Below are 72,089 nucleotides of genomic sequence, written 5' to 3'. Positions count from 1 at the left end.
TGGAGATTTAATGAGGTCGACCTCCCTTGGATGAACCACGATTGGTCCATGCGTATAATCTGTGATACATGCGGGAGCAGCCGTTCTGCCAGCACCTTAGCGAATATTTTCATATTAAGATTTAACAAGGATATTGGGCGATATGAGGAGCACTCCAGGGTTCCTTACCCGGCTTAAGAATCAGTGTTATCACCGCCTGAGGTGCCCCACTCACAAGTCTTCCTCCCAAACTGTTAACATATTCTGGGCTACCTTGGAACCCCACTCTTTATAAAACTCTGAGGTTATCCTGTCCGTTCCCGGTTCCTTGGCAGAGGGGAGTGTGTGACTGGTATTGCCAGGGACTCTGCCGCCTTGCTCCTGAGTTTCTGCAGTTCTAATATATTCCTCAAGCTCCGCTTTCGGTAGGGTCCCACGTGAAGTACTCAGGGACTCATGATAATGGCGGAAGGCGTCCGCAATTGCGCTCGTCTTCACCACAACCTCCCCATCTGCCATTTTCACTGCCGTTATTTCCTTACACCCTCTTTCATGCCTCACCATTGCCGCCAGGAGCCTGTCCGGTCTACCCTCCTCTCCGTATCTACGGGCCATTTCTGATCTGGCTAGGTATTGGACCTCCCGCTCTGCTAGGGCGTTAAAGTGGTCCAGTTCTTCTCTTAATTTAGCCAGTGAGCCCGGTGTGCCTCCCCTTATTATCTCCTCTTCCCACCTTTTAATTTCAAGCTCACTGTCATTCAACTGCCTTCGTATCAGTTTTTAAACTCTCAATTCTAGGGACAGGCACTCTCCACGACACACCAACTTGAACGCCTCCCATATAGAGCCCATCTCAGGTACTGTACCCAGGTTCTCGCTGAAGTAATTCTTGACCATGCTGTGGACCTCGCTCCTAAACACCACGTCCGACATTGCTGCCGGTTGAAACCTCCAATAGGGTGGAGGTGTTGCCATATCCAGTTGCAGGGATCACAGCACTAGGGAATGGTCAGAAAGCGTCCTCGGGAGCAGCACACAATCGTCTGTCTGTTGTACAAAATAGAGGCAGGCAAGGATATAATCTAACCGGGGCGAGGTGTTATGGGCCGAGTGGTGTGAGAATTCTTTCCCTTCCGGCCTTAACAGCCTCCAGACATCTTCCAGTTCTAGTTCACTCATACTGCTTAGGACTACCTCCACCGCCCTGGGGTGTCGTCTCTCCACCCCTGTTGTCTTGTCTTTTCCTGGATCCAATATAACATTGTGATCCACCGCCCAAACAATATTAGTGTGTAGATATGTATGGCTTATCTTCAGCAGGTTATTAAAAGACACAGGGTCGTCCACATTTGGACCATATATGTTGAGGAATGTGATCATTGTGTTGCCCCAGCATCCCAAGACAATGACATATCTCCCTTGCGGGTAGACTACTGTGTCATTTGTGCGGATGCACCAGTGTCATTACCCCTGCCAAATATGCTGAGTATGAGGTGTAGTATTTACAATCTCCCCAACTTCTGGTGACCCCCAGATTCCCCTTCCCCACAAGTGTGTTTCCTGTGGCATGATTATTTTGGCAAATTAACAAGGGGGGTCCTGGGAGTCCCTCTGCCAGACATTAGTCCTGGTTACGAGAGACTTACCCAGAGTCTTTAGCTCACTATCTTTCACAGAGAAGAAATATCCCAAACATATCAGTCTTTGTCCTGCCCTGGGGCAGTCCAGCACCAAAATGCTAGGCAATTCTCCTCTGAACAAAAGTGTCAACACAGTAGAGACGCACCCTGAGTACTCCGTGGCCCTGGGTCAGGGCCCTCACTATAGGCAGTAGACAGCACCAGGCCCACTCTCGAGTATTATTATCTGGGAAATGTAAATTCTATTCTCCTCCTCTTGCTTGGGTCTGGTATTGATACCTGAGCGGCCTCCTCGTTCTGGTCATGTCGCAGCTCGGAGGTCTGTCATGTGCTCCAGGAGAACGCGGCCTCCAGCTGTAACCATCACATCCCAAGATCCAGGCTCACCCGCCAGTCCCTGCCACCTGGGTTAGCATTGAGCTCAGACTGTTATTGGTACGGCTCTGGTTGGTGCCTGATAGGCCCCTCTGGGATGGCTTTCAGTTTGTGTCCAAGGTTGTTGCCCCAACCACGGTGACCCAATCGGATATCAGGGGTCTATCCCCCTGTACAGTGTTCTTAATCCAACTAGAGTTTTGCCAAACCTAGCATGAGGCTGTATGCGAGGCAGCCTCAGTTCCGCTGGGCCCCCGTGTGGGTCAGGGTTCAGACGGCCGCTACACTACGTGGTCCCTGAGGGGTCAGTGATGCTTTGTTTCAGTGTGTGGGGGACCTTGGGCACTGTCCATTTTGCACAAAGTAGAACTGGGCTCCCTTCTCCCAAATGCTCCCAACTGGGGCGCCAGGCCCAGCAATACGCCGCGAGGCTCACCCGCCCCCCGAGTGATGTGCATCTGCCACCCCCCACGGCAGCTGAGGGGCCGGACCCGGCGTGGTGGCAAGTGCTGGCTTTGGTATTGAGATTTCTGGGGGATCCTCCGGCTCCCCGGCGCACTGTGTCCAGCTGCTGTGATTATCCCTCCCTTCACAGGTGGGGGCCAGTGGCATCGTCACATGCTGGGAAGGGTTGGCCGGGGGGACCGCAGGCTACCCACGCTGCTCCTGTCCCTCCTGGGCCGCCAGCTCTGATTTTACATAGCGGGTGGCCCAACAGGAGAGGACCATTGGATCCATGCCAGAAAAATACCACATGGGCAGGGCCGACACTCCGCCTCACTCCAGACTCTCACCTCTGCAATCAGGTTGTCCGGCTTCCTCACTTTTTACCAGGGCGTCAGCCCGAGCCCTCCTGGATCCTCTAGGGGGCCACGAGCCCAGCCAGCCTCTCTCGCTTTTCTACCGCACATCTTCTCCAGTGGTGAGTCACGCGGCTTTGGCAGCCCCATTATTCCGCCAGCTACCGTGGGGTCACCGACCGCCACAGTGGAGGGGTTGCTCAGAGGTGGGGGAACACCCTCTCTCCCCTGTTTCCTCATTGGGCACTTGTGGTTTCAGCCTGCGGACACTGCACCCGGGCTGTGCACAGGCACTCGTGTGCAGACCGCACCGAGCTGCGCACCCCGGCCTCCCGCTTCCAGGACCCCTTTGCCTCCAATTGATGTTTCTTGTGCTCCACTGGTCACCAAACTCTAGTCTTCTGTTGTCGGGCTGTTAAGTCAAGTTTCCTTAGCTTGTGGACTTCAATAGTTCCCGATGGGCCGCAGATCTTCCTCCCCTACATCGAGTTCTGATACAGAGCTTACAGAGACACGGCCATCTTGGCTGCAGACTCTCTAGCGCCCCCCAAAACTATGTGATTGTTGCTTTGCTCACAGTGATACTTCATTAATTTACATATCAACAGCATACACAGACCCAATAGATGCACATTTTAAAACCTTTTTTTGTATTTTAATAAGGTTGGGAAAATTCCAAACTGGCCCTAACTCTAGAATGGGAGTAGTCTTGACCATTAAACCAATAACAAACAAGTCCAAGTCAGTGTAGTCTAAATAAAACCGGCGAGTGTAGTCTTGGAATCTAAAAGACATGTTGACTGCCAGCACTACAAAGAGTGAGTATTGTAAGTTTTGGTGAATGGAATATTTGATAACAACTGGGACATTTAAGGCTATATTCTCAGTCATACCACTATTAAAATCATGCAATCACTATGTGCCTTCCTTTCATTACTGTCCTCCAGAAGATATCCAATAAAATTCTATTTTTGAGAGACCCAAATATCTATCTGGAACTTTGTGTTGACAAAATCAACAAGGACCTCAGCAATGATATTTCAGCATTGTGATTTGACCCACATATCCACCAGCCAACGTTTAGACATGGCCATATTATTGAATTCATTTTCCTGTGAAATGTTTGACTCAAGTGGGCCGGCAGGAAAACATGAAAGAAATGTTGAGACCTCTTAAGCAGTAGAGGCTGCTGCTTGCCTTATACACCTTAGGGAATATCACAGAGTCATTGCGGGGCACAAAAGAAAGTATTTGCTAATCGAATGATGGAAGCACCAAATTAAAGAGCTCTTCAGAATGTTCTCGATGCTGTCCAGGCCAGAGCAGTCTAAATGGGACCCGGCTCCCCGAACTAAGCAGGCATATGAAAGAGCCTCCTTCCATGACCAAATAGCTGCTGGTCCACCGTCTCTCTGCTTTGAGGTAGTGGATTCTCCACTGCGAGGCAATAAATCATACCACCTTGCAAATTTTCGAGCTTCGATTACATCTCAGAAGGAACACCTATTCAGCTAGAGGAGCTTCAAATCCCCTGCAACACTGACCCACTTCTTCACAACCTCAGTTATCAAGGATCTAACTCTTTGCTAGGTCCTCCATCACCACGTTTAGCAAGGATTCCCTCTAAAGAGGTACAGTCCCAGGGCTTCTCAAGCAAACAGTGATTCTTCAAAGAGTAGCCAATGAAAGGGCATAAATCTTACTATGGAGATAACCAGCTTTTCCGATGACAGACAGATTTCCGTCATGGGAGCGTTGCTGAAACAGCACTTATTGATGGCAAACAATTCTTAGTGAATTATATGGGTATACAATGGCTGTGCTATTCTGATCCTTCGGGACCTCACTGCTGACTATGACATTTCACCCACAACTCCACACCATCAAATGATGTCTCTCCACCATCACTACCTGGATAGCCACACACTTCTTCAAGCTCAACCCTTCCAAAAGAGAATACCTCCTCATTTACCTCCCTAGACACAAACCTGAACTCTCCCTCAGGAACAAAGAACTTCCCACAGACAACCTGCACATATCCATCTCCACACCTGGCAAATCCCTTGGCTTCACCATCAACCACACCTTTTCTTCACACACAACATAACTGCTGTCACCAAAACATTTAACCTACAACCACACCTCTACGAAAGAACAGACACATTCTTCAAATTTACGACTGTCACACTGTAATCCAAGCACTGGTTATCTCCAAGCTGGACTACAGCAATGTTCTCCTCACTGGACGCCCCAAAAGCACCCTTGTCCCCCTGCAGGCCATACAAAACACAGCACCTAGACTGATCGATCACCTACTCAAACATTCACACACCACTTTGCCCAGCTCCAGCGGCTCCCCATACCCCAGAGAATTGCCTTCAAAGGACTCTGGATTGTTTCCAAAGCCATCCACCTCACAACCACACCTTACCTTCACGACAAACTCAAATCCATCATCCATCACCCACACAAACACAAGACTAGAAAGTGCCGCATTTCCTACACATTCCACTCTGCAAAGTAACATACACAGAAAAACAAGCATTCACCCATTGGGCACCCAGAGCCTGGAACACTCTACCACTTCACAGCCACACTGCACCCTCCATCACCACTTTCAGAAATATCCTCAACACATATGTGTTTACCCACACGTCCCCTTGCGCCTCCACCTTCCCTGCTACCACTTGTCTCTACTAATCTTCCTATCATATCCAGAATATATGCAGTTTCACTTAATACCTTTTCAACCTCAGAACCTTGTAAGGCGCCCCAAGACACTCTGGATAGGGCCACCGCTGAACAAAAAATCCCAATAAATAAGTACAAATAATTATGCCTTTGCATGGATAAAGTCCTTACTCTTTCCAAGTTAAATTAGCACAGTTCCTGCCACCCTGGTCCAACGTGGAGATCCTCATGGCTCTGCGCTATCACACTAGTTCTTCAAGGGATAGGTCCATTCGCTGGCGGCCATTCTGAAAGATCTCATTGATTCTTCCCAGATTCACAGCAACAATACGCCACTGATATTCGGAGTAAAAAATGCCCCACACTTTGACTTAGGAATTTCGGAATGCCTACTCGGGGTACAAGACTGGTTGAGAATCAACAAAGTGTGTTTTAATTCCAGCAAGACAGAGGTGGTCATTGTCAGCGCTCACCCTCCCACTAGCTTACCCTTCCACTGGAATTCCCACCTGGGGGATCCCGTGTCCTGCCGGCACTGGCGTAACAGCGGTGTGTGGGGGAGGGGGGGGCCCACGACCACATGTCCTGGGAGGGAGCCCCACTTCGAGTAAAAAAAAATGAAGAAAAAAAATGGAATTCCTTTATTTTTTTACATATCTTTTTGAATTCACTCTACATTTATAAAGAAATTATTTCTGTAACAGAAATAATTTCTTTATGACGGCAGAGTGAATGCAAAGAGAATCTTTCTTTTTGAAGTCCCGGGGCTACTCCCCATGAGTTTAAGACCCTAGGCATGTCAAGGGGTGTGGGCAGCCCTATGACTTAAAAAAAAATTTACATTTTTAAGTCACTCTGCCTTCATAAGAAATTATTTCCATTATGGTTCGGTCCTTAACTGAAATTATTTATTTTTGTAGTCAGATTGACTTCAAAAAGAAAATTTATTTTTGAAGTATTATGGCTCCCCTCAACCCCATGACGTGTGCGTGTGTGAGTTTATGGTGAAATAGTGCACACAAATGTATGGGTGGCTGGGCATGCGTGTGTGCGTGAACGGTGAAAGGATGAACACTTAAATGTATGGGTGGCTGCCTGGGTGTGCCTGTATGGTGAAAGGGTGCACACTTAAATGTATAGGTGACTGTGTGAGTGTATTGTGATAGGGTGCACACAAATGTATGGATGGCTGGCTATGCGTGTATGGTGAAAGGATGCACAACTAAAATGTATGGGTGGCTGTCTGGGTGGGCCTGTATGGTGAAATGGTGCACACTTAAATGTACAGGTGGCTGGCTGGGTGTGCCCGTATGGTGAAAGGGTGCACACATAAATGTATGGATGACTGGGTGTGCGTGTATATATATGGTAATTGGTGTGTGTGCTTGTGTTCAGGGGCGCAACAAAACCTACATTTCAGGGGGGCTAACCCTTCAAATGTTGGGAGAGGCGCTAACTACACCTGTGGTGGGGGAGGAGCAAACGTATTTGTATGGGGGCCTCTAACTTCTTTACGCATTTTAATGAGACTATTCTAGTGCAGCCTCAATGTTACATGCAGTTAACTCTCTCCTTTAAGTCTGAAAGCACCTACTTATGGACTGCTGTGAGAATGACTGGTCTCCTGTTCACTCTCTACCCTTCCAATCACTCCCCTGGCATGCAAGTAGTAAACCCACATCACAATTTCTATTGCCTAAAAAATTGGTACTAACAGTGAAATGCTGTACATTAGTAATTGCTGGGCCGGGCCGTTCAACATCTGTGTCCTTTTCTGTCCGGCAACTGCTCTGTAGGTCAGCCAGGTCAAGTCAACATAGCCCACAATATCAGGGGGTGGTGGGTGCTGAAGCCCAGTTAGCTCAATGGTGTTGCACCACTACTTGTGTTTAATGCCTTGATTACTTATTGGTAATCTGCATTACTCCTAGCCCTATTCTTCCTCATCACAGTACTTGTGTATGAGGCAGTACTTGTGTATGAGGCAGTGTGCCTTATACACAAGTACTTGGATCAGATAGAGGTACATGAAGGTAATGCCTGACTTAGCTAGCTGTAATCTTCATTACTCCTAGTCCCATTCTTCCTCATCCCAGTGCTTACCTATGAGGCTAAGAGCCTCATAGGTAAGCACTGGGACAAGGAATAGCGACATGGCGGTAATTCTGGGCCAAAGAGCTGATTTTGGAGGTTGGGGTAGGGGATGGGAGGAAGAGGGGATGTGTGGGGGGCGGGATTGTGCAATAAATCATAATGGTCGTCCATGTCCATGCTAAGCAGGCATAATATGTGGTATTAGTAACGAGAGAGGCATTTTGGTGCAGCCAGTCTAGTAATTCCTCAGTTTGGTATGACTTTTTTTAACTGGGCATTTCTGATAAGGCAGTACTGCTAAGTGTAATTACCTGGCTAGAGTGGCATTTGGGTTCTTACAGTCTAGCCGTTTCTTACTGCAGCACTGTATATTTTTCTGGGCATCTGTGATAAAATTATGAAATTATATGATATGATAAGTCATATATCACGCGCCTGTACACAAGTGTTTTTAGGCGCGACAAGACAAGGGAAGGAAAACAGGGAGGACAAGACAAATGATCTTACTAGGCCTTAAGTCATTCAGTTCGTGCAAGTGCGAGAACGAGAAGTGCAAGGGGAAAGGGAGGGGGGAAGTGCAAGGGAGAGGGGAGGGGACAACAGGGCAGCAGTGCTCGGAGTAAGTGCAGCCAGAGCAGCGTGGCTCTGGGTAGTGCAATGGAAACAAGGGACTGTAGGGTTACAGTTACAGCCCCTAACTGCGTGGTAGGCCTGGAGGCAGTGCAAGGGTGACTGATCAAGAAAGAGACTGGACTCAGTGAGACTGAGGGTAGCCAAGCAATCAGTTGGTACAGCAGACGGGTAGGTCAGGTAGGTCAGCAGGGGAGGGAGAGAGAGAAAGTAGAGGAGAAGAGGAACATTTTGAGCTGCTTCTGGAACTTCAGGTAGTCCGGCTCAAGTTTGGGAGGGGCTGGGAGCCCATTCCAGAGGGAGGCACCTGCAGAGGAAAGAGATCTACCCCCCACTCTCTGCCTGGAGAAGCATCTAACCCTTAGGGCTCGAGAAGGAAGGTATTTTGGAAGAGAGCGTTGGATGTAGTGCGGATCTCAGCCCCAGACAACCCTGTGGACAATGCAAAGCGTCTTTAACTTGATCCTTGCAGCCACCGGGAGCCACTGGAGACATTTCATGGCTGGAGAGATACGGTCCTTGGGCTTGAGGACAAGGATAAGTCTTGCAGTCCTGTTTGGGATTAGTTGCAGAGGGCGGACAGTAGAGGAAGGCAGTTTGGGAAAATGGCTGTAACAGGAGTTCAGCCTAGAGAGAACCAGGGCTCTGGAGACAGTGAGATTCTGGGGGAAAGTGAGAAAGGAAGAGTCCCTTTGAGGAGGTGCAGCTGGTAGTTGGACTTCTTGGTGACGTCCGAGATGTGAGGAGAGAAAGAGAGAGTGGTGTTGAAGATGACACCAGGAATGAGCGAGAGAGTAAAGGAGGCTGAGGGGAGCCTGAAGGAAAGCTTATTCTCATCCGCATAACACTGAAAGTTAGAGGAAAATGTAGCAATCAGGTGGGCCAAAGGGGCCAGGTAGAGGTTGAAAAACCAGGGTGAGAGGATAGAGCCCTGGGGAACGCCACAGGCAGAGAGAGGTGGTGGAGAGAAAGGGACTAAATTGGACCTGAGAGGGGTGGTCCAAGAGGAAGGAGGTCAGCCACTCCAGGGTCTGATTCGTGATGCCCAGGTTCTCACAGAGTTGATTGATCAGGATGGCGTTGTTGCCCGTGTCGAGTTCAAGGAGGATGAGGACAGAAGGAATGCTGGAATCAAGGTTAGCAAGCAGATCTTCACGTGTGTTCAGGAGAACAGTTTCCATGCCTCTGGCAGCTCTTAAGCCAGACTGATGGTCATGGAGACAACCAACATATTGAGTGTGGACAGTAAACTAGGAGGTGGACAGCTTTTCCAAGAGTTTGGGAGAGGGGAGGTTCCAGTGGGAAAATAATGATTACAGAAATCGGCCAAGGCTGGAGCAAGGGTGTCAATATGGTCCTTGATGGTTATGGAGGAGCGGGCGAGCACCTTTTTTCGATGACACTTCCATAGATGGAACTTGTCTAGAAAGCTTGTCAGGTCAAAGAGAGAAAGAGGAGAAAGGAGGAGGAGAGGGAGAGATGGCCAAAGGGGGGCCGACAGAGGAAGCGGAGATAGTGGACAGGATCTCCTGAATTTTAGCAGAGAAGCAAGAGGCTAAAGCCGTATGGTGGGCCTGTTGAGGGAACAGGAGAGGCAGAGACCACAATAGGATTGGCCAGTTCCTTGCAGGTTTTAAAGAGTTTGGCCGTGTTGTTAGAGGCCACAGAGAAGTAGGCTTGAATGTGTGCTCTCTTCTTAATGAGTGTTATTGCTTCAACTGGCATTTTGGTGCAACCAGTCTAGGTATGTATATATGTGGCCTGGCATGCTTTACTGTAATGTTATTACCTGTCTACACTGGTCTACATTGTGCAGCCAGTTGGACATGTTTTCATTGTGGCATGGCATTTTTAATAGCAAAGCATTAATGTTCCTGTGCACTGTTGGTGACCTGGCATGTATTGGATTGGTGTTACCCTACACAACAATAGCAAACACTGTTGTTTTTTTGCCAATTTTTCTCACAAAGTGTGCTGTATATTGCATTAAAACACATATTTATATCTTTCTCCTAGTGCAGTGTGCACCATACCCCTTCAGCAGCACGTGTGTGCGTATTGCGCACGCGTGGTACTCTAGGCCGGCCCAGAGTCTGGCGCGACCTGTGATATTTTGCTGAGTTGGGGGGGCCCCCTCAGCATGGCTCGCAGGGGGCCACCAGATCTTGTATTACGCCACTGCCTGCCGGACAGTGCTATGAACCTTTGCATTACATTTGATTGCAGGTTTCAATTTTACAGCGAACCAGTAGGCAGGCCTGTAGTCTGTGTGCTAGCTACAGACTTCACCTTTTCACCAGTTCCCTCGTAATCCAACACAAAGTACAGCTGCCTCAAGCAGCAGACTGAGCAGCTGGCTCAAGCAGCGGACTGAGCAGCTGGCTCAAGCAGCGGACTGAGCTGCTGGCTCAAGCAGTAGACTGAGTAGCTGGCTCAAGCAAAGGACTGAACAGCTGGCTCAAGCAGCGGACTGAGCCGCTGACTCATGCAGTAGACTGAGCAGCTGGCTAAAGCAGTGGACTTGACTGCTGTAACAAGATCTAGGATTTAGGTCCTCCCAAATCCAGGCAACTGAGCAGCAAGGAGTATTTCAGGTTTAAATAACTGTGACCGCATCACTCCTGGTCTGAAATAATGTTGTTGCCTCATAGTCAATACATCGCTGAAAATACTGGGCAGCAATTGTTATAACAGCCCGAAAACACTGAGGCACTGAACCCCATCTGTGACCAAAAATTGACCCTTGTGTACTTCTTTTCCAAACATAGGCTGTTTAATAGTAATCAGAAAGACCCACTAAACAGTTAACTCCACCATTATAACTAATACATGCCCCAAATCACTGAAGACTAGGAGGAGAGAGTCTAGATGCAAAACAAGGACTCAGAAGGGTCCAGAGATTCTGACAAGCTGGCCTTTAAAAGATAAGGACACAGATCTTGTTGAAGAACTAGGAGGGGAGGAGATGAGATGAGACTTAATAGTAACTGAAAGGAGGTTTCTACTCCTCTGTGATAAGTCTATTTTGTACCTCTTTATTTTGTGCAGTAATCCCTTCCCTTTCTGTTTCCTGGTATATTGAAGCAGCATAGGTTGCAAATGGCAGTTTACAAATCATAATAAAATAAAATAAAACTGTGATGTTGGCATGATTTAATTTGGTGTTATGGTAACAGGGCAATTTCATCAATGGTGCCAAGATGGAAATTCTAGAGCATGCAAATAATCAAAAAGACTAACCCAGCTGATACATTCATGAACCAGGCGAGAGCTGTGGATTGAGATCAAAGTCTAACCCAGCGGATACATTCATGAACAAGGCAAGAACTGTGGAAAGAGATCAAAGACTAACCCTGCTGAAACATTCATGAACCAGGCGAGAGCTGTGGAAGGAGATCAAAGACTAACCCAGCTGATACATTCATGAACCAGGCAAGAGCTGTGGAAAGAAATCAAAGACTAACCCTGCTGAAACATTCATGAACCAGGCGAGAGCTGTGGAAAGAGATCAAAGACAAACCCAGCTGATACACTCATGAACAAGGTGAGAGCTGTGGAAAGAGATCCAAGACTAACCCAGCGGATACATTCATGAAGAAGGCAAGAGCTGTGGAAAGAGATCAAAGACAAACCCAGCTGATACATTTATGAACAAGGCAAGAGCTGTGGAAGGAGATCAAAGACTAACCCAGCTGATACATTCGTGAACAAGGTGAGAGCTATGGAAAGAGATCAAAGACTAACCCAGCGGATATATTCATGAACAAGGCAAGAGCTGTGGAAAGCGATCAAAGCCAAACCCAGCGGATACATTCATGAACAAGGCAGGAGCTGTGGAAAGAGATCAAAGACTAGCCCAGCTGATACATTCCTGAACAAGGTGAGAGCTGTGGAAAGAGATCAAAGACAAACCCAGCTGATACATTCATGAACAAGGCGAGAGCTGTGGAAAGAGATCAAATAAGAACCCAGCTGATACATTCATGAACAAGGCGAGAGCTGTGGAAAGATATCAAAGAAGAACCCAGCTGATACATGAACAAGGCGAGAGCTGTGGAAAGAGATCAAAGACGAACCCAGCTGAAGCATTCATGAACCAGGCGAGAGCTGTGGAAAGAGATCAAAGAAGAACCCAGCTGGTACATTCATGAACAAGGCAAGACTTTTGGAAAGAGATGAAAGACTACCCCGCTGATACATTAATGAACAAGGCGAGAGCTCTGGAAAGAGATCAAAGACTAACCAAGCTGATACATTCATGAACAAGGCGAGAGCTGTGGAAAGAGATCAAAGACTAACCCAGCTGATACATTCATGAACAAGGCGAGAGCTGTGGAAAGAGATCACAGACTACCCTAGCTGATACATTCATGAACTAGGCAAGAGCTGTGGAAAGAGATCAAAGACTAGCCCAACTGATACATTCATGAACAAGACAAGAGCTGTGGAAAGACATCAAAGACTAACCCAGCTGATGCATTCATGAACAAGGAGACCTGTGGAAAGAGATCAAAGACTAACCCAGCTGATACCTTCATGAACAAGGCGAGAGCTGTGGAAAGAGATCAAAGAAATCAAAGACTAACCCAGCTGATACATTCATGAACAAGGCGAGAGCTGTGGAAAGAGATCAAAGAAATCAAAGAAGAACCCAGCTGATACATTCATGATCAAATACTAACCCAGCTGATACATTCATGGTCAACGCAAGATCTGTGCAAATATATCAAAGACTAACCCAGCTGATGCATTCATGAACAAGGCGAGAGCTGTGGAAAGAGATCGAAGATTAACCCAGCTGATGCATTCATGAACAAGGCGGGAGCTGTGGAAAGAGATCAAAGACTAACCCAGCTGATACATTCATGAACAAGGCGAGAGCTCTGGAAAGAGATCAAAGACTAACCCAGCTGATACATTCATGAACAAGGCGAGAGCTGTGGAAAGAGATCACAGACTACCCTAGCTGATACATTCATGAACTAGGCAAGAGCTGTGGAAAGAGATCAAAGACTAGCCCAACTGATACATTCATGAACAAGACAAGAGCTGTGGAAAGACATCAAAGACTAACCCAGCTGATGCATTCATGAACAAGGAGACCTGTGGAAAGAGATCAAAGACTAACCCAGCTGATACCTTCATGAACAAGGCGAGAGCTGTGGAAAGAGATCAAAGAAATCAAAGACTAACCCAGCTGATACATTCATGAACAAGGCGAGAGCTGTGGAAAGAGATAAAAGAAATCAAAGAAGAACCCAGCTGATACATTCATGATCAAATACTAACCCAGCTGATACATTCATGGTCAACGCAAGATCTGTGCAAATACATCAAAGACTAACCCAGCTGATGCATTCATGAACAAGGCGAGAGCTGTGGAAAGAGATCGAAGATTAACCCAGCTGATGCATTCATGAACAAGGCGGGAGCTGTGGAAAGAGATCAAAGACTAACCCAGCTGATACATTCATGAACAAGGCGAGAGCTCTGGAAAGAGATCAAAGAATAACCAAGCTGATACATTCATGAACAAGGCGAGAGCTGTGGAAAGAGATCAAAGACTAACCCAGCTGATACATTCATGAACAAGGCGAGAGCTACGGAAAGAGATCACAGACTACCCCAGCTGATACATTCATGAACTAGGCAAGAGCTGTGGAAAGAGATCAAAGACTAACCCAACTGATACATTCATGAACAAGGCAAGAGCTGTGGAAAGACATCAAAGACTAACCCAGCTGATACATTCATGATCAAATACTAACCCAGCTGATACATTCATGGTCAACGCAAGATCTGTGCAAAGAGATCAAAGACTAACCCAGCTGATGCATTCATGGACAAGGCGAGAGCTGTGGAAAGAAATCAAAGACTAATCCAGCTGATACATTCATGAACAAGGTGAGAGCTGTGGAAAGAGCTGAAAGAGATCAAAGACCAACCCAACTGATACATTCATGAACAAGGCGAGAGCTGTGGAAGGAGATCAAAGAAATCAAAGAAGAACCCAGCTGATACATTCATGATCAAATACTAACCCAGCTGATACATTCATGATCAACGCAAGATCTGTGCAAAGATATCAAAGACTAATCCAGCTGATGCATTCATGGACAAGGCGAGAGCTGTGGAAAGAGATCAAAGACTAACCCAGCTGATACATTCATGAACAAGGTGAGAGCTGTGGAAAGAGATCAACGACTAACCCAGCTGATGCATTCATGAAGAAGAAGAGCTGTGGAAAGAGATCAAAGACTAACCCAGCTGATACATTCATGAACAAGGCGAGAGCTGTGGAAAGAGATCAAAGACTAACCCTGCTGAAACATTCATGAACCAGGCGAGAGCTGTGGAAAGAGATCAAAGACTAACCCAGCTGATACATTCATGAACAAGGCAAGAGCTTTGTAAAGAGATCAAAGAATATACCAACATGAAAATGCTCTGACGTTTTGGAGAATGGCGGAGCACATTGCCTTTTATTACCCTTTAAGTGATGTGGGCCTCATTCCGAGTATGGCGGTAAGGGATAGCAGCCACCGGTAACGAGATCGGTGGCGGTGATCCCTTACCACCATACTCCGAGTTCCCTTTGCGCCCTCGCCCTTAACGCCTGCTTTGAGCAGGTGTTAAAGTCGAGGGCGCAAAGGGGCCTCCAAGCCAATAACGGTGACCGTAATGAACGGTCACCGTTATTTGCATCTTCCCCATTCCCATTGAGCCCTATGTGGGCTCATTTGGGAATGGGGAAGAGCCTTGGTGAATGGGGAATTACCGCCCCGCCAACCTTGGAATGGGGCGGTAATTCCGCCATCCACCAAGGCGCTGCCGGTCCGGGTACGGCATCAACCAAGGCGTTAATAGCGCCATTGGTTAGTGCCGTACTCGGAATGAGGCCCATTGCCTTTTATTACCCTTTAAGTGATGCACAAGAAATAAAGTCACGTCAAATGTGCCTGTTTTTTAAAAGTTTCGAATACACATACTTCCTTGCAATCTTCAAGGTCGAGATTGGACAGAACGTTGTCTGCTCCTAGATACAGGAAGGAGAGATCAGGGTGGGGGAGGGGCGTTCTTTCGTAGTGCATGCCATCAGAATCTGGAACACCCCTGATCTTCGAAGAGAATCGAACCTTGTATCTTTTTGAGAAAAAAAACAATGAAGACTTTTCATTTCAACCTTCAAAGCGTCCGTCTTGGTCAGCACTCGTAGTGCTCCCCTAGTTTCAGTTTACAGTCCATCTCTTATAGAGCGTCGAGATGCCTCCCTGTAAGCCCCCAAATAACATAACAAGTACACATCATTGCCTTTTAAAATAGACTACAGGTTTTATTTTGGTACAAAAAGCAGCCAATAAATAAATGACACTTTAAAAAATACCCAGCACCCTGGGACAACATAAATAATGATATAAGAATAAAGTCGGTATAGAAATCTTTTGGTCTTCACATGTTGAAAAAAGCTACATAGGTTATCCGGAGCTATCGGAGCAATGGACTACCCACAAGGCATTGCTTCTACATACATCACTCCACCTGAAACTGAAGATCACGCGGCACTCTGTACCTCGACTGGTCGTTAATGGCCCGTATGGACCAGTGTTGGAACTCAGAACTCAAAGTTTGATATTGCCAAATTCTGGGTCTGCAAAGCATGTTCTTGCATCAAGCTGTTTTTTTTTTAAGGGGGGCCATTACAGCAGCTGTCGGTTGCACTAATGTGTGCTTGGGAGCCTGCACTACGTGGGCTCCTCCAGCAAAGCAGGTCCTACATCGCGAGGCTGATTTCAAATGAAAAACAGAATATTCTGGCCCTCACATACAAGGCGATGAACCAAATGTGCCATGATGTGCCATAGGTCCCCAAGCACATGACAGAGCCCTTCTGGAAATAACTGAACGCACTGGGCAGTCTCTCCTAGAATGGGCGTTAACTTCTGGGACAGGGTGCATAACACTGGGAAATACTTTTTGTGACAGGTTTAAAACAGTAGGCAGTAACTTCTGCAACAGGAGAAAACACTGAGAAGTAACATCTGTAACAGACAGAGAACACTGGGCAGTGATATTTGTACCTTCCGGAAAACGCTGGGCAGTAACTTTTAGAACAGACTGAAAACATTGGACAATAAATGTTATAACATCCTGCGAACACTGGCCAGTAACTTCTGTAACAAGCAGAGAACTCTGGCCAATCATTTGCATAACAGCCTGAAAACACTGGGCAGTAACGTTTAGAACAGCCTGAAAACACTGTACAATAACTGTTATAACAGCCTGATTAACACTGGCCAGTAACATCTGTAACAGAGAACACAGGGCAATAACTTTTATAACTTCCTGAAAACAATGGCCAGTAACGTCTGTAATAGGGAGGAAACACTGAGAAATGGGTTTTGTAATAGCCTAAACACCCCGGCCAGTACCTTCCATAACAGACAAAGAACTCTGGGCAATAACCTTTATAACAGCCTGGAAATACTGGACAATAACTGTCATAACAGCCTGAAATCGCTGAGCAGTAACTTCCTCATGCCAACTCAAGCAAAGCACTATGTTGGTGTTCTACTCCATCACAAAGGGCCAGGTTGGTTGTAGGGCACATTTGGCTCCCTCTGCTGCACCCTGTACTCGTGGCATCCAAGGTGGTTCTCTGAAAGGACCTTGCTACAGCACCCGCCCTCTGGGCGTTTATATCTGTGCCAGTCTAGTTTGCTGAAGTCAGGAGGCCAGGAGGTAACTGAGGTCCATGGAAGATTGTCCTGCAGTATACTTCTCACTCTGCCTCATTTTTACTGGTATTTCCAGGCGGGCCCACCGTGGCTCACCTTCACTTGTAACCAGCCATTGTTGTATGCTGTGGCATCTCGTATTACCAGAGCTCGAGGCCCCCTCGGTGCCAGCGATTTACTTTCTAGGCCGCGTCCAATACATGCGCAAATGAGATGTCCATTCATTGAGGATCACAAGGGATAGCTCTTCACACCTCCACCTCCACGTGGCCGTCTTCACTGTCGTGGCCCTCAGCCTGTTCCTGTGACGCAGGTGGCGACACAGGTGGCGGCGCGCCGTACTTGGAGAGTTTAGCCTTCTTCTGCTCCAGGCTTTGCTTCCGCCACTTGATTCGCCGGTTTTGAAACCATACCTTGACCTGCAATAAGCACAAAGACAGTTTGTTAGTTGTGAGACCAAAACGTGATTTCTATATATGAGGTGCTGCAGGTGCCCTCAGTGGGCGGAGGGTCGTTTCTGTGATTTCTGTGGCTGTTTGTGCTGAATATTTCAAGTCGCACTTATTGTCCTGTACCTGATGGCCAGGTACATAGAACTGCGCATTTATTTGTGGGTATACAGGTGGGGCAGTGAACAGAGGACCCTTTCTCTGTCCTGCCACTGGGCATCTAAGCCTGCTGCTTGTTCCTGAGTTGGTGGGCACGTGTTTATATCTATTTGATATGTCTGATGTATACTTAAGGTAGATTTCATATCCAGCCGACCGCTACACATCGAGGACTTAATTCTATTCTGAATAAGAATGGCTAGTGTCTTAAAGCCAACATACTGGGGACACCGGGAGTTCTATAGCGGAGGCACACGCGCCACAAACCCAGCAATAATCCCTAAAAGAACTGATCTTTGGTGCACAGCTTCACCGAAACCTCAAGAGATGTATTTCCAGCTGCCATATGACTGCATGCCCAGGGACCCAATGGTTCTACTATGAACCTGTATTCAAAATATATATGTTGCCCTAGATCAGTGGTCTGCAACCTGCAGATCTCCCATTTGCTTTGGACTACAACTCACAGAACCCTTCACCATCGACTATACTGGCTAGGGCTGATGGGAGTTGTAGTCGAAACCCCTTCACCATTGACTATGCTGGCTAGGGCTGATGGGAGTTGTAGTCCAAACCCCTTCAACATTGACTATGCTGGCTAGGGCTGATGGGAGTTGTAGTCCAAACTGTCTGATGAATCAAAGGTGGCCTACCCCTGCACTGGATACTGTACACCTAGAAGGAGGGCTTGCACCCCTGGCTACTGCGCAGTTGAGGTTGTATAAGCACAGTACCCATACAAATCCATTATGTTATCTACGTCTATCCACAGACCTAGAATGCATTGTGTATATTCAGGGGCCTTGAGCACGCAGACACTGGCAAGCGAGTAATAAGTCTAATGCCTATAATAAGGTTTCAGGTGGGATTCGAAGACCAAGCTACCATAGGAAGTTCCACACTCTTCCATGCTTGACCACCATAATGATAGGTAGGTGATAGGTTATTTATAATGCGCTTAATACCCAGTGGCTTCTAAGCGCGTATCCGGGGATCGAACCTGTGTTGCTCCACGTCATCTTGCTTCCAAGGCGAGCATGTTGCCCCTGAGCTATCCTCCCGAGCTACACTATACCTAACACTCACATGTGTTCTATACGCGACTCTTTTGTGACATTCCAAGAGGGTTTAGTACACTCAGCTCGCTTAGGACTGTAACAGGGTCTTGCATACACAGCTACCAACGGGCTGCCCTCGATCCGCAAAGTGGGATTTGCACAGCCAGCGAATATAAACATCTAACATGGTCTTGTGCACCCAGCTATCGCAGGACTGCACGGGCGTCTTGCACACTCCGCTACCACAGAACGGTAAGTGAATTGTGTACACCTAGCCAGAGCTGGCCCGAGGCGTGGCAATCGGTGCGGTGGCACAGGGTCCCGCTGTCAGAGGGGCCCCGCAAAGCACCAGTGTCTGCCTGAACTGCTGTGCAGCTTCCGTGCACGAAGCTCGCGTGAGGCCACGGTGTCGCCTCCCAACCTGCCGTGGCTCTCTAGAGACACCCGTTCCCAGCGGCCCATCAGATGCTGCAGGCTCCTTAAAATGACTGCTTAACGCTTTCTTTCTTCAAGCAGTGCCTTAAAACGGGGTTGACTTACAAATGATGGCCCATCTAAGAGACTATTGCTTTGGAGTAGATGTTTGTTAAGAAATGCAAATAGGCATTTTCATTCTGAAAGTACACACAAAGCACCAGTTAGATGCCTATTTATACACTCTCCTCCAGGTGAATTACAATATATGAAATAAAACAGTTTTAAATTAGCTACACTCTTTTCAGATGTTTCTTTTCGGTAAAATTTAATATTTACATAACATATATGAACCCTTCATTTGTCAAACATTGGAACACAATGAGGTAACCTTTTCACACATTACATGTATACATCTTGAAAATACATTTTCAAAACCCAAAGGCCATTTTTTTGCTTGTTGCTGAATTGCATTCTGGTATTTGTATTCTCCCAGTCAAGATAGGGGAATAATGCGACAATTGTAATTATTTTGCTGACCATATTTCTGTGATGTTTTATATAGTTGGGTGGGTACCTTACTATGGTATGTGTACTTCTCAATTCCTCTTTATAAAGCAGAGTATTGTTAAGAGCCAGATGTGGGGTTAAGGAGGGGGAATGATGAATGGGAAAGTCAGTCCTGAATATTTGCCCAGGATGTGCCAAGAGAAGTTGCAATCTTGGAGACTGGTGCAGTTATTTTTCCCTGATTGTGGCCATGTGCTGATTTTCAGGGCACAAGTCAAGAATAAATGTGGGTGGACAGTGTAACGTTTTTCAGAGGGCGGACACAACCCCTCAGTTGTTTTTTAAGGTCGGCAAGCTTGCTCAAGCATTTGGTTACCAGAATTTCACCCATGGTAAGAGATGTGTTCAAGTTCCTGAATTGCTGAGTGCTCTCAAATCTGGCCTCCGGCACTTAACCAAAGTGAGAGCTCCCACAACTTGTATCACACTATGCCTTATATGCCAAAATTGAATGTCTGTACAAGGCATTCAGCTGTCTGCTACTTCAAAAAACAAAATGGCCTCCTGACATTGCCACATAGGTAAATGTTACTATTGACAATTCCTATACTGGACGCCACAGTGTATTTGTCTACTACCTTACACATGACAACATAATTGAACTTCCCATGATACCTTTGCGTACTAAAGACTAATTCTGGGATATCACTAATGTCACTATTCATGGAAATTAGGCGGAGGCACACCTTTTTTCCTGCCCAGCGACCCGCAAATCCTAAGGCCGGCCCTGCACCTAGCTACTGTCAGCCTTACAGAGGATCTAGTGTGCCCAGCTACACATTGTGAACAGAGGATAGCACAGGAGCAACACACTGGTCTTGGAAGCAAGACCATGCAGAGCAACAGAGGTTCGAATCCCGGATCTGCGCTTATAAACCGAACACGTATTGGTATTAAGCGCGTTATAAGAAACCAATAAATAAAAATATACCCCTCTCTACCATAGGACTGTTACAGGGTCTTGCACACCTAGCTAACGTAGAACTATCAGACGGTCTTGTACACCCAGCTACCATACACCCCACATGGAAACTGGGACCCCCCAGCTACTATAAGACTGGAAGAAAATATGGCTGTAAGGAAATATGGCAATACCAGCTACAACAGGATTGTAAGAAGGTCTTGCACACCCAATTACCATATAACTGAGATGGCCTTGTGCTTCCTGTGTAATTCATGTACCCATCAGATGCATTCTGCTATTCCTCAGAAGCATCCGCTTTGCCACGGGGCGGCTGGGACCGATTAACCACTGCATGCATCAGAACAAGCATGGCAGATATCACTGACAGAAGGGCCCTTGCTTGACCTCTGTTTCAAAATGAGTCCAGGGCCTGAGCACCAGATAGCCCCGGAACAAACTAAGCACTGCATAAGACAACAATAGGATCAGCCGCCACCAAGACATCTAAAATAGTCCTTTGTACCCAGATCATGCCCAACTGCAAAAGGCTTTACCGGGTGTCATAAAAGTAGAGACGGCCTCAAGGTATGATACCCTATTTTTTAAATGCCTTAAGGGGGGCCCTGAGCAGCTTCCCCTATATAGCCTTATAACAGAGCAACATATTTCTTAAATCAGGACATTAAGCATGCTCTTTGCAGCGTGCAGTTTACAGGCTGCCTTTGCTGGAGGCCGCCACCTTCCTCTGGCCTTTTGCAATATCTAGCTACATTCTTATTTCATTATTGACTTTTTACTCTGGATCTATTAATAGCTGTCCAATTAAAAATGTAGTGCTTCAGTTCCCTGTGGATGCCAGTAATCTGCAGCCATTAACCTCCACGCTGCATTCCTTTATCTTCATTAAAATTTAAGCAGCCACAGCTGCCTCTCACTATTTTTCAAAGCTGTAGACAAGTGGGGCCCCAAACAGCATGTTGAAATGTGCCCCCGTGAGCTCCAACACATTTTGAGCCGGCCATGGATAATAAAATATCTTCTTTATAATCTGCCTGTACACAAGTGTTTCTAGGCATGACAAGACAAGGGAGGGAAGACAGAGATATGACAAGACAAACAATCTTACTGGGCCTGTGTCATTCAGATCATGCAAGTGCGACGACATAAAGTGTAGGGGGAAGCGCATATGCAAGTGCGACGACAAAGTGTAGGGGGAAGCGTAGATGCAAGTGCGACGACAAAGTGTAGGGGGAAGCGTAGATGCAAGTGCGACGACATAAAGTGTAGGGGGAAGCGTAGATGCAAGTGCGACGACATAAAGTGTAGGGGGAAGCGTAGATGCAAGTGCGACGACAAAGTGTAGGGGGAAGCGTAGATGCAAGTGCGACGACATAAAGTGTAGGGGGAAGCGTAGAGGGGGAAGTGCCAGGGAGCGGGAAGGGAGGGGAAGTACAATCAAGTCAGCAATGCTCTGAGTAAGTGCAGCCAGGGCACTGCGGCCCTGGGTAAGCGCAAAGAGGCAGGGGACTGTGTGGGGTACAGTTACAGCCACTAAGTGCACGGTAGGCCCGAAGGTAGTGCAGTGGATACTGATCCTGGAGGAACCTGGCACCCAGTAGACTCTGAGGGTAGCTAAGCAACCAATTGGCGCAAGAGACAGGTAGGTCAGCATGAGAGTGAGAGAAATCAAAGTTGAAAAGGAAGGACTTGAGCTGCTTCCGGAACTTCAGGTGCTCCAGCTCAAGTTTGAGAGGGGCAGCCGGCAGGGAGGCCATTCCAGAGGGAGGCACCCACAGAGGAGAGAGATCTAAAACCCTCCCTTGCCCCCCTCCCAACTCTGCCCGGAAGAGCAGGAAGTCGTTTCGTTCCTGACTCATCAGCAGGAAACTGAATGGGCTAGAAGTGCGAAAACTGCCCACTAGATGGCAGAGTTGCATAACGAATCACAATGAAAGCCACTCCATAACCGCGTTCTTAAGGCAAGAAGAGTAGTTTCTATTTAAAATACACCATTTTGTTCCTTATTAGCTCTTCAAAGACATTTTGAAATACTAGCTTTCGTTTCAGAAACAGGTGAGGGCAAGACTTGGCACATTTGACTGCAGCATTATTTGTAGACGAAAAATAAATTTGGTTAGCACTGGGGTAGATCCAAGCGGCTGCGGCCTGCGGAGAAGTTTAGAGGTACAGTCACCAACGCCATCAGAGTCACCGCGCCCCAATCGAGGGCGTTCATTTTGCTCTGAACTGGAAGCTGGAAATTGTAGTCCTAGGTCCACGAACGTAAAAGCAAAGAAAATACAAAGCTCACGTTTTTACATTACACGTCTTTGGTCTGTGTGGCAGTTGTCCAGCACCAGACTGTTGTTACTTGGTCAAGTGGGGAAGCTGGGTTTAGGCCTCAAATCTCGAAGTTCCTGTGATATCAATTTAACCACGACACCATGTGTCTTCCACTGCAACGCTCTTACACTCTCCGGCACAGAACTGTGGCAACAGAGTTCACCATTACACGAGGGCGCCCATTTTATCATCCCGGAAATGATCAAACTCCGAGCCTACCCTCTCTGCCCGTCTGAACTGCAACGCCATGTTATGATTTGCTATCTGTGGTTTCAGTCTGTGCCCATCCTAATCATTTTCCCGGATGGCACCTATTACCGGTGCCATCCGGTCATAGGTGCCAATACGTCTTTACCCCGCCACTGGTACCCCTGGCTTTTCTACGACTCTCTTCTCTCCCTGGCGGACTCACTGTTAAATTCTCCTACCCGCTTACACCTCCTGCCCCCACTTTCCCCTTAAAGGCAGACCCAGCTGTTACCACTGGATCTTCAATGGAGCATTTACCGAGCTCCCCCCTTTCTCCCCAAAACACTGCAGAAAGGTAGGTCTTGGGGGCTCCCCTTCTTATAGCATATGCCCAAGTACCTCTGCCAGTCCCATAGACTCAGAACAGCACTCCCGATTGCACCCATTTACAGCACAGGTTTCTCCCCCTGTCCTTTTAATCAGCCTCCTTACTCTCGCCAGACCAGGCCATGCACAGTGAGAAGACCCCCTTACATTATATCACATTCCAGGCATGTTCTAATGTCTCTGCCTAGCCATTCTCAGTGGAAGGAGACCGATGCTTCAATCTTTCCATTTACTTTCCTCCCGTTTGGTTTCTTGGCCCTTGTTGCCTAATATTAAAATGACCTGGCATCATTGGTCTGTGTAGGGCTGGGTGCTGTGCTGCCACAGGGGGACACGGCACAGTACAGAAAGCGAGAAGAGACAGTGCACATCTATGGGACGATTACAACTCGCCTCACTCCATGAAAAGGCTAAACAAGTCTCACCAAGAGATCCCCACACAGAGGCTAAAGCCACAATGACCTTTGCCTGCCAGTAATGACACAAAAGCCCCCCAGGAGGCTTCGCTCGGGTTATGCCTTTGCTAAAAGTAGCTTAGGGTTCAGGCTACTCCATAGCAGAGCTTCAGAAGTTGGCTGCCCCCTCATACACCACCAGTGTGCAGCTGCCTGCTCATACACTACCAGTGTGCAATTGCCCCCTCATGCACCACCAGTGTGCAGAGGCCTCCTCATACACTACCAGTGTGCGGCTGCCTCCTCATACACTACCAGTGTGCGGCTGCCTCCTCATACACTACCATAGTGCGTACCCCTCCTCATACACTACCAGTGTGCAATTGCCCCCTCGTACACCACCAGTGTGTGGCTGCCCCCTCATACACCACCAGTGTGCAATTGCCCCCTCGTACACCACCAGTGTATGGCTGCCTGCTCATACACTACCAGTGTGTGGCTGCCTGCTCATACACTACCAGTGTGCGGCTGCCTCCTCATACACTACCAGTGTGCGGCTGCCTCCTCATACACCACCAGTGTGCGGCTGCCTCCTCATACACTACCAGTGTGCGGCTGCCTCCTCATACACTACCAGTGTGCGGCTGCCTCCTCATACACTACCAGTGTGTGGCTGCCCCCTAATACACCACCAGTGTGCAATTGCCCCTCATACACTACCAGTGTGCAGCTGCCTGCTCATACACTACCAGTGTGTGGCTGCCTCCTCATACACTACCAGTGTGCGGCTGCCTCCTCATACACTACCAGTGTGTGGCTGCCTCCTCATACACTACCATAGTGCGTAGGCCTCCTCATACACTACCATAGTGCGGCTGCCTCCTCATACACTACCATAGTGCGTAGGCCTCCTCATACACTACCAGTGTGCGGCTGCCTCCTCATACACTACCATAGTGCGTAGGCCTCCTCATACACTACCAGTGTGCGGCTGCCTCCTCATACACTACCAGTGTGTGGCTGCCTGCTCATACACTACCAGTGTGTGGCTGCCTCCTCATACACTACCCGTGTGCGGCTGCCTCCTCATACACTACCAGTGTGCGGCTGCCTCCTCATACACTACCAGTGTGTGGCTGCCTCCTCATACACTACCCGTGTGCGGCTGCCTCCTCATACACTACCATAGTGCGTAGGCCTCCTCATACACTACCAGTGTGCGGCTGCCTCCTCATACACTACCATAGTGCGTAGGCCTCCTCATACACTACCAGTGTGCGGCTGCCTGCTCATACACTACCAGTGTGCGGCTGCCTGCTCATACACTACCAGTGTGTGGCTGCCTCCTCATACACTACCATAGTGCGTAGGCCTCCTCATACACTACCATAGTGCGTAGGCCTCCTCATACACTACCAGTGTGCGGCTGCCTCCTCATACACTACCATAGTGCGTAGGCCTCCTCATACACTACCAGTGTGCGGCTGCCTCCTCATACACTACCAGTGTGCGGCTGCCTCCTCATACACTACCAGTGTGCGGCTGCCTGCTCATACACTACCAGTGTGTGGCTGCCTCCTCATACACTACCATAGTGCGTAGGCCTCCTCATACACTACCATAGTGCGTAGGCCTCCTCATACACTACCAGTGTGCGGCTGCCTCCTCATACACTACCATAGTGCGTAGGCCTCCTCATACACTACCAGTGTGCGGCTGCCTGCTCGTACACTACCAGTGTGCGGCTGCCTCTTCATACACTACCAGTGTGCGGCTGCCTCCTCATACACTACCATAGTGCGTAGGCCTCCTCATACACTACCAGTGTGCGGCTGCCTCCTCATACACTACCATAGTGCCTAGGCCTCCTCATACACTACCAGTGTGCAGCTGCCTGCTCATACACTACCAGTGTGTGGCTGCCTCCTCATACACTACCATAGTGCGTAGGCCTCCTCATACACTACCATAGTGCGTAGGCCTCCTCATACACTACCAGTGTGCGGCTGCCTCCTCATACACTACCATAGTGCGTAGGCCTCCTCATACACTACCATAGTGCGTAGGCCTCCTCATACACTACCAGTGTGCGGCTGCCTCCTCATACACTACCATAGTGCGTAGGCCTCCTCATATACTACCATAGTGCGTAGGCCTCCTCATACACTACCAGTGTGCAGCTGCCTGCTCATACACTACCAGTGTGCGGCTGCCTGCTCATACACTACCAGTGTGTGGCTGCCTCCTCATACACTACCCGTGTGCGGCTGCCTCCTCATACACTACCATAGTGCGTAGGCCTCCTCATACACTACCATAGTGCGTAGGCCTCCTCATACACTACCAGTGTGCGGCTGCCTCCTCATACACTACCATAGTGCGTAGGCCTCCTCATACACTACCAGTGTGCGGCTGCCTGCTCATACACTACCAGTGTGCGGCTGCCTGCTCATACACTACCAGTGTGCGGCTGCCTGCTCATACACTACCAGTGTGTGGCTGCCTCCTCATACACTACCATAGTGCGTAGGCCTCCTCATACACTACCATAGTGCGTAGGCCTCCTCATACACTACCAGTGTGCGGCTGCCTCCTCATACACTACCATAGTGCGTAGGCCTCCTCATACACTACCAGTGTGCGGCTGCCTCCTCATACACTACCAGTGTGCGGCTGCCTCCTCATACACTACCCGTGTGCGGCTGCCTCCTCATACACTACCATAGTGCGTAGGCCTCCTCATACACTACCAGTGTGCGGCTGCCTGCTCGTACACTACCAGTGTGCGGCTGCCTCCTCATACACTACCAGTGTGCGGCTGCCTCCTCATACACTACCATAGTGCGTAGGCCTCCTCATACACTACCAGTGTGCGGCTGCCTGCTCGTACACTACCAGTGTGCGGCTCCCTCCTCATACACTACCAGTGCGTGGCTGCCTTCTCATACACTACCAGGTGGAGCACATTATATTGAATTGAGTTATGGGCTCAAACATTTTGAATAGCCATCGCCAACCTGTAATTTGACCATTAGTGTGCCCTTGCCTGTGCTTTAATGAAATTTTGTGGGGCTCATCTGCACACATTTTCCTAGGCTCACTGCATGACATACACATAGACCGGTGTACTCTGGGTCGACACAGTCTACAGGCGCAGTCCCCCTGTCATATTTAGTTGGGATCTGACAAGTGGAGTACAGGATGCATCTTCATCTGCCTAATTAACCAACAAAGTCTCCATGGTGCCTCTGTGTCCTTTTGTTGAGCCCTGTAGTTGATGGCAGAATTTGAATACTAATCAGTGTTTAATTCAAACAGGCCCACATGGGGCCTGGCTGCAGAGGCTAACAAGGGAGACAGGAAATCCCAACACCCTTTCATATGTACTGTGTCAACCTGAAGCCAGCTCCTGCTCTCAGTATCAATTGACAGTGAAATGTCATGTCTGGGACTGTGTGTTCACAGTAGTCAACCCCACAGGGGGACCCCAATCAGAAGGTGGGAGGATGTGGTTTGGCGTAGCCAGAAAGTCTGTTCTCGCCGCAGCTTCAAGTGAAACCTGCCTCTTTAATCAGGAATCACAGAGATCTTGGGACCCTCTGATCCACAACAGACAGGGATATGGGTGTGACTTAGTATTACATGTTTTCACCCCTTTACCTTTTCTGTTGTAAAGCACTCTGGCTATGACCTCACACATAAAGGAGATTGTTGGTGGAGACCCAGGATTCATTCATTAAGGTAGGCTTAGACTACACTGATCCTAGTGGACCAATTATCTTTAAAAGCGGGCCGAGACCCTCTTTTGCAGATCATATGAAGGCTTCACCAGAAGCAGAAGGAAGAACTCATCAATGGACCCTGGCTGAAGCTGCAGTCTGCCTTACATCTTTCGTCAGTGAATGAAGGCCAGGACCTCAAGGAGGAAAGCAAGATCCCTCCACTAAACAACTCCCAGGAAACAGCGGGAGATACCAAATCCAGAGGACCCTCTAGCAGCTCCAGAACCAGTACCCAGCAAGCACAGAGGGTGCCCTGCTAGACTCTGCAGCAAGCTTCCTAGGTGAGAAGGGCCAGAGAGTCTCTGAACCAAACCAAGGACAAGGCAACTGCCTGCAACACACACCTCAGCTTTGGGCCATCTGCCTTAAAGAACAACACAAGCCCAGTGAAGAAGCTATGAGAAGTGCGTCGATAAATATCTACCGACGTCCACCTTAAAGGACATTTTTGAGCCAGTCGAGCCACCCTTGAGCTGTAACAGACTGCGCTGCTGACTGTTGTGCTGAAGTCGCAAAGTTGTATGAGCTCCTCGACCAGTGCTTCAGAAATGCTGACCAGCAATGAGACAACGGTTCCTAACCCCAAGCCGCTGTGTAGGCTCGCCTGGAGCAGTCCATCCAGCTTCGCTAGCTGAACTGCCTGCCGCCTGATACCGACAGCTGTCTCCCAACTTCAACTCTGTCACAGAAGCTGCAAAGCGCCCTGAAACCGACTTGACCCTGTTGAGCACTAAGAACACCTACAAGCACAAAGTACATTGTGGTTCTATCCCCCTGGTCCTTCTCCGAAGGTCCCTAGTGACATTGTATGACCCATTACTCCCTTTGTGTTGAAACTAAGCATCCTTCGACTATTGCGATTAATTATTATACCGTCTACCCTCCTGCCAGTTTCCAGAGTGCATCCCTTTTCCTTCTTTGAAACGGCTTGTCCTCTGCATCCCTTTATAGGGTGGGTTGAATTTTCTAGTGTGTTAGAACCCTCTGTTGTGATAATAATAAAGTAGATAGTTGTATACAACGTAACTGGACAGTCCCTTTTATCATTGGGTAATAATTGTATTTTTGCTGTGTTGCAACTAACCAACGATCCACAACCTTTTGGAGGTAAGCCTGCCGTTCCGTTGAAACACTTGTGTATAGGCGTGTTATAAATGCCATATCATATCATAAATTCCATATCATATCATTTCAGTAAAAATTGGACAAGGAGGTTTATAATGTGCTTGTGTTTCCAATCTGTTCAAATCCCTTCTGGTGTACTAGAGGTGTGGGGCTGATTGATGGTTTAGAAACCGATATTCATCCCTGGACCACTGGTGCCCCTGAAGTTGATTCGTAACATTGGTGCCAGGTGGACTGATCGAGTTGGAGCCTCCATCCCCGCACCTGAGCCCTCCAGCAAGCACTGGCCTCCTTCTCCACCACGAGGCCAAGGAGTTCCAACTACCACACAACACTGAAAGGTAAGCCCTATTGGGCTTTAAGGGGCATTGCAGCACCCCCAGCTGAAGGAGAGCATTTGCACAGATCTTTTCAAATAATTAATGCGAAATGTCAGATGCAAACATTTTTATTTAGTAGCTGCCTGTGAATGCTATCGGCAGGATTCCTTTGCCGATTTCCTTGCTGTGTGTATCCCTTTCCAGCATGGCCGCCGCTTTATCTAGAGACACTGGAGTACCTCCCATGATCTAATTGGGCCCTGCCTACATCTTAGGCCCAATCAGGCTAGCCGGCAGGTGAAAGCCGGCCCACAAGGCCCACTTCTAAGGCCCCTGTATGTGCCTGTCTGGGCTGAGGAAGCCTGTGCTCCCCCTCCCCCACAAAGCATTGTTCAGCCCCCAGGTGGACAGCCTGTTACCTCATAAACTTGGGCCCCTGCAACTCAATGCGCCCTGAAAAATACCAGGGACTGAGCATTGGAACTGCCTCTCTACTAATCCCAACAACTGCTGAACCAAGGTGTGCCTACACCACTCTGACTTCCTTACCTTACTTAATCTCACTCATTCCTTCCCACATCACATATTGTCCTTTTGAACATTCAAGGCCTGGTGTGTGTTTTTATAACATCTCTGCTACATCTCTAACACCTTGGCATGAGCCATCATCACCTTGTACTACATGCCTATGAATGCCTGCCTAGCCAAAACGTTTTTCAAATGCACCCTCCACCTGTGTTGCTAATTTCGTTTTGTGTGCTTAGAGTGCATGCATCATAAAACATATTTAGGGGGCCTTGCGTATGCTCGGATTGCTATTCCAGTGCATCTGCCTCTTGCTTCTCTTGGCTACTAGGCCACCCGGGGAGTGTGTGCTTGTACTGTGCTGTGCAGCCCCTCCTATTTCTTCCTCCTTCCTCCACCCCTATGGCACTCGCCATCTCCCCTATTTTTTCTAACTGCTATACTATCCCCTATCCTCCCTCTCTCACAGAGTCTGGAAGAAAAAAGCTCTAAAAAGATATCCTGACCACTAACCCGGCCTGCCTATCGCAGACACTTATGTCAGCCCAACTTCCAGACTGATCTTTACTGATATCCTCTTCTCTGTCCCCTCTCCAGATCTATGACTCCCCATCTCTACTCTCTCTCTTCTTACATCCTGACCCATTAACAGTGGTAGTAAATGCGAAGTCCTCTTGGTGGGTTTCACATCATCCAGGTGTATCATTAATGTCTATCACACTGGCACTATCGTGGTTCAGGGTTGGCAACCCAACCCCCACCCCTTTGACCAGCGCATGCCGTCCCTCATTAACTTCCTTCCCACTCCTGCTACTACTTCTTCCTCTTTCTCTGTCCTGCCCCCTCTCTGACTGGTGTACCACGCCCCTGTACACTCCTTGAAAAACCTTGAATGGTGGAGATCTCTTGCATCTAACCATGCTTAATGCTCGTTCTACCATCAAACACTCTGCCAACATCTGCCTTATTCTTGAAGACCTTGACCTTGATATCCTTGCTCTTACAGAGACGTGGCTCAAGGCCAGCTCAGTCACTGCTTTTGACTCCCTTCCCCTGATGGCTATAAGATCATCTCCAAGCCTCAGTCTAACCGTGCAGGTGGTTGGGTTACTCTTACCTTTCCTGAGTGGGTCCCTTCCTCCCTCATACCCACCCAGCCTTACTCTTCCTTCGAGAGCCTGGTTTGCAAGCTGGTCATCTCTCCCACCTCCTCACTGACCATTGCCCCCATCTAAAGACCACCTGGCTTTACCACCCTGTTCCTCTCTGAATGGGCTGATTTCTCCTACTCTCTCCTCACTACCACCACTAAACGTCTTCTCATGGGCATTTTTAACATCGACCTTGACTCCTCAATCATGGCTTCTACTCTCTTCCATGGCCTCTTCACCTCCCTCTCCCTTCTTCCTTCTGGACCTACCCACTCTTGATGTCTTCATCCACACCGTTCTATCACTTACTCTCAACTGACCTCCCCACTCTCCTGGTCAGACCATTCTCTCCTCTCACTTAGGTCCTCTCGGCCCTATGACAACTCCTCCCTCAGCAATGCCAACCTCGTTCACGAACATCCATCAGATGAAATGAGTGTCAGTTGCCGCCTTTGCATCCCTCCTTTGTCCCCACTACAGACGCTATCTCAGACTCCGCTCTCAGCAACCTCCATCTTGCTTTTACCATCACTCTTGCCAATCTTGCCCCAGTCATGAAGATCCACCTGAAACATGCCTCTAAGCATAAAACTTGGTACGACTCCGAACTTGCAGCCCTGAAACGCAAGCGCAGAGCTGTGGATTGGAAGTGGCAGACATCAGGATCACCCTCTGACAAACTAGCCTGTCACCTGCTCCAAAGGCAATACAAACTCTCCACCCGCACTAAGAAAAGTGTCGACATCCAGGCTCGCATTCCGAGTGCATCCAACAACATGGCGGACCTCTTTAAATTCTGCAGCGATCTAGCCAACCCCTCTGCAGTCTCCTCCTCACCTCTTCCTTCCCAGGTCCTTTGCAACACACTAGTCACACACTTCACTGCAAAAACCCATGACATCCTGAGCACTCTCGTGCACCTCTCCCCCTCCCCTTCACCCACACCCTTGCTTCTTATGGCCTCCCATCCTCGCTCTGCCTTTCTCTCCTCCTTCTCTCCTATCCCACCTGATGAGGTCACCAAAGTTGTCCGCTCCATGAAGGTCCCCTCCAAACATGACCCCCCCATACTCCTTCAGAACCATTAAGGACAATATTGGCTCCCTTGACCTTCTACTCACTGATTTCTGCAACCACTCTTTTGCTACTGGATCTTTCCCCTCCTCCCTCAAGCACTTCCTTGTGCTGCCCCTCCTGTAAACACCTTCTGCAGATCTGTATTGTCCAGCCAACTATGGCATCATATCTCTAAACCCATTCCTTGGAAAACTCCTGGAGAGAACCTGGTCTTCCCCCAACTAACCCAGCACACTGAACTTGTTGGTTGCCTCCATCACCATCAAAATTGATTCCGAGCATCCAGAGGCATGGAAACTGTTCTTCTGAACACAGGTGAGGAACTGCTTGTATCTCTTGATTCCAATTCTCCAGCTGCACTCATTCTACTTGATCTCTCCACTGCATTTGATACGGTCAACAACTCCATCCACATAAAATGACTCCACGATACCCTAAAATGACTCCACGATACCCTAGGTATCTCGGAGTGGGCACTGGACTGGCTGACCTCCTTCCTCAGTGATCGTCTGTCGCAGGTTATTCTAGGGTCTTTCTCCTCCCCCACCTCTATCTCCTCCTGCGGCATCCCCCAGGGCTCCAACCTCTCTCCCTGGCTCTTTAACAATTACCCAGCTCCACTTGCACACCTCATTTCCACCTTCTCCCCAGACTTCCAGTGTTCTGCAGATGACACACAACTCTTCTTCAAACTTCCCTCTGATCCTTTCTTACTTCCTCCATCATTCATGACTGTCTATCTGCTACCCAGTCCTGGTGAATCTTCAATGATCTCTGTCTCTAGAGCTCTGGTTCTCTCTAGGCTAGACTACTGCAATAGCCCTTTCCTTAATCTACCCTCTTCTTCTCTCCGACCCCCTCGAGCCCATATAAATCTCCACTGGCTCCCAGTTGCTGCAAAGATCAAATTCAAATTCCTCTGCATCATTCACAAGGCTGTCTGGTGCAAGGGGCCACACTATCTACAACATGATATCACTAAATACACTCTCTCTCCAGATCTTTAAAATATAACAAACTGGATTTCAGCGGGTTTCGTGATTCACATCTTATGTTCTAGCTGGGGCGCAGTCAAGATTACGGGACATAGTTGGCCAAAGTGACTACTTTTCTTTCTATGCACTGATGTTGTCACGGGAGAGGCAGGGGGCGCTGCATGGTCACCGAGACCGGGCATAACTCTCGGAGGTTTGCAGGCCTTGTGATCTGGGTGTTTATATGAGGGACGTGTGAGCCTCTGAAACGTATCTGCCTGATCCCCTTCATCTCAATGCGCGCCACGTAACTTGCCAAGGGACTTGGTTGCAGTTGCAGGGGTTTCATTGGAGGAGATTTAGAGCCAGCAACTCCCCGGGGTCTGGGTCCATCGATAGCGGCATCTATTGTTTTGGGAGGATAGCTCAGGGGTTACACGCTCACCTTGGAAGCAAGAAGACGCGGAGCAACACAGTTTCGATCCCCGGGTCCGCACTTAGAAACCTGTGGGTATTAAGCGCGTTATAAATAACCTATCATATCTATAAAGAGTGACAGTGAGTATGATTTAAGCGTTTTGTGAAGTGCAATGCAAGCTAGGAAGGTGGGCTCTGGGGGCTAATTCTGGAAAAGCACAGTCAGGCTGGGGGGCCACTCAGAGGAACAACAGTTGCTGCATTGCATGCCAGAGGTTGTAGGATAGATGGGCGCTCTGCAGGGATGTTATCGACCACATAAGCCACCCTAAACCGACAGAAAGCTCAAAAGAGCAGACTCTTCCCATCCAGCTGACCAGCCTTCATCCTCTAGGCCCCAGAGACCGGTTAGGTCTTCGCTGGGGGACAAGATCTTTTGCTCCTCCCTCTGACCTCTCGATTTACCAGACTCTGATTCTCTTTCCAATCTTCAGCCTCCCTTTTCTCTTTCGTCTTGTATGGTTCTGTGTGCGTCCCGAGGCCTGCGGGCATGTGGCGCGATATCCAAGATTTCAAATAAATAAAGTCCTCAAAGGCCCACGCTGCACTGACCGGCACTAGGGTCAGTGTTCCAATATTCTGAACTTGTCTCAGATGGGTTATTTGTGAGAGCAGCTATTGCCCGTGCTGCGGCATAGTGCTTGGAGGCATGGCGTGGAAGCAGGCGGAGCGCTTGCTGGGGGGAAAGGAAGGGACCAGGGACACTGTCATTAGAGTACATCTGAAAAGACATCTGCAACAGATGTAGGCAGACGCTGATGAGGTGAGAGTAGCAAGCTTTGAGGGACACCACTAAGTCAAACACTGTTTTAGGAACCAACCGCCAAGCCCCTGTAGGACCGAGAGGACCATAGAAGGTGGTGGCTGACGGTGTAGAACACCCGACAGATCTTAATATACTCATGCACAGAAAATAATAGCTTCCGATTTATATGGTCTCGGGTGGATAGCTCAGTGGGAACGTACTCGCCATAGAGCCACACAGGTTCGATCCCTGGGTCCGGATTAGAAACCTCTGGTTATAAAGCGCGTTATAAATAACTTATCATATCATACGGTGCTTTTGCCACAGTGTTGTACACAGAAGATTTTAGTATACAGTTATTGCTTCGAAGCCAAAGCTGGCACCTTGTGACAACTTTGTAAGCATGAAAGTCTGAGTGGGCCTTGCTGGGATTCAAACCTGAGATTTGCAAATGACACTCTGATCTCAGCAGCTAGCACATGACCCACTGAGCTATTTTACCGGCCCACAGTACTTGCTGAAAAACGATTAAGGGGGGTTACTAGTACTGGCGTGACATTCAATCAAGTCCAGTATCATGTGTGTAAAGACGCAAACACCTGGCCCTCAATTTCTGGATTTGTTTTCTGACCTTATTCTATGAGTCTGAATACAAGGATGAAGTTGGCCTAGACTGTCAGGCAATGGATCCCAGCTTCTGTTACCAACAAATGTCATCTTTATACAGAGTCCCGATGCCTAGGCAAATAAGTCTCACATGCATTCAACGCTATGCTGTGCACTAACTTTCAGTGCTCCAGATCTGCCTTGGAATGACAGCCCAATCATGACAACACATGAGCGCAGATCCACCATCCCTCCCCCCCTTCTGCAGAACGATGGTCTGATATCAGCACAAATCCTTCTTGCCCCGCTGCATCGCTCCTCCCTTGTATTCCTAGCATCTATTTCCGCCTTCCCATCCTCTCACCTTCATCTTGGTGATGGGCCTTTCTGCATCAGACTAAGGTCTGGCTATCCCTGGCACCACACCGCTCCATGCACAAGGCTGGGCGCCCTGAAACGACCATGTTGGTGATTTGGCGCAGTACACACGTGTATTAACACAGCATAACAGAATGCATGCCACTGCAGTGTAATTTGATGGCAGGGTGGAGGGTAATTACAAAAACAAGGTGCACAAGATCACAGGGTTAGTGCACCAAGTAGAATCCAAGCAAATGGTGAGGCACGGGGTTGGATATGAGCCAATAGGTGGGGTGCTAAAGAGGCCTCAGTGACCTTGCCTCCACTGGTGGAGTGCTGGCTGGCAGGGAATGCGAGCTTTAGGTAGTGCAGCCTCCACTGGTGGAGGGCTGGCTGGCAGGGAATGTGAAATCTAGGTAGTGCAGCTTCCACTGGTTGAGGGCTGGCGGGCAGAGGATGCGAGCTATAGGTAGTGCAGCCTCCACTGGTGGAGGACTGGCTGGCAGAGGATGTGAGCTCTAGGTAGTGCAGCCTCCACTGGTTGAGGGCTGGCAAGCAGAGGATGTGAGCTCTAGGTAGTGCAGCCTCTACTGGTGGAGGGCTGGTTGGCAGAGGATGTGAGCTCTAGGTAGTGCAGCCTCCACTGGTTGAGGGCTGGCTGGCAGGGAATGTGAGCTCTGGATAGTGTAGCCTCCACTGGTTGAGGGCTGGCTGGCAGGGAATGTGAGCTCTAGGTAGTGCAGCCTCCACTGGTGGAGGGCTGGCTGGCAGGGAATGTGAGCTCTTGGTAGTGCAGCCTTCACTGGTGGAGGGCTGGCTGGCAGAGGATGTAAGCTCTAGGTAGTGCAGCCTCCACTGGTTGAGGGCTGGCTGGCAGGGAATTTGAGCTCTTGGTAGTGCAGCCTCCACTGGTGGAGGGCTGGCTGGCAGAGGATGTGAGCTCTAGGTAGTACAGCTTCCACTGGTTGAGGGCTGGCTGGCAGGGAATGTTAGCTTTAGGTAGTGCAGGCAGCCTCCACTGGTTGAAGGCTGGCTGGCAGAGGATGTGCGCTCTAGGTAGTGCAGCCTCCACTGGTTGAGGGCTGGCTGGCAGAGGATGTGAGCTCTAGGTAGTGCAGCCTCCACTGGTGGAGGGCTGGCTGGCAGAGGATGTGAGCTCTAGGTTGTGCAGCCTCCACTGTTTGAGGGCTGGCTGGCAGGGAATGTGAGCTCTAGGTAGTGCAGGCTCCACTGGTTGAAGGCTGGCTGGCAGAGGATGTGAGCTCTGGGTAGTGCAGCCTCCACTGGTGGAGGGCTGGCTGGCACAGGATGTGAGCTCTGGGTAGTGCAGACTCCACTGGTGGAGGGCTGGCTGGCAGAGGATGTGAGCTCTAGGTAGTGCAGCCTCCACTGGTTGAGGGCTGGCTGGCAGGGAATGTGAGCTCTTGGTAGTGCAGCCTCCACTGGTGGAGGGATGGCTGGCAGAGGATGTGAGCTCTAGGTAGTGCAGCCTCCAGTGGTGGAGGGCTGGCTGGCAGGGAATAGTAGTGCAGCCTCCACTGGCGGAGGGCTGGCTGGCAGAGGATGTGAGCTCTAGGTAGTGCAGCCTCCACTGGTTGAGAGCTGGCTGGCAGGGAATGTGAGCTCTAGGTAGTGCAGCCTCCACTGGTGGAGGGATGGCTGGCAGAGGATGTGAGCTCTAGGTAGTGCAGCCTCCACTGGTGGAGGGATGGCTGGCAGAGGATGTGAGCTCTAGTTGGTGCCGCCTCCACTGGTTGAGGGCTGGCTGGCAGAGGATGTGAGCTCTAGGTAGTGCAGCCTCCACTGGTGGAGGGCTGGCTGGCAGGGAATAGTAGTGCAGCCTCCACTGGTTGAGGGCTGGCTGGCAGGGAATGTGAGCTTTAGGTAGTGCAGCCTCCACTGGTTGAGGGCTGGCTGGCAGGGAATGTGAGCTCTTGGTAGTGCAGCCTCCAGTGGTGGAGGGATGGCTGGCAGAGGATGTGAGGTCTAGGTAGTGCAGCCTCCACTGGTGGAGGGATGGCTGGCAGAGGATGTGAGCTCTAGGTAGTGCAGCCTCCACTGGTGGAGGGATGGCTGGCAGAGGATGTGAGCTCCAGGTAGTGCAGCCTCCACTGGTTGAGGGCTGGCTGACAGAGGATGTGAGCTCCAGGTAGTGCAGCCTCCACTGGTTGAGGGCTGGCTGGCAGAGGATGTGATCTTTAGGTAGGGAATGTGAGCTCTATGTAGTGCAGCCTCCACTGGTTGAGGGCTGTTGGCAGAGGATGTGAGCTCTAGGTAGTGCAGCTTCCACTGGTTGAGGGCTGGTTGGCAGGGAATGTGAGCTCTATGTAGTGCAGCCTCCACTGGTTGAGGGTTGGCTGGCAGGGAATGTGAGCTTTAGGTAGTGCAGCCTCCACTGGTTGAGGGCTGGCTGGCAGAGGATGTGAGCTCTAGGTAGTGCAGGCAGCCTCCTCTGGTTGAAGGCTGGCTGGCAGAGGATGTGAGCTCTAGGTAGTGCAGCCTCCACTGGTTGAAGGCTGGCTGGCAGAGGATGTGAGCTCTAGGTAGTGCAGCCTCCACTGGTTGAGGGCTGGCTGGCAGAAATTGTGAGCTCCAGGTAGTGCAGCCTCCACTGGTTGAGGGCTGGCTGGCAGAGGATGTGATCTCTAGGTAGTGCAGCTTCCACTGGTTGAGGGCTGGTTGGCAGGGAATGTGAGCTCTATGTAGTGCAGCCTTCACTGGTTGAGGGCTGGCTTGCAGGGAATGTGAGCTTTAGGTAGTGCAGCCTCCACTGGTGGAGGGCTGGCTGGCAGAGATTGTGAGCTCTAGGTAGTGCAGCCTCCACTGGTTGAGGGCTGGCTGGCAGGGAATGTGAGCTTTAGGTAGTGCAGCCTCCACTGGTGGAGGGCTGGCTGGCAGAGATTGTGAGTTCTAGGTAGTGCAGCCTCCACTGTTTGAGAGCTGGCTGGCAGGGAATGTGAGCTTTAGGTAGTGCAGCCTCCACTGGTGGAGGGCTGGCAGAGATTGTGAGCTCTAGGTAGTGCAGCCTCCACTGGTTGAGGGCTGGCTGGCAGGGAATGTGAGCCTTAGGTAGTGCAGCCTCCACTGGTGGAGGGCTGGCTGGCAGAGATTGTGAGCTCTCGGTAGTGCAGCCTCCACTGGTTGAGGGCTGGCTGGCAGGGAATGTGAGCTCTAGGTAGTGCAGCCTCCACTGGTGGAGGACTGGCTGGCACAGATTGTGAGCTCTAGGAAGTGCAGCCTCCACTGGTTGAGGGCTGGCTGGCAGAGGATGTGAGCTCTAGGTAGTGCAGCCTCCACTGGTCGAGGGCTGGCTGGCAGGGAAAGTTGAGCTCTAGGTAGTGCAGCTTCCATTGGTTGAGGGCTGGCTGGCAGGGAATGTGAGCTCTAGGTAGTGCAGGAGTGCCCAGGCTATGGTCTGGATAGTAGGTGCTTAGTTAGGCTCAACCACAAATCTCACCAAAGCTTACCTGCAAAAGGAGTGGTGCAGTTGCCTGGCATCACACTTCATGGATGCTTCCAGGTCAATAAAGCCCATTGGCACATCTTTCGCTGCTTTGAGTGCTCAGAAGCAGAACCATGCCTGGTTTCTGGCGGCTAAATTTGGCACAGATGAGGCCTTGCGGGAAGACATGTCACGCTAAGTCTCTCCGTTCCTACCTGTGTCTCGGTGAGGCGAAGGGTGTCTGCCAGCTCCACCCGCTCGGTGCCCACCATGTACTGCTGCTTCAGGAACTCCTGCTCCAGTCGCTCCAGCTGGTCGATGGTGAAGACTGTCCGCACCCTTTTCATCTTGCAGTGCCCCGGGCTCCAGGGGGCAGTAGAGAGGTGAGGGGCAGCTGTACACTGACTCCGGTTCAATCCTGTGTAGGCAAAGACAGAACGAGGTTAAAACAAGGATATTGACAGAGCTAGCAGAAGGGGTGGGCATTTGTTTACTGACACGCTACCATCACATTACTGGCACGGTGAGGTCATGTGACTACCCTTCTCATGTATTGCTTGCATGTTGTCATGTCAGTAGCTGGTTAGTGTCATATTAGTGAGGATAATTTATGATCATTCAAATATATTTTCAATGTCTCGCTGTTGCATGATATAATCCTGTCACTGGCATGTACTGGCATAATAATGACATTGTAACTGGTTATTTATAACAAATACCCAGAGCAGACCGGGAATCGAACTTGTGTTGTTCTGCATAGTCTTGCTTACGTTGCCCCTGAGCTATCCTCCCAAGCCATAATGTCACTGTCAATGGTTCCCCCTTTACTTCGACTAGAAAACTTCCTATGCAACTGGGGTGCCGTTAGAATCTTGATAATTGGAAATTAAGATTGTTATCCAGTCTTGATGATCACTTTTAAAAGATTTCCTAACGTTTGTGCTGTCTGACAACATGTTGAGACCAATGTTCAATGTGGAAAATACACGTGTGCCATGTAAACATTTCCTTTATTGGTTCTATCCATAAAATGAATTATTCTGAGCAGCCACGAGCCTGGTCCAATACACAGGCAGTTCACAGCTGCGCGTGGCTTAAGCATTTATTGAGACTACATGTCCCACGATGCCGGCATCAATTATCTTTTCAGTAGTTTCAGAAGCCGCGCTCCACTCTGGTACCGGTCACATCATTATGGGGTGCTCTTTTGCTGTTTTCATGAATTATTCCGAACCTCTGGTGTGTGTGTTTTATGCTGAATACAGAAATGTGTTCTACTGTTTCATTATCATCAGCAAAATGGAATGCATACATATTCTATGTTTATAATAAGGGTGCGCTCTGTTCGCATTGTCAAATGCCAGTTTACAAATGGAGCTCATGTAATCGCTGTGAATGTACTGTGTTATTTATTACTACAATCAAACAGGGGCGCAAACAGACAAAGTTCCTTAACATTATTGGGTTTACAAATGAAAAAACTCCAGCATTGATACAAAAGCGGGTCAGAGGGATAGATTGGGCAGTGGCGGGCCACCATTGTGGGCAATGGGGGGAGGTCCCCACTTTGCCTGAGTGGCAGGCAGCACAGTCCCCAGTGTGTTTTATTTGGATGGGGAAAAGTGCTGCCTGCCCTTGAGGCGAGGCGTGACCCCAGCTATGCATTTGTTTCGTAAGATTTTGTGGAGGCCTTGCGGTACCACAACAAACATAGCGTAAAATAATGGGAGACAGAAGACTTTGGCCCCACCACAACGTCAAACAACAGAGCGAAACTATCAATGGCAGAACACAAAATGATACACCTACTTGCTACACAAATCCGAGTTTTGACTATCATACATGCATATCCCTCAAACATGAATCCCCCTTCCTCTTCATGTTAAAAGTGCTACCACTATCCACTTCCTCAAATATTCACTAAACCTCCACCTAATTAATCATTGGAGAGCACCGTCCACCCAGATTTCTCCCGCTCCCTGACTATCCTGAAACTAACTCCATGGGTACATACTACCCTCTATAAACTCAGTGTCTTTGGCCTGATATCATATGTCTGTCCTGACTCCCAGTGATTTCATTGAAGAATATTCACCACAGACATTTTTCAGTGCAGAATTTTCAACGCCAAGAAAACCACCTACACTATATCGTTTAAATAAAAAAAGGGACAGATAGAAAGTTCGGGAAGGGCGAAAGTGTTTTTCTAGAGGTGGAGGGTGGGGTTAGGAATAAATGGGGCTCTGCAGGGGGATTTTTCCTGATGCTTTGAATTCAAGAAGGTGAACATTCAAAGGGAAACATTTGGGGATGGAAAGGTCAGAGGTGAAAACACATGAGCCTTCGCCACCAACGCCCAGTCAGTCAATCAGTACCACTCCACTCACTACCACTCCCACTTAGATACGATTCCTGACTCAAGGTTTCACTCTTGACTATTGAATCCTGTTTGTAAGTATTTCTGGTTGAAACTGCCTGTACCCTTTATACAAAAATAAAAACAAATGCAAATAAGGGGGTAGACTCCAGGATTTGTTCATTATATTACACTCAGAAGCGCTTCCTTGTACTCGTAGTCTTGAGGCGAATAACCATCCTATGGTTCACCGAATCATATAAAAGGCATTAGCCAACTAGCCTCGTCCACTCCTTCATTATTTAACACGGATACCTGCGGGAAAGTTCAAGATGGTGATTCGGGCAATGTATTTCTTGAGTTACATTTAATCAAACAGTTGTAGTCGAACACTATGGGAAAAGTAATCTGTGAATCAAGCAATCCCGAGACTGGGCCAAATGACTCCATGATGGCCTACACCAGTACCAACTGGTACAAGAAATGCTGCCAACACAGCCAAACAGCACTGCATTCCCACAGACAGTGCTATGCAATCGCCCCGGGCATTCACGTGCAATGTGTAGGAATATGCTTTTAAGATATCCGTCTGATCAGGCAAAAAAGCCGTACGAGGTACTTTAAGGCAGAATTGGTGGCGATTGAAAGCTTTGTGTGGATTTGGTGTGGGAATATTTTGGTAAACCAAATAAAAACATGAAGTGTCTGATAGATGAGTGGAACAGGGTCAGTTTTTTTTGTGACTATTAAAAATGTAAAATACAATTTGTTTTTTAATAAACGTCTTTTCTTAGACATGGACCATCATCAGTAGTTCTTGTGTCAAAATAAACACATTGATGACCACACATTGCACCCTCATAATAGGTTGCAATCAGATGTTAGTGGTACACATACAAATCTGTGGTTCAAACAGTCAGATAAAATCCAGATAAACGTTCTGAGGTTACTCCCGGAGAGGTGAGCGGGACATGTGACCAATGCCTGATTGCGTTGCAATGGGTAATATTTCAAGAACCCGGTTGGGCAGCACTACGGGACTCATTTACCAAAAGGCGCTGTTTCTGACCCCTCGTTGTACAGTACGATACCTTTCACAGAGCTGGCTATGCTGTTTGCAAGATATCTACTAACTGAAATGAAATAGCTGACTGCAGAGTCCAACTTTTTTTTCCTAGTAAATCAGAGGGGATTAACAAAGCAAGGTTCAACTGCAGGTGCACTAAATGCCCAGGCAAACAAAGTAACGAACGACACACCTGGATAACATCAGAATCCCTAAGTCCGCCACATCAATTTCTCGTCTTCTCTTGATCTCATGTGCAGGAAGCAACTGCTTGGGAAACTTATATCAAGGGGCTTGTGAAATCCAGGACTTGATTTTAGTCACCAAATTCTACTCAACACTTGCACAATATTACTATTCAGGAAGAGGGCTTGGGGCACACATGAGATATCTGTATCTAATGTTTTTTTAACAGATGTGCGCTAGCCTCCTCTCTTTTAATACATATATGTATAACCATCCCGAGACTCCTGGGTGTGCCTGACATTCACAGAAAAGTACAACTACAAAAAAAGAAATCATAGCTGCCAAACAAGAATCCTATAATCAGAGAATTGCACAAGCCAATTCCAGCTCCAAAGAGCTGTTTACGATCATCAAAGAATTGGAAACACCAGTGCTAACTCCAGACACCTGCGTGAAGGATAAACAATGGTGCACTAGTGTCCAAAATGCCCTCAATAATAAAATCACAGGCCTACAAATCAAACTTAAAAATAAGAAAGAATCCATAGCCAAACTATCTAACCCCACCAACACCACCCCAAGCCCCTCACCCCCACAACCCGGACCCAACCCCGCTCGCTTCAGCTTCTCCAGAGTCTCCACTTTAGAAGTGGAAAAAATCATTCTCAGCCTAAAACCATCTAACTGTCAGGGCGACCTCTGCCCCCCACAAATCATTAAAGATGCGGCAAGAGACCTCTCGCCATTCATCACTAGACTCATCAACGCCTCCTTCTCTTCAGGTACAGTCCCCAGCAACCTCAAAGAGTATTGGGTCCTACCCCTCCTCAAAAATCCGTCTCTTGACCCCTCCATTCCCACCAACTGCAGACCCATTACCACCGTCCCATTCCTACTCAAGATACTAGACAAGACAGCATACTTACTAATCCAAAAACACCTTGAAACAAACCACCTCTTAGGAATCCGACAATCAGGCTTCAGACCCCAACACGGGACAGAAATGGCTCTTATTGATCTGAAGGCTCAAATTGACACCCTCAGAGATAATGGGAAAACTGCTTTATTACTTCTCCTGGACCTCTCTGCAGCATTCGATCTAGTCGATCACAAAATCTTATGCAATCACCTGGATTCAGTCGCCCACTTTCCCCAAGAAGCCATCGGCTGGATTGAGGCATTCCTCAGCAACAGTTCCATGCGTGTCTTCTCTACCTCTGCTGCCGCTGACCCCATCCCCATCACATGTGGAGTCCCACAGGGCTCTTGCGTCTCCCCTACACTGTACAACGTGTTCACAAAGCCCTTGTTTGACGATCTAGATGGCCTGCGTATCACCTACACTAACTATGCCGATGATACACAGATCCTCATCCCGTTGATGGGAGATTACAACCATGATTTGGCCTTGGTGAACAGGGTGTACCTCATCATCCAGGCATGGATGGCCTCGCACAGTCTATGCCTGAATGATGACAAGACTGAACTCATCATGCTAGGGTCCACTGCAAACCTAACCAAACTAGACCACAATTACGCCAACTTCATTATAGACGGGAACCCGATCAAGGTTGCCAAAGAAGTGAAAACCTTAGGAATATACATCGACTCATCCCTCTCCTTCCATAAACAGGTTAGCTCCATGGCATCCTCCACATGTAAGCTGATAAGAGCAGCCAAACCCTTCCTATCCACCCAGAGCTGCATTACGCTAGCTAGAGCCCTGGTATTATCAAAACTGGACTACTGTAATGCCCTCTACGTAGGAGCCAGCAAGCAAGTTACCAACAAAATCCAGACACTACAGAACAACGCTCTCAGAGCAGCGCTCAGCATCCCCAGGAGAGAACACATATCCAACATTAGAAGAACCCATAACTGGCTCAACACCACAGACAAAATCCTGCTTAAAATAGCCTTCCTAACACACAAATGCCTCAACAATGCCACCCCACACTATCTAGCCGATAGAATAAGTAAACACACCCCCAACAGACCCACCAGAACCTCTAACGCAAATCTGCTCACAGTGCCCAGGTTCAAACACACCAAAATGGGTGGCAACAGCTTCCAGGTGAAAGCTGCCCAACACTGGAACTCCCCCACTCCCCTGTCAGGACACCCCAAACTTACACACACTTTAGGCGGAACTACATCCAGTGGATAAAGAACAAGGACCACTAATACTACGAACCCAACTCACTGCTACATACCATATAGTATGCTGATTTGTAATCTTGTAAACTACATGCTTTTTTGCTTGCCTGTAAATCTGTAAACTATTTGCCTCATTGTAACTTGTAAATTTGTGTACATTTTAGCCCCTTTTGTCATTTTGTAACACAGTAATGCATAGTAACGTGTAACCAAGCTGTGAATAACCTTGTTGCTCCTGCGCCCTCATACCCACGGGTCTGGTGCGCAATACAAATGAATAAACTAACCTAAACTAAACTCAACAGAAGAACATATCCCTGCCTCATGTATGTAGATGACATTATACTGATGCCCTAAACTCCAACTGCACCCCCACCCCCAAAAAAAGTATTAAAGAACTTAGGGCCGGATTCACAGAGTGTTCTCCAATGGGATTGAGCCATTATACAAACCTACTATAAATCAGGCCCTTACTGTCTATTCGCTGAATCTACATCTACCTTGGGAAAGGATTTGCACCTACTAACTGGTTTATAAATATCAGCTCGTTGGAATGAGTATCTAGTATTAGTTATTTGAGCATAATTTTCACACATCCATTACCCTGGACTGGTCAGTTACTGGCAGAGTGTAGTAACCATCAGTAAGAGAGTAATGGTTCACCCATATCACCAACTTAGGTCTTACTCATTTCACCCAATCTTGAAATGCAAGATTGAATTGAAGGCAAGGTTCTTGATTGGGCAGAGGTAGGAAGAAATATGTTCCAGCCATAGTTGGAGGTACTGGTAGGCACTTTGAGGCGCTCTCTATGGGACGCGCTTCCTGCTACCCAGCAGGGCCACCTTGACTCGAGTGGAGTGTGCGTTCGCAAGTGATATATTATTGCCTTACCAACAGGTAGACAATGTACATATGAGATTACAAAAGCGTTGACTCTGGGAAAAGCGTGTCCTGTCGGGCTTCGAAAGGGGCGGGCCTTGAGTGAAAGGAGCGATTCACCCGCCCTGTGTGGGGGTGTGGTGACATCAGGCAAAATGGCCAACTGCTGTCGGTGCTGGAATTAAGTGGAGATTTGCTCAATCTCATGGGGGATTCCCGGGAGAAGCTGTGGCACAGTATTAGAGGTCTTCAAACAGCCGGCGCGAGTGCGCAACTTTTTTTTCCTACCTGCTGCATCTCACCCCCCCCCCAACCCGCTCAGTGGTCCTCTGCAAGATTTTTGTTTTCTCATTATATAAACTTGGCTGGAGAACTTCATCAGGTATCAAGTGATGTTTTTACGCTTAACACTTGATGTGTGCTCCATGTAACGAAGCCGCCTTCTTGTAACAGCACCTCAATGCGCCCGGCTGTTTGTGCACTTTATACATTTAATAAATAAAATAAATCAATATTGAATACTTAGTTAGATTGTTCGTCACCTAGGCACCGAGACACTAGAGTTGATTGAATATTAGTCCCAGTCTGTGATTATCCATACACCATTTTTCCCTCCAGTGGGGACGAGAGGTCAGCACTCACTGGTGGCTACTAGCAGAAAGCAGGGGTGCAGGCCAAGGAAGATCTGAGGTTGCCACGGCCGTTGTAGGTATCAGGGAACCGTCCTCCTAATGTTTTGGTGTGTCTCATAGGGAGATTGACAATATTTTGGGACAGACTTAGAGGACGAGGCATGGGTCCCAGTTGGGCAGCCACTCGCTGGTTTATGGAAAAGTGAGATCTTTTTTGGATCAACTGTCATAATTGTGATTTTTTCTATATAAGATAAATGTGTTGAATGTATTACAGCTGTGACAATAACAAAGGGTTTTCCAAACAAACTGCCTGCGTATGCGATCATTTGCGCCGGGACTTAGTGCGTATGCGATCATTTGCGCCGGGACTTAGTGCGTATGCAATCATTTGTGCCGGGACTTAGTGCATATGCGATCATTTGCGCCGGGATTTACTGCATATGCGATTATTTGCACCTGGATTTACTGCGTATGCGAGACTTACTCTCCCCTTTGGAGGCCTATAGAATACCTGAGGAACCATATGGCTTGTATAAAGCCCTTTTGGGTATACTAGTCGGTAACAACACTTCCATTCCTTTTCTTAATATTTTATTATTTCTTTTCATTGGGGTTTAATAATGCATTGCGTTGAGAGCAAGCTGCGGCCAGGTGGCGCGGGGCAAAACGGGGCACAGACATCAAGCCAGCTTCAGATGAGCTAAGTAGCTGGCAAGAATGCTGAAATGTTCTATTAGGAGGCACTCAATCCGTGCGGGCCACTTATATTTATTTTTTCTATTTATTTGCATTTGTTAAGCGCACTTGCAGCCAAAAGGCATTGAGGCGCTGTTACAGAATGTGAGAGGAACTTGTGGTTAGCAGAGTGGATGACCATAGGTCTCATAGTTACACATAAATATACAGTGATATACAGAAGGATATACAGTGGTATACAGTGATATACACATCAAAAATAAGGCTCACAGGAACATTGACAAGCCGTCTGTTGGCCAGTCGGTCTGCTTCAGTGCAATGGTAATCACAAACCACACTTCGGCCACCAGAACAGCCACTCATATTAAAAGAGCATTTTAATCATACACCCATAAAAGTTATTACGAACAGGTGGCATTATCCTCAAGGAGACCACGTGCATCGTCACTGCCTCTGTGGGTTGATAAAAACCTGACGTCATTTATTATTCCATTCTTATATATATCAATCAGAGAGAGACCATTATCTGATCGTCTCTAATACCTAAAAGTCTATCTTTTTGGAAAGCCTAGACGTGGCAAACGGCCACGTACCAGAAAACCCCCTGGGCCTCATTCCGACTTTGGCAGTAATTCAGGGGTCACCGGTTGAATTACTGCCCATATTGGTTACCGTTACCTCCACTCGGCCCAGTAGACTATACGCGGGATTCCGAGTTCTGATATGGCACTGTTCGTCCCCATTGTTGAAGTACATGGGCCTCCAGGTTTTTTTTGGTGGATTTACTATGGGCCTCATTCCATGTCGGGCCGTCTGGGAAAAAAGTGCCTGTATTTGCGGATACTGGCACTTTACCGGACCGCCCGACTACGGGTTTGCGGGTGGGGCTCCTTGGTAAGGCAGCCACCCTCCCAGCAAACAAAGCTCTCATTACCGGCATTGCCGGTGCTGGTAATCACGGCAAATCCCCTCATGGAGTCCTATGGGACTCCACAAATGGGCATATACTCTGTGCCTCCGGCACTCGTAATCCAGCAGCAATGCCGCCAGACCGAGTGCCAGAAACAGTAACAGCCTTTCCTGGTATCCTCGAGTGTTTACCGCCAGGATACCGGCAAGGTTGTAATGATGCCCTATGAACGGTAATTCCGCCACAGTATAACTGCTGATTTTTGGTGTTAAACTGGAGGATTTACCGCCAGCGTGAATATCGTTGATTTTGAGCGCATTTGATTGCTCTGATGTTTACTATCCGGTTGTTATATACGAACCTGAACATTGAAATGTGCTAAAGATTATTTTTGTAGCTGAAAATGTTGTATGTTACGTCATGTTAACCAATATTTATACTGCGCCCATCACCACCGTATTGGTTTTACGAAGCCTGGCCTTATCTCAAAATGTGGCATATTATGATCCCGCCAGACCTTGGTCTTTGGAAAGGAAGGGGAGGAGCTCGGAGGGAAAAGAGAGTCTAGACATTAGAACGGCCAAAATCAGAGAGGAAAAAGAACCGGGACGAGTGGGAGGGAATTTGGTTGTCGATGTAGGGATGCGTGTCTCTCAAATGTCACAAGTTATTGGTAAGCATGAGTGTGAGACTCAGGAGAGTACAGCTCGGATTGGAGCCGAGTTTTATTGTGATGGCAATATCTAGAACCGATATCTAGAGCTATCATCCCTGGAGGATAGCTCAGCGGCAACGTGCTCGCCTTGGAAGCAAGATGACGCAGAGCTGCACAGGTTCTATCCCGGAGTACGCGCTCAGAAACCTCTGGGTATTAAGTGCGTTATAAATATGCAACTAAGACATATTCCTGTAACAGCGCCTCGATGCACCCGGGCTGTGTGAGCGCTTTAAAAATGGAAATAAATAAATAAAATAAATAGAACCAACAAAGCATGGCCCTAGATGTAGTTGTATGGTGAGTGGTTGCGTGATGGACTTCACAGGTCTTCAGTCAGGCCCCAGTAGTGCATGACAACTTTATCACTCAGACTGCAATGACAAAATGAAAAACACATACTCATGAAACATCTTGAGCAAATTAGGCCAAGGGCAAGGGGGCTTGATTGAAATATCCAATGGGGGAGGTTTATCTCGTGTATAATCACTCATTTGTAATGCTACAACTGAAGAAGTGTGATCTAATCACACAGTGGACGGCTATAACAAAATCCCAAATGTGTGAGATACCTACAGAATTATGAAGAAGCCACAACTGGAGAAGCAGAATCCCCCAGTACTGATTGAACAACTACAGGCTTACAATATAACCCTCATTTGCGGTGCCACAACCAGAGATTAATAACATATGGACTCAGCTGTGAGGTCACACCTAGAGAGTTCCATAATCACTCCGATGTGGTGTCACAACAGGAAGGTTACGCTGCAATCAGCAAGTTGGCATGTCACAATGTGAGAATTCTGATGAAATCTTGGAGTTCTGATGCCCAAAAGAGAGAATGATACCATGAGTGCCGGGTTGTGATGTCACACCTACAGGTGTGTAATGTTTGCATTTGTATTTATTTGAAGAACATGGGTGTCAATTTCAAATAGAAATGATGAACAATAACAGGTGACATAGGCATTCCCAGAAGGGTGTCTGTATGATAGCATAAACATGAGAACAAGCAGTGAGCTGGTTTATGAGGGTGTAAAAAGAAAATGAGGACATATGCCAGTGCCTGAAAGTAAGGAGGTATAGTGGTGAAAGATACAGCGTTGCATTATCAAGCGTCAGTTTCTCATTTGGCCTTTGCCTGCGAGAGGAGGCACAGGGCACTAGGCTCTGGTGCCACGCTAGGGATTGTGTCAGTGGCGTAACACATGGTCTGGGGGCCCCCCTGCAAGCCATGCTGAGGGGGCCCCCCCAACTCGGCAACAAATCACGGGTCGCGCCACACGCTGGGCCGGCCTAGATTACCACGCTTGCGCAATACGCACAAACGTGTTGCTGAAGGGATATAGCACACACTGCACTAGGAGAAAGATATAAATATGTGTTTTAATGCAATATACAGCACACTTTCTGAGAAAAATTGGCTAAAAAGCCACAGTGTTTGGTATTGTTGTGTAGGGTAAAAGCAATCCATTGCATGCAAGTCACCAACAGTGTACATGAACATTAATGCTTTGCTATTAAAAATGCCATGCCACAATGAAAACATGTCCAACTGGCTGCACAATGTAGACCAGTGTAGACACCTAATAACATTACAGTAAAGCATGCCAGGCCACATTAAAACATGCCTAGACTGGTTGCACCAAAATGCCAGTCGAAGCAATAAGACTCATCAAGAAGAGAGCACACATTCAAGGCTGCGTCTCTGCGGCCTCTAACAACACAGCCAAACTCTTTAAAATCTGCAAGGAACTGCCCAATCCTGTTGCGGTTTCTACCTTTCCTATTCCCTCAACAGATCCTCTGTATAGCTTTGGCCTCTCGCTTCTCCGCTAAAACTCAGGACATCCTGTCCACTATCTCCTCTTCCTCTCCCTCTTCCTCTCTGGGCCCCCTTTGGCCATTTCTCTCATCCTCCTTTCTCCTCTTTCTCTCTAACACCTGACTAGGTTTCTAGACAAGTCCCACCTCTCGGTGGCTGCAAAGATCAAGTTTAAAACCCTTTTCATTTTCCGCAAGGCTTTCTGGGGCTGGTATACGACGCACTACATCCAATGCTATCTTCCAAAATACCTTCCTTCTTGAGGCCTAAGGGTTAGATGCTTCTCCAGGCAGAGAGTGGGTGGGGGTAGATCCTTCTCCCCTGCAGGTGCCTCCCTCTGAAATGGCTTCCCTGACCCTCCCAAACTTGAGCCGGACCACCTGACGCTCTGGAAGCAGCTCAAAACGTTCCTCTTCTCCTCTGCTTTTTCTCTCTCCCTCCCCTGCTGACCTATCTGTCCTCTGTACCAACTGGTTGCTTGGCTACCCTCTGTCTCACTGAGTCCAGGCTCTTTCTTGATCAGTCACCCTTGCTCTGCCTCCAGGCCTACCACGAAGTTAGGGGCTGTAACTGTAACCCTACAGTTCCTTGTTATCCTTGCGCTGCCCTGGCGGCACTTACTCAGAGCATTGCTGCCGTGTTTTCCCCTCCCCTCTCCCTTGCACTTCCCCCCTCCCTTTCCCCTTGACCATCTCGTTCTCACACTTGCACGATCTGAATGACTTAAGGCCTTGTAAGATCATTTGTCTAGTCCTCCCTCAGTTTTCCTTCCCTTGTCTTGTCGTGCCTAAAAACACTTGTGTACAGGTGTGTTATATATGACTTATCATATCATAACATATCATTTTATCACAGATGCCCAGAAAAATATACAGTGCCGCAGTAAGAAACGGCTAGACTGGCAGAACCCAAATGTCAGTCTAGCCAGGAATTACACTTAGCAGGACTGCTCTATCAGAAATGCCCAGTTAAAAAAAAGTCATACCAAACTGAGGAATGACTAGACTGGCTGCACCAAAATTCCTCTCTAGCCACTAATGCCACATATCATGCCTGCATAGCATGGACATGGACAACCATTATGATTTATTGCACAACCCCACGCCCCACACATCCCTTCTCCCTCCCATCCCCTACCCCAACCTCCAAAATCAGCTCATTGGCCCAGAATTACCTGCATGTCCCTCTTCCTTGTCCCAGTGAGGCTCCTTGCCTCACTGGTAAGTACTGGGATGGGGCAGAGTGGGACTAGGAGTAATGAAGATTACAGGTAGCTAAGTCAGGCATTACCTTCATGTACCTTTACCTTATCCCAGTACTTGTGCATGAGGCATAGTGCCTCATACACAAGTACTGGAATGAGGAAGAATAGGCATAGGTGAAAGATGATTACCAATAATTAATTAATTAATCAAGGCATTAAACACAAGTAGTGGTGCAACACCATTGAGCTGACTGGGCTTCAGCACTCCCTCCCCCCACTGAAATTGTGGGCCATGTTGACTTGACCTGGCTGACCTACAGAGCAGTTGCCGGACAGAAAAGGACACAGATGTTAAACGGCACCTGGGTTTTGCCGTTAACAAGGGCCCGGCCCAGCAATTACTAATGTACAGCATTTCACTGTTAGTACCTGCATTCAAATACAAAAAAATTTAAGCAATTGAAATTACGATGTGGGTTTAGTACTAGCATGCGAGGGGAGTGATTGGAAGGGTAGAGAGGAAACAGGAGACCAGTCATTCTCACAGCAGCCCATAAGTGGGTGCTTTCAGACATAAAGGAGAGATTTAACTGCATGTAACATTGAAGCTGCACTAGAATAGTCTCATTGAAATGCGTAAAAAAGTTAGATGGCGCCACACAAATAAGTTTTCTCCTCCCCACCACACGTGAAGTTAGCGCCTCTCCCATCGTTTGAAGGGTTAGCCTCCCTGAAAAGTAGGTTTTGTTGCGCCCCTGAACACAAGCACACACACCATTCACCATATATACACACGCACACCCAGCCATCCATATATTTAAGAGTGCACTCTTTCACCATACAGGCACACCCAGGCAGCCCCCCGTACATTTAAGTGTGCAACCTTTCATCATACAGCCACATACACCCAGCCACCTGCCCATACATTTAAGTGTGCACCCTTTCACCGTACAGGCACACCCAGGCAGCCACCCATACATTTAAGTGTAAGTGTGCATCCTTTCATCATACATGCACACCCAGCCACCCATACATTTTGTGCACCCTTTCAGCATACCCTCACACAGTCAACTATACATTTAAGTGTGGACACTTTCACCATACAGGCACACCCAGGCAGCCACCCATACATTTGTGTGCACTCTTTCACCATAAACTCACACATGCACACGTCATGGGTTGAGGGGAGCCATAATGCTTCAAAAATTCATTTGTCCTCATTAGGACCCTGGCGGTGTTGGTATGAACGGTGGCGGTAGGGCACCGGCACCGTTCATACTGCCCGCCGCACTGTGAGTTCTGCTCGCAGGTTCCCGACAGCCCGCCAGGCTATTTTTGAAGTCATAGGGCTTCCCACACCCCATGACATGGAGGCCTCCAGCCTAGGGTCTTCATGTCATGGGGTGGGGGTAGCCACCAGACATTTTGTATTCACTCTGCCCTTCATGCAGAGTGAATACAAAAAGAAAATGTAACAAAACAAAAAAAAACATTTTTTTTTTACATAAGTGGGGCCCCCTTCCAGAACATGTGGTCGCGGGACCCCCGCACTGCGTGGGGTGCGGGGGCCCTGTTATGCCAGTGGATTGTGTACCGCTCACAGCAGCCCCACACACAGCCCTCTAGCCACGACTGGACACACGCTTGCAAGTGCGCCAGGAGCGTCACGATTGGCCCAATGCGGCCGCGTTACTTCCGCTGTTTAATAACCGGACTGGGCGTGCCCCAAGCGTGGCTCCATGGGCCACACCTGGGCAGGGGGACACTTTGCCCCTTCTCTAAGCAGATACAATCGTGCAAAACCAGCGTGCTCACGGTTTTGCCCCCGGGCAGTGTACCTTGCACTGCAGTGACACCATGGCACCGCTCCAACCGTGACATAACAGTAGAACTATCCGAGCAGTGCCCCCGCCCATGCCAGTAGCCCACTGACAGTCACTTCTGGCAGCGCCTCTCGGCGGGATCCCGCTAACAGCATCTCCGCCCTATTATGCCAGTACCTCCTTAGTAATAAACCCCGGCCAGGCCCCATGGAAGGGCCTTCTGGTTACGCCACCATGGCAGTGCCCCCTGTCAGTATCTCGTTTGCAGATTCAACCGATCACTGTGTGCCAGCAGTAGGCTGCCCAGTCATAACCTGGCAGGGTGCTCTTGTGAGTAACCCTGGCAGTGTCCTAATGTTGCCCAACCATTCCCGGGCAGTACATGCTTGAGAGACCCCCAGGCAGTGCCACCACAATGCCATGTGGCAGGCCCATGGGGGGTGCAGGGATGGAGGGTGACCCACTTCTTCAACTTCTGTGGCAGAGCAATCTTTCCAGGGTTCCCTTCGCCTGCGCCACCACCCAGTAGTGCCAGACGCCCCCCTCCCCCCACGGGACAGACACCGGCGTTGCCGTGCATGCATATGGGGTCTGAGAAGATGTGCCCTCCCCTGCAGGGGCCCCACGGGCAGCCCCCTTACCTTGCATGCAGTTTGGGTCGGAGCAGGGGTATCCTGCCCTCGGCTGCTCCTCCGGTGCCCGGGCCGGGTGCCCCCTTGGCTTGTACAGGTACAGGCCCGGGTAATATGGCAGGAGCTCGTAGGGCAGGGGCGCTGCTGCAGACTGCCAGCTGACACCCCCCGTGGGCTCCCGGGGAGGGCGCCGGGACAGGATCGAGTCGATGTTGAAGGAGCACTTGGGCGGTTCCGGGGGCACCCCTGGTCCTAGCCCCACGGGGCCTGGTTCAGGCCAGAGGGGGGCAAAGCCTGGGAAGGCTCCGCCCTGCAGCATCGTCAGCATCCAGCCGGTCAGGCAGTGGAGAACTGGGGTGCAGTGGGGGCTGCCCAGCTGGCTGGCTCTCCGGGTGCTGTGTATCAGTGAGAGCAGTGCAGGACTAGGGTGCAGTGGGGGCTGCCCAGCAGGCTGGCTCTCAGGGTGAAGGGCTAGGGTGCAGTGCGGTCTGCCCAGTAGGGTGGCTCTCGGGGTGCAGTGAGAGCAGTACAGGACTAGGGTGCAGCGGTGTCTGCCCAGCAGGTTGGATCACTGGGTGCAGTGGAACAGTGAGAGCAGTGCAGGACTAGGGTGCAGTGGGACCGTGAGAGCAGTGCAGGACAAGGGTGCAGTGGGGACTGCCCAGCAGGGTGGCTCTCCAGGTGCAGTGGATCTGTGAGAGCAGTACAGGACTAGGGTGCAGTGGTATCTGCCCAGCAGGTTCGATCACTGGGTGCAGTGGAACAGTGAGAGCAGCGCAGGACTAGGGTGCAGTTGGACCGTGAGAGCAGTGCAGGGCTAGGGTGCAGTGGGGTCTGCCCAGCAGGGTGGCTCTCAGGGTTCAGGGCTAGGGTGCAGTGAGGACTGCCCAGCAGGGTGGCTCTCCGGGTGCAGTGGGTCAGTGAGAGCAGTGCAGGGCTAGGGTGCAGTGAGGACTGCCCAGCAGGGTGGATCTCTGGGTGCAGTGGATCTGTGAGAGCGGTGCAGGACTAGGGTGCAGTGGGGACTGACCAGCAGGGTGGCTCTACGGGTGCAGTGGATCTGTGAGAGCAGTGCAGGACTAGGGCGCAGTGGGGTATGCCCAGCAGGGTGGCTCTCTGGGTGCAGTGGGTAAGTGAGAGCAGTGCAGGACTAGGGTGCAGTGGGGTCTGCCCAGCAGGGTTGCTCTCCAGGTGCAGTGGGTCAGTGAGAGCAGTGCAGGACTAGGGTACAGTGGGGTCTGCCCAGCAGGGTGGCTCTCCGGGTGCAGTGGGTCTGTGAGAGCAGTGCAGTACTAGGGTGCAGTGGGGTCTGTCCAGCAGGGTGGCTTTCAGGGTGCAGTGGATCAGTGAGAGTAGTACGGGGCTAGGGGGAAGTGGGGGTCTGCCCAGCAGGGTGCATCACTGGGTGCAGTGGAACAGTGAGAGCAGTGCAGGACCACGGTGCAGTGGATCATTGAGTGCAGTGCAGGACTAGGGTGCAGTGCGTATGTGAATGCAGCGCGGTCGGTGATTGAAAGGGGTTGTGGGGGTGCAGCGTGGTGTGTGCGTGCCGTGCGCCGGATGGATGCAGCGCGGTCCGTGGACTCCGCAGCGGCCGCCAGCGCAACCTTCTCCCGCAACTCCTGGCCCGACAGCCCTGGATCTCCTGCGCAGCGTCCTCCGTGCCCGACTAACGCAGGAGGAGAGGGGAAGGGGGCGTTATGAGCCGAGCCTCCGCTGTGAAGTGCACAGAGGGCATTAATATGCAAAGCAGCGGGGGCGGGAGGGGAAGCCTGCTCACACCCACTTGCCTTCCTCAAACAGGCCCCAGGAGCGCAGCTGGGAAGCGCAAACCGCGCCGCGCACAGCCCCGTGCCCTCTCACGGGCGCGGGGGGGAAGTTTGGCCAGGAGATCAGAGAGGGCGTTAAACCAACACACCTGACCGGCGGGCGCCTCATCACAGATGGGGCCGCGACCGGCCCAGTGCCCGGGGTCAAGGGGGGTCGGGCATTCCCACATCCGATGCCAAGCACTGGCGGTTTTATTAAAAGCAGGAATAATACAATATTGTGTCATTATTAAATTGTAACTGGGATGAAATTTGAATGTAATGTATTGCCATTATATGTTCATTTTGTTAAAGTTCTTTGTGATCTAAAAACAAATACAGAATAAATAAATATGACAATAAAACACTTTCCAGAAGACAGCCCCCACTTTGGGGCTCGCCAGTTTCAGGATGCAGGATATAACGCCTTCTTTTTGGGAATGTGGAAGGGACCTTATGTCGAAACGCGTCTGTCTGTTTGCTGAAGTATTTCATTTCACACACTCGATTTTCATCACCTTATCAAGGGTGTCAAAGTTTCCCGAAATTCCCCATGGCTTAAATCGCTCCAGAACTCAGGGTGGCGGCACGGCGGCACTTGGTTACCTGGGCAAGCCCGTGTAAACTCGGCAGGTTGAGCGCTTGCTGCGGCGCCGTGTGATTTAACTGCAGGTCCCAGGTCTAGACCTCTCCTAGTGAGCTGAACAACGGTCCATCGGCTTGAATCACAGAAGCGCCCTATAATGGCAAAATCCCATTGGAAAACGCCCTGGGAATCGGGACCCAAGGGTTAAAAAGGACCATTTCATTGCGAAGCGCCGAGAAGCGCGTGTGCGGGAGTGGTGGGCGCTGTATTAACGTTTACTCGAAGGAAGTGAACTGCGTCGGCATTGAAAGACGCAGACTGTTTTTTAGTTATTATTTAAACGAAGAAAAATCATGCCAGAAAGACAGCAAAATCGTGGATTTGGGGACATGTTGGTGCGAAACATGCTCTTATTTTTGAATATACGTGCATTTTGGAATTCCGAAATCACAAAGGGTGTCATATACTGAATACAGACGCTTCAACGCATGTATTTATTTAATTATTTTGCCATTCATATAGCGCACGCAACTGGCAGGCATCTAGGCGCTGTTCTTAAATTCATGCTATCGTCACATGCCGTCGCTACTTCGGGAGTCGGCTTGCCACCCAGGTTGCACGCGGCCTTAACTGTTTCCAGAGAACTGTTTCCAACGAGAATTATCGGTATTTAAACATTTGCATATATATATATATAGTGCCATACGTTCCACAAACATAAATTATATATTTTAAACTAAACAGTTTACCACAAAGCAAAACATGCGGGGAAGGCGATTTCTTTTCATTAATACTTAATTAAAATCCAATGTTAATTTTGTCATTAAAAGAATAATAATAATACTTTGTGATGTAATCCAAAATATTAGGATTTTACACAACATAACACATAAACCATATAGTGAAAAGAACAAACATAACATACCATACAAGAAGAAATAATAAATAATTAAAACAATACATACGCATTCTAAAAGCACACTCAGCAGAATGCATTAAGCTACATTGGGCCAGGACAGGTTAAACCACTGCTTATATGTAATACTATGTTACACACCGGCGCAAATACTCGCTGTTACCTATTTTAAACACACAGTTGTTGCTTAGGAAGCAGCACAGCGACGCACACCATCGCACTGGATCCTGTCCTTCCCGCGAGGCCAAGCTTCCATATTTAAGGACTAATCAGTGCTTTTCTTCTTAATTATCACATCCTTACAGTTTAAAACAAACATACATACGCAGGATCGGACTGGGACCTAAAATTGTCTCGGGCCCCAATAAAAAAGTGGGCCACAGTTGCAAATGGGAATGCATTCCTTTTGTGACAAACTATTTGAATAGTACCCGAGGGTTTTTTTTTTACATAAATGTGATGCTTTTTATTCAGCAGCACTCGTCAAAACAAAGTAACTCATCAAACTGGCCCACATTGGCCCAAAAGAGTGCCCCACTTCCACCCAAAAAACTGTCCCACGCCAGAATTTTGTGTTTTTGGTTCGGCCCTGGGCCTATTGCCCTATAGGCCAGTCCGAGCCTGTATATACGGCTTTTTATTCTGGTTCTCACGAGCCGCAACACCAGTCGCTTTTAAAGCGACGATTTGGGGGTGTCATTCCTTACACTCAGACAGGGGCGCTGTGCACCTTGCGCTTTATAGAGGGTGGATGAGAGTTTGTTTGAAACTGGGAACGATTAGAGTCGATTTGGGAATTTCTTATTATTTTGTACATGGTCGAATATATGTAACTTCTCTGTGTTCAATTTAATTATGCATGCGCCTGATTTTTAGAATGTATATATTTCGTTTTAGTCAACAATGTAATATTGTTATTAAAGAATGATTGGCGTAAAGTTCTATGCAAGCGGAATCGCAATAAATACATACATACATAAATAAATAAATAAACGAAGGCCACAACACAAGGTGTTAGCCGTCTAAACAGCACTCGGTTTACGGAGTGTAGTAATGCGAACTTGTGTGCGAGCGTGCAAGTGGCCTCCATTCAGGGGGCAGCGCGTACCCTGCGAGCTATCGCCTCTTAAGGTGAAGGAGGGTTAGCCTCCCTGGGACTGCGGACGGGAGTTAAGCGCTCGCCTCCCGTGCGTGGCATAGGAAAGTTAGGATCTCAGGGCGGGACTTTCCAAATGCACGCTCTCATGTAGCGCTTCCTTCATGCCAGATCCCACCTGCTTCTAAGCACTGTAATCATTATTACTGCACCATTTACACCCCGAAAGGACGAAGGGCTTGGCGGTCCTACTCGGCCGCCGCATTCTTTTTTTCCGTGTGTACTGCCTCGTGGTTTTTGTGCATTTTATGGCAAAGTTCAGCTTCTAATAGGTGTTCGTAAATTAGGTCTCTACCTCCCTACCAGTAGTGTTGTACAACCTTTGGCTCTCCAGGTGTTTGGCACTACAGCTCCCATAAGCCCTAGCAAGCGTAGACAATGCCGAGAGATCATGGGAGACCTTGTCCAATACACCGACGTGCCAGGTCGACACATTTGGTACATTCAAAGGACGTAACAATAACACCTATTTATATAGCTCCCAGAAACAAGGTCAATCCGGAACGCAGCGCTGTATTACAACGTTGCGTGTTTTCTTATCTGTATGGGAAGCCGGCACCCGAAAGCATATTCCAAAGGTTGGCCAGCCGTACTCTAAGGTTTCAATAATTCCGATTTATTGCAAACGGGCGGGGCTTATCAACATGCAGGCTACGTTTCTCCTTGGAAATGGTAACAGTCAGGTGGACTGGTAGTCCCGGGGTCACTTTCTCTCTTGCAGTGTAAGCACACTCTTGTCCCCCCAACCCCCTTAATATTTAGCAGGCCACGTGCTGCTGGCTCTGGTAGGCGAAGATTTGAAATGCGACATTCCTCACATAGCGCATTGATGCCATACAAATGGGGAAAGGGAGCTATATAAAAAAACAAATACGATACACACGGCTTTTCATCCCGGCCTCAACTAGGCCACACGGGGACCATACCATTGTTCACCCCACAGGTTGTCAACCAAATACAGCATTGATATGAGCATTGCGCTCAACCGACGGTACCTTCATCTACCATTACTTCTTTGGCTCAACACAGCCAGGCATCTACACCCTCAACATCAATACAGCCGCGGATCTACACCCTCAACATCAACACTGCAGGGTATCTACACCCTCAACATCAACACAGCTGGGGATCTACACCCCCAACATCAACAAAGCCAGGTATCTACAACCCCAACATCAACACAGCCAGGCACCTACACCCTCAACATCAACCAAGCCAGGTATCTACATCCTCAACGTCAACACAGCCGGGGATCTACACCCTCAACATCAACACAGCCGGCTCACACACCCTGAACATCAACACAGCCAGGGATCTACACCCTCAACATCATCACTGCCGGGTATCTTCACCCTCAACATCAACACAGCCGGCTATCTACACCCACAACATCAGCACAGTTAGGAATGTACACCCTCAACATCAACACAGCCAGGCATCTACACCCTCAACATCAACACAGCCAAGTATATACATCATCAACATCAACACAGCCGGGTATCAACACCCTCAATATCAACACAGCCAGGGATCTACACCCTCAACATCAACACAGCCAGGTATCTACACCCTCAATATCAACACAGCTGGGTATCTACACCCTTAACATCAACAAAGCCAGGTACCCACACCCTCAACATCAACACAGCCGGCTATCTACACCTTCAACATCAACACAGCCAGGGATCTACACCCTCAACATCAACCAAGCCAGGTATCTACATCCTCAACATCAACACAGCCAGGTATCTACACCCTCAACATCAACACAGCCGGGCATCTACACCCTCAACATCAACACAGCCGGCTCACACACCCTGAACATCAACACAGCCAGGGATCTACACCCTCAACATCATCACTGCCGGGTATCTTCACCCTCAACATCAACACAGCCGGGTATCTACACCCTCAACATCAACACAGTTAGGCATTAACACTCTCAACATCAACACAGCCAGGCATCTACACCCTCAAGATCAACACAGCCAAGTATATACATCCTCAACATCAACACAGCCGGGTATCAACACCCTCAATATCAACACAGCTGGGGATCTACACACTCAACATCAACACAGCCAGGTATCTACACCCTCAATATCAACACAGCTGGGGATCTACACCCTTAACATCAACAAAGCCAGGTACCCACACCCTCAACATCAACACAGCCAGGCATCTACACCCTCAACATCAACACAGCCAGGGATCTACACCCTCAACATCATCAATGCCAAGTATATACATCCTCAACATCAACACAGCCGGGTATCAACACCCTCAATATCAACATAGCTGGGGATCTACACCCTTAACAACAACAAAGCCAGGCACCCACACCCTCAACATGAACACAGTCAGGCATCTACACCCTCAACATCAACACAGCCGGGGATCTACACCATCAACATCAACACAGTTGGGTATCTACACCCTCAACATCAACAAAGCCAGGTATCTACACCCTCACCATCAAGACAGCCAGGCATCCACACCCTCAACATCAACACAGCCAGGGGTCTACACCCTCAACATCAACACAGCTGGGGATCTTCACCCTCAACATCAACACAGCTGGCTCACACACCCTCAACATCAACACTGCCAGGGATCTACACCCTCAACATCATCACTGCCGTGTATCTTCACCCTCAACATCAACACAGCCAGGTATCTACACCCTCAACATCAACACAGTTAGGAATTTTCACCCTCAACATCAACACAGCCAGGCATCTACACCCTCAACATCAACACAGCCAAGTATATACATCCTCAACATTAACACAGCCGGGTATCAACACCCACAATATCAACACAGCTGGGGATCTACACCCTCAACATCAACACAGCCAGGTAACTACACCCTCAATATCAACACAGCTGGGGATCCACACCCTTAACATCAACAAAGCCAGGTACCTACACCCTCAACATCAACAGAACCAGGCATCTACACCCTCAACATCAACACAGCCGGGGATCTATACCCTCAACATCAACACAGCCATGTATCTACACCCTCAACATCAACTAAGTCAGGTATCTACACCCTCAACATCAACACAGCTGGGGATCTACACCATCAACATCAGCTAAGCCAGGGATCTACTCTACACCCTCAACATCAAACAGCCAGGTATCTACACCCTCAACATCAACACAGTCGGCTATCTACACTCTCAACATCAACACAGCTGGGGATCTACACCCTCAACATCAACAAAGCCAGGTATCTACACCCTCAACATCAAGACAGCCAGGCATCCACACCCTCAACATCAACACAGCCGGCTATCTACACCCTCCGGCTATCTACCCCCTCTGGCTACCTACACCCGCAACATCAACACAACCAGGCATCTACACCCTTAACATCAATACAGCTAGGGATCTCCACCCTCAACATCAACACTGCCGGGTATCTACACCCTCAACATCAACACAGCCGGGGATCTACACCCTCAACATCAACACTGCCGGGTATCTACGCCCTAAACATCAACACGGCCAGGCATTTACACCATCAACAACAACACAGCCAGGTATCTACACCCTCAACGTCAACACAGCCAGGTATATACACCCTCAACATCAACACAGGCGGGTATCTGCACCCTTAACATCAACACATCCAGGCATCTACACCCTCAACATCAACACAGCCAGGCATCTACACCCTCAACATCAACCCAACCAGGCATCTACACCCTTAACATCAATACAGCTAGGGATCTCCACCCTCAACATCAACACTGCCGGGTATCTACACCCTCAACATCAACACAGCCGGGGATCTACACCCTCAACATCAACAAAGCCGGGTATCTACACCCTCAACATCAACACAGCCAGGCATCTACACCCTCAACATCAACCAAGCCAGGTATCTACATCCTCAACATCAACACAGCCAGGTATCTACATCCTCAACATCAACACAGCCGGCTCACACACCCTAAACATCAACACAGCCTGGGATCTACACCCTCAACATCATCACTGCCGGTTATCTTCACCCTCAACATCAACACAGCCGGGTATCTACACCCTCAACATCAACACAGTTAGGCATGTACACCCTCAACATCAACACAGCCAGGCATCTACACCCTCAACATCAACACAGCCAAGTATATACATCCTCAACATCAACACAGCCGGGTATCAACACCCTCAATATCAACACAGCTGGGGATCTACACCCTCAACATCAACACAGCCAGGTATCTACACCCTCAATATCAACACAGCTGGGGATCTACACCCTTAACATCAACAAAGCCAGGTACCCACACCCTCAACATCAACACAGCCAGGCATCTACACCCTCAACATCAACACAGCCAGGGATCTACACCCTCAACATCATCACTGCCGGGTATCTTCACCCTCAACATCAACACAGCCGGGTATCTACATCCTCAACATCAACACAGTTAGGAATGTACACCCTCAACATCAACACAGCCAGGCATCTACACCCTCAACATCAACACAGCCAAGTATATACATCCTCAACATCAACAGAGCCGGGTATCAGCACCCTCAATATCAATGCAGCTTGGGATCTACACCCTCAACATCAACACAGCCAGGTATCTACACCCTCAATATCAACACAGCTGGGGATCTACACCCTTAACAACAACAAAGCCAGGTACCCACACCCTCAACATGAACACAGTCAGGCATCTACACCCTCAACATCAACACAGCCGGTGATCTACACCCTCAACATCAACACAGCCAGGTATCTACACCCTCAATATCAACACAGCTGGGGATCTACACCCTTAACAACAACAAAGCCAGGTACCCACACCCTCAACATGAACACAGTCAGGCATCTACACCCTCAACATCAACACAGCCGGGGATCTACACCATCAACATCAACACAGTTGGGTATCTACACCCTCAACATCAACACAGCCGGGTATCTACGCTCTCAACATCAACACAGCTGGGGATCTACATCCTCAACATCAACAAAGCCAGGTATCTACACCCTCACCATCAAGACAGCCAGGCATCCACACCCTCAACATCAACACAGCCAGGGATCTACACCCTCAACATCAACACAGCTGGGGATCTTCACCCTCAACATCAACACAGCTGGCTCACACACCCTCAACATCAACACTGCCAGGGATCTACACCCTCAACATCATCACTGCCGTGTATCTTCACCCTCAACATCAACACAGTTAGGAATTTTCACCCTCAAAATCAACACAGCCAGGCATCTACACCCTCAACATCAACACAACCAAGTATATACATCCTCAACATCAACACAGCCGGGTATCAACACCCACAATATCAACACAGCCGGGTGTCTACACCCTCAACATCAACACAGTTAGGAATTTTCACCCTCAACATCAACACAGCCAGGCATCTACACCCTCAACATCAACACAGCCAAGTATATACATCCTCAACATCAACACAGCCGGGTATCAACACCCACAATATCAACACAGCTGGGGATCTACACCCTCAACATCAACACAGCCAGGTATCTACACCCTCAATATCAACACAGCTGGGGATCCACACCCTTAACATCAACAAAGCCAGGTACCTACACCCTCAACATCAACAGAACCAGGCATCTACACCCTCAACATCAACACAGCCGGGGATCTATACCCTCAACATCAACACAGCCATGTATCTACACCCTCAACATCAACTAAGTCAGGTATCTACGCCCTCAACATCAACACAGCTGGGGATCTACACCATCAACATCAGCTAAGCCAGGGATCTACTCTACACCCTCAACATCAACACAGCCAGGTATCTACACCCTCAACATCAACACAGCCGGCTGTCTACACTCTCAACATCAACACAGCTGGGGATCTACACCCTCAACATCAACAAAGCCAGGTATATACACCCTCAACATCAAGACAGCCAGGCATCCACACCCTCAACATCAACACAGCCGGCTATCTACACCCTCCGGCTATCTACACCCTCAACATCAACACAGCCAGGGATCTACACCCTCAACATCAACACTGCCGGGTATCTGCGCCCTAAACATCAACACGGCCAGGCATTTACACCATCAACAACAACACAGCCAGGCATCTACAACCTCAACGTCAACACAGCCAGGTATATACACCCTCAACATCAACACAGGCGGGTATCTGCACCCTTAACATCAACACATCCAGGCATCTACACCCTCAACATCAACACAGCCAGGCATCTACACCCTCAACATCAACCCAACCAGGCATCTACACCCTCAACATCAATACAGCTAGGGATCTCCACCCTCAACATCAACACTGCCGGGTATCTACACCCTCAACATCAACACAGCCGGGTATCTACACCCTCAACATCAACACAGCCAGGTATATACACCCTCAACATCAACACAGCCGGGTATCTACACCCTCAACATCAACACAGCTGGGGATCTACACCCTCAACATCAACAAAGCTGGGTATCTACACCCTCAACATCAACACAGCCAGGCATCTACAACCTCAACATCAACACAGCCAGGCATCTACACCCTCAACATCAACCCAACCAGGTATCTACACCCTCAACATCAACACAGCCGGGGATCTACACCCTCAACATCAACACTGCCGGGTATCTACACCCTCAACATCAACACAGCCGGGTATCTACACCCTCAACATCAACACAGCCAGGTATATACACCCTCAACATCAACACAGCCAGGTATCTGCACCCTCAACATCAACACATCCAGACATCTACACCCTCAACATCAACACAGCCAGGTATCTACACCCTCAACATGAAAGAATAACTCTGAAGTGTCTAAACTTCACTCACTCAGTGTACACCTTGGTCACCCAATACTGTCACCACAATCAATCATCCTAACATCATTGGTTCATCTTCACCCTGGCGTACCAACATCCAAATGGCACATCGTCACCATCTCTCGCATCCCACTACATGGGAAAATAGCTCACCAGCAACAATGAATACCACACCCAGTATAAATGGTTCCATGTGTTAAAACAGCGGCAAAAATGACCATTTATACAAAAAATATCACGGCAAAAAGGCTGTGGTTTTGCCGCTGAAATCCATGTGATGGATGCGGGGGACACCCCTGCGACCCCTAGACCCATATTACCATTTAAGGTGAGCGGGGCACACCCCCGCAACCAAGCACCCCCTAAATTGTATAATGGGTACACGTTTACTGGGTCAAACCACAGCCTTTTTTACCGCAATTGTTTTACAGACATCTTTTTTGCCACAATTTAATTAAATCACCTGCATATATGAAGAACATGACATTTATTGCTCAAAAGGTCAATTGAACTTACGGATATTAGCAACATCCCTGACCCTACGCCTGGATGATTCCGGTTCTTACCCAAACCCACTGGAACCTCGCTAAAACGGAAGGGCCCCGTCTTATAAGAGCCACTCACCGGCAGCGGGGTCCACTAATCCTATGCTTGACCAGTGCAGTGATCTGCATATTCTAGTGCTGCCCACCCACCCCCTTTTGTACTTGTTCATTATATAGCCAGGACTGCAAGTCCCAGAATGCACAGTAAGGACTAGTAATAGATAAGTAGGACATTTGGCATACATGCCCAATTGCTGCTGAGACCGCTCTGGAGCATTATCGTGCTCTCTGCAGACATTGGTACGTAAAGTCATGAGCATTATCCTTTTTAGGGTATGCATTGAGCGCGGACGTAGCTTCGGGAACGCAACAGACCGCTTTCCAAGTCGTAGGGGGGGGCAGTGCTTCAGGTGGTGTGGTACATTGAGGGAGGCTCTCGTCAGGGGCATGGCCTAAGTAGGAGTGCTTTGGCCATGCCCCCGCCGCCAACAAAGCTCGTTCCAGCCCTTGCATTGAAGGATCCATGGTTAAAGAAATGCCTGCGGGAGTTGCTCACCCTCCCAGGCAACCCTTTAACCACACGGCTCCTTGAATGCAATGGGTTGCCTGCTGCGTGATGTCTCCTTATTACAAAACAGGAGGAGAGCTGGGTGGGACAATTTCTCATTGTGTTTCTGAGTAAAGAGCTAACACGCAGTGGAAGCCCTTTAGGCATGCATGGTTACTGGGCTTCCAGCTGCACGTTAGCTCTTTACTGAGAAACAAAAGGAGTGGCTGGCCAACCCAGCCCTCCTTCTCTTTCTGAATAAAGAGACATCACACAACAGCTTTAGCTGAAGTGCTGCTCAGTTACAAGGCTGACTTCAGGCATCAGCATTTCGGATCCAAAATGCTGACACCTGCATGCAGCCATGTAACTTTACAGCGCTTCAGCTAAACGGCTGCGTCAGAGGTCTGCATAGCAGGGGCTAGTCATGGTGAGGTCTTGCATGGCCCCGGCTCGAGAGCCCATCTCTGACACTGCTGGAGCTTGGATCCGGCTAGCCCCGGCCCACTTAAAGCCCTGGGGGAGGACATGGTAAGGAAAGCAATGATACAAGAGACCGTGGAGCTCAGAACAGGAGCAGGGAGGGCGCGCAATTTGTCAGCAAGGGAGCTATAAGAAATCAGGCAGGAAACAGGGGGACGCAGATCACCCAGTCTCATGCTAGGATGGAGTGGAGGGTGTGTGTGCCTAGGTGAAAGAGGACCCATTTCTTGAAGAGGAGGGCCTCGAGCTCCTTCCTGAAAAGTAAATATGAGGGGGGCGGGTCTGGTCTTGACGGGAAGGATCTTCCAGAGTCTTGGGGCATAGACAGAGAATGCTTGTCTTCCGGTTCATTCCTTTCTGCACTGGTGGAGTTCCAGTCTGCACATGGCCTTACTTCTGGTGAATCAGAGGCCTCCGGAGATGCTGAGTTTCTCAGCGTGGTATCTTGGGTACTTCAGGGCGTCAGCCTCTTAAATAATGCAGCAGGATTTGAAGACGAAAAATAAGTAAACGAGGGAACCCAGCCTTTCATCCTCCCAAAGCTTTAAGTAACGCTGGAGGATTTGAAGACGAAACATAAGTAAACCAGGGAACTCAGCCTTTCATCCTCCCAAAGCAGATAACATGAGAGCTATGTTCTTCTTTCCAGCCACGCCCCAGTGATCAGGTGTGAGAAAAATGCCCAGGCACTGGGCACCAGTGACAAGAAGAGGTCCGGGCGGAAGGGCAGCTCAGGGGCAACGCGTTGGCCTTGGAAGCGACACCACACAGAGCAACACAGGTTTGAATCTCGGTCCCCCGCTTAGAGACTTTTGACAATTTTTTGTCTGTCTGAACATTGGGCTCGATGTTCTACTCAGCGCAACAGTTACCAGGCAAGAGTACTGTCCTGTTATAGCGCCACGAAGCATAACTGCGGATAACCTCATTATGTGGGTCACTGTTGGGAATGCTGGAGCACAGGAGAGCTCTGCAGACGAAGACGTCCATCTTCCCGGCGGAGGATGATGAAATGCGTGCCGCTCAGTGGGCGGGAATGTAAACTGCACAGCTGTGAACCTGTACATTATACCCCCAAACGATATGTACTAAAATAAAAACACATCTAGAGAATGAACAGAAAGCTCAACTCCTATGCTGGTTAGATGGCTCAGCAGGTTAAACGCTGCTCTTTGGCGCTATGCGTTTGATCTGCAAGTTGCAGGTTCAAATCCTGGCAAGGGCAGCTCAGCCTTTTATCTTTCTGAGGTCGATAAATAAGTTTCAATTTCGATTTGGTAATAACAGTCATGTATATATGTTCTATGATATAGCGCTATATAAAAAATAAATTATTATTGGGTGAGCACTTTAACCTGAAAAATAAGCAAAACACTTGGCAGTAAGAGACACACAGGCCATGCAAACTATATACAACAAACCTATATAGAAGACATATGCATAACATGTTTCCTCTAGCTTGGGCATACTTGCGCTATAGTTAAACTCTATTGGCCGTGTGATGGGTCTCAAAGGCCCCCCCCCCCCCCATAAGGGGATTGGAGGTTCTGCTGAGCTCTGATCAGCAGGGGGACTTGGCATCAGGGTGCCCTGTGCCCAAATTAATTAGTGACCTAATGAGCCGTTTTGTTTCTCATTAGCACTGTGTGCTCGGCTAATGCATTTCGGTTAAAAAGCTGGACATTTTCACCCCCTGGTAACGAGCTGGGAAATGTGTCACCCGGGGTAGAGGCTGGGGGGGGTGGGGGAGAGAGCGCCCCCCACCCGCCGGGGGCTGCAGGCTGACACCTGCCTGCAATGCTCGGGTTTATACCCGTGGTCCCTGTTAAGATCACAGGCTGCCCCGCCGCCCCCATCTGTTCCACTGATTAGCTTTACTGGGGCGGGGGGGGGGGGGGGAGGAGGGGTGTGTGCAATTCGTTAATGCCCGGTAACTGCTTTCATTTAAGACTCGTGGGTAATATAACCTGTTAGATTTCACCTTGTGGCCCACTTTGATAATTCCGCCAGAGGAGCCAGCACCAAAGTGAAGGGGCTGCAGAGTAGGAGCAGTGTCCCCCCTCTTCACGTCCTTCCCTTTCTTCCCTCCTTCCCGCCTCGTGTCTTTCACTTTCTTCCCTCCTTCCTGCCTCGTGTCTTTCACTTTCTTCCCTCCTTCCCTCCTCATGTCTTTCACTTTCTTCCCTCCTTCCCGCCTCGTGTCTTTCACTTTCTTCCCTCCTTCCTGCCTCGTGTCTTTCACTTTCTTCTCTCCTCATGTCTTTCACTTTCTTCCCTCCTTCCTGCTTCCTTTCTTCCCTCCTTCCCGCCTCGTGTTTTTCACTTTCTTCCCTCCTTCCTGCCTCGTGTTTTTCACTTTCTTCCCTCCTTCCCTCCTCATGTCTTTCACTTTCTTCCCTCCTCATGTCTTTCACTTTCTCCCCTCCTTCCCTCCTCATGTCTTTCACTTTCTTCCCTCCTTCCTGCCTCGTGTCTTTCACTTTCTTCCCTCCTCATGTCTTTCACTTTCTTCCCTCCTCATGTCTTTCACTTTCTTCCCTCCTTCCCTCCTCATGTCTTTCACTTTCTTCCCTCCTTCCCCCCTCATGTCTTTCACTTTCTTCCCTCCTTCCCTCATGTCTTTCACTTTCTTCCCTCCTTCCCGCCTCATGTCTTTCACTTTCTTCCCTCCTTCCCTCCTCATGTCTTTCACTTTCTCCCCTCCTTCCTGCCTCGTGTCTTTCACTTTCTTCCCTCCTTCCCGCCTCGTGTCTTTCACTTTCTTCCCTCCTTCCTGCCTAGTGTTTTTCACTTTCGTCCCTCCTTCACTCCTCATGTCTTTCACTTTCTTCCCTCCTCATGTCTTTCACTTTCTCCCCTCCTTCCCTCCTCATGTCTTTCACTTTCTTCCCTCCTTCCTGCTTCCTTTCTTCCCTCCTTCCTGCCTCGTGTCTTTTACTTTCTTCCCTCCTTCCCGCCTCGTGTCTTTCACTTTCTTCCCTCCTTCCCGCCTCGTGTCTTTCACTTTCTTACCTCCTTCCTGCCTCGTGTTTTTCACTTTCTTCCCTCCTTCCCTCCTCATGTCTTTCACTTTCTTCCCTCCTCATGTCTTTCACTTTCTCCCCTCCTTCCCTCCTTATGTCTTTCACTTTCTTCCCTCCTTCCTGCTTCCTTTCTTCCCTCCTTCCTGCCTCGTGTCTTTTACTTTCTTCCCTCCTTCCCGCCTTGTGTCTTTCACTTTCTTCCCTCCTTCCTGCTTCCTTTCTTTCCGCCTCGTGTCTTTCACTTTCTTCCCTCCTTCCCGCCTCGTGTCTTTCACTTTCTTCCCTGCTTCCCGCTACCTTTCTTTTTATATTTTCGTCTCTCTTTCCTTCGTTTCATTTTATTTATTTCTTCTTTCTTTCCTTAGTGCTCTATTTCTGCCTTTTTCTTTCTTTCATTTCTTCCTCTTTAATTCTTCCTCGTTGGTCCCCCCACCCCCCATCTCTCTCCTTTTTGGTTATTTCATCATTCTTCCTTCCTCTTAAGTTACTTGGTGCAGACCAGGCAAGTTGGTAAACCGAGAGTAGAAACTGCTAGTCACATCATCCTCCCTAGTACACCTGCCCTTAGCACACTTATTCACTATTTTCCCTATGCTTCCATGTTTCCTTTTCATCACATGCGTTAGACTTTTATGTGTCCTCCCTGCTGTCTTCTTTACTTTTCCTCACTTCTCGCCTTCTTCCCTATCTTTCTCTTTCTCTCTTACCCCCCCCTCTACCCCCAGAGGCGTTACTAGGAGTGGGGGGGGGGCTAGGCATTATAGCCCCAGGCCTTTTGGTTGTAGCCCCCGGATAGAAGCTCAGGGCTACAACCAATAGGCTAGCCCCCAGTCCCGCCAGTCCCAACATCAGCATAGCCCCGGGTCGTTTACAAACCTAGCAAAGCCCCCACCACCCGTTTGTTAAAATGTTAAATGTTAAAGGTATTTGTACCGCGCACCAGTCACAAACGGAATTGGTCCCCAGGCGCTCAAGCGGATCTGTAAACGATAAAGGTGGGTTGGGTTAGCAAGGTGAAGAGGGAGTAGGATAGTGAGAGGAGTGGTGTTCTGTTGGCAGCTTCAACTCAGTATACACCGGGTGCTGAGCTTTGGTGCGGGTATCAGATCGGAGTCAGTCCGTGTGTGCTGTTGTTCCGGCTTATGTGTTGTTTCAGTGTTGTGAGGTGCGTGCGGCTTGTTGTGCGAGAGATGGTTGTGTGAGTTTTTTGAGTGAGATAAGTATGCAGAGTTTGAGCTTATATTGGTTAGTGGGTTACCTGACCTTTACCATGCTAACATTCATGGTTCTGTCTGAGTGTGGCACCTGTTGGCCCTCACACCCCCATCCAGATGCGGCGCAGGCTAGTGTCTAGAGACCCGTCCAGGTGTGGGCATGCTATCATTCACAACTCCATCTGAGCGTCACGCAGGCTGGTGTTCGCAACTCTAGGTGTGGCACGTTAGCATTCACATTTTTCCTAGGCGCGGGCATGTTATCCTTCAATCGATCCTATCCAGATGCGACTCATCAAAGAACACACTGCCCTCACCTTTACAAAAAGTTGAGCCAGGATACGACTCTCGTGTCAGATGCAGGCATTAGGGTCGGGCTCTGCACCCTTTGCCTCGCCAGATCTTTCGGACTACAACTCCTATCAACCCATGCTTGCATAGTCAATTGCAAGGGATCATGGGAGTCGTAGTGTAAAACATTTAGAGACCCTACATAATCAAGGGGGAAATGGACAGGCCCCGCCCCTCTCTTCCCGAACTAACCTCATCTCCTCATGTGCTCTGAATGGACGCCAGCACAGGGGACAGTCAGCTGTCTCTTGACTCTGCTCATGGCCTCTTTACTCGTGGGTGCGATAGGGCCTCCAGCACGGGGTGGGGGTAGGAGGGGTCTGTGGTGAAGACCCCCTGACACGAGTGCTCAAGTTTCCCCATTCCATGGACGAGAAAGCGATTTAGACACGCTCGATCATTGACTTCTGGGATTTGTGGTCCTGAACTTAAAATGGAAAAGACACAGCTACAAGTCTCAACATTTGAAGTAAAAAACAGGTGAACTGTGACCTTGTCTAACCTTCCTCCCAAACGAGACTTGAGGCGCTCCATGCACCAGACCCCAAGACTAACCTGCCCACCCACCCCCAGAGGCCAGTCCTTGAGCAGAAGTCCAACCCCAACACGTGTTCCCAGACATACATACTAGGCCGTGCGTTCTAGGGCCCTTCTCACCCCCCCCCCCCCCCCTAAGAGCCCATTTCCATTCTCCCACAGCCCCCAGGGTCCTTAAGAAGGACCCTTTACCAAACTAGGCGATGGAGGGCCCTGGCCTCAGCAGAAGCCCCGGCCCGGGGGGGGGGGGGGGGGTGAGGGCTAGGAGGTGGGCAGCATTTCCTGCTCATTGACATTCCAAGTGCCCAAAGGAGGGGGGCGGGGGAGATGAAAGGCCGAGCCCTGTCCCGCGCGGGGGTCATTGTGCGGCCCTGAAAGGCCATGGGCCGGGACAAAGGCGCAGCGACTTCAAACGGGCCTCATTGATAGTATGGCATGTCCTGCCTGCTCCAGCCTCCGGAGCGCAGGGGTAGGCCGCTTAACAACCCCCTCCCTCCCACAGAAAGCCCACCTTCAAGGCTGCCTGGACAAGGAGCTGCTTTATTTCGGGGTGCTCTTGACCCCCCGCTGCTTTAACCATGAGAAATGTCACACCTTTCCCCT

The 72,089-nt window shown here is 49.0% G+C and overlaps 1 protein-coding gene across 1 annotated transcript; it reads right to left on the bottom strand.

Moving 5' to 3' along the window:
* Positions 1-16,671: 16,671 nt before the first annotated feature.
* On the bottom strand, positions 16,672-38,743 carry LOC138515656 (homeobox protein notochord-like). The gene is made up of 2 exons (XM_069630343.1): positions 38,612-38,743; positions 16,672-17,363 (listed from the first exon to the last, which is right to left on the bottom strand). The coding sequence occupies exons 1-2, from the start codon at positions 38,741-38,743 to the stop codon at positions 17,193-17,195; spliced, it is 303 nt and encodes a 100-aa protein (XP_069486444.1). The 3' UTR covers positions 16,672-17,192.
* Positions 38,744-72,089: the final 33,346 nt, after the last annotated feature.

The sequence above is a fragment of the Ambystoma mexicanum genome, chromosome 6q (genome assembly GCF_040938575.1).
Source record: "Ambystoma mexicanum isolate Mex_15411 chromosome 6q, UKY_AmexF1_1, whole genome shotgun sequence".
In the NCBI taxonomy this organism is placed as follows: Eukaryota; Metazoa; Chordata; class Amphibia; order Caudata; family Ambystomatidae; genus Ambystoma; species Ambystoma mexicanum.
Note: the sequence above shows the minus strand (reverse complement) of the source record. Positions and strands in the feature narration are given on the sequence as shown.

What these genes read in the sequence shown, in the direction of transcription:
- LOC138515656 (XM_069630343.1), bottom strand. Translation starts at nt 38,743, where the DNA reads ATGAAAAGGGTGCGGACAGTCTTCACCATCGACCAGCTGGAGCGACTG. An exon ending in TTCGCCTCACCGAGACACAG is followed by an intron (nt 17,364 to 38,611) that starts GTAGGAACGGAG and finishes TGCTTATTGCAG; the next exon opens with GTCAAGGTATGGTTTCAAAA.